At 54.7% G+C, this 69,762-nt stretch overlaps 2 protein-coding genes across 6 annotated transcripts in view; one reads left to right on the top strand and one right to left on the bottom strand.

Annotated features, from left to right (window-relative positions):
* KRBA1 (KRAB-A domain containing 1) overlaps positions 1-4,990 on the bottom strand; it is a gene marked incomplete at its 3' end in the record, with an annotated part of 11,904 nt that extends 6,914 nt beyond the window's left edge. The window contains exons 1-8 of the mRNA XM_084230703.1: positions 4,942-4,990; positions 4,360-4,479; positions 3,643-3,777; positions 3,030-3,185; positions 2,264-2,407; positions 1,900-2,124; positions 917-1,063; positions 111-329 (exon numbers count right to left, since the gene is read on the bottom strand). Coding sequence (XP_084086829.1) covers positions 111-329; positions 917-1,063; positions 1,900-2,124; positions 2,264-2,407; positions 3,030-3,185; positions 3,643-3,777; positions 4,360-4,479; positions 4,942-4,975 — 1,180 coding nt within the window. The 5' untranslated portion in view covers positions 4,976-4,990. The remainder of the gene's footprint in view (positions 1-110; positions 330-916; positions 1,064-1,899; positions 2,125-2,263; positions 2,408-3,029; positions 3,186-3,642; positions 3,778-4,359; positions 4,480-4,941) is intronic.
* Positions 4,991-51,554: 46,564 nt separating this feature from the next.
* Positions 51,555-68,524, top strand: ZNF746 (zinc finger protein 746; the record flags this gene model as incomplete). 5 transcript variants are annotated; one of them, XM_084230864.1, is made up of 7 exons in its annotated part: positions 51,555-51,578; positions 54,218-54,517; positions 54,653-54,734; positions 55,609-55,722; positions 65,689-65,880; positions 66,340-66,468; positions 67,427-68,524. In XM_084230864.1, 7 exons carry the CDS (start codon positions 51,555-51,557, stop codon positions 68,479-68,481), a joined length of 1,896 nt encoding a protein of 631 aa, XP_084086990.1. In that variant the 3' UTR covers positions 68,482-68,524. The 5 variants fall into 5 exon arrangements, with proteins under 5 accessions (XP_084086990.1, XP_084086989.1, XP_084086988.1 ...); XM_084230863.1 differs by having other exon boundaries at positions 67,424-68,524; XM_084230862.1 differs by having other exon boundaries at positions 54,608-54,734.
* Positions 68,525-69,762: the final 1,238 nt, after the last annotated feature.

Genomic DNA, 69,762 nt, shown 5'->3' with positions numbered 1-69,762 from the left:
CGGACGGTCAGCTGGAAGGCCTCCTGCCCAGGAGATGGCCGGCACTCCCTCCCCTTGGGGTGGAGTGGGGTGGCCTGGGCATCCCTCAACCAGACCACCCTAGGCCTCACCTTGAGCCGAGGGGCCCCTGCCAGTCACTGGGACCCCTCTGCTGTCTCCAGTGCCCCCAAGACTGCTGGGGGCAGTGGGGCTGTGTGTCCACTTGCTGAGCTGGCAGGACACAGGCGCGGGCGGGCTCTGGGCCCAGACATTCTCCATCTTCACCACAGGGAGCGCACTGCCTGCTCCGGGACCAGGGCCAGAAGAGGGGGTCTGAGGGGGTCTGGACCCTGTGGAAAGTTGCCCAGGAGGCCTTTACAGGGCCAGGAGAGGGCATCCCAGGCCCCTGCCCTCCAGGACCACCTGCTCAGTGACAGGCGGATGGGACTATCGCAAACCCTCCCACCCGGCCCCTCGGGCACTTCCAGAGGTTTCCACCAGGGATGCCAGTTAGACCTCCCGGGCAGCGCTGATCCGGGTCTTTCTTCCGGGGCCAGCACACCCATCTCAACTCAACCTTCCCCGGGTTCTCGGCAGCTGCAAGCTCCGTGAACCGCCATGCATGGAGAGGGAACCCCAGCCCTCGCAAACATGCAACCCCCACGTCCAAACCACACCCCAAATGCCTGTCAAGCTGTAGTTTCACCTGTTCTCAGTCTGTCTCCTCCCCTCTCCCCCCTGCGCGATGCTCCTGCCCTCTGAACTCCCGGCTCCCACCGTAAGAGCCGATCCGGAAAGTTATCAGGGGCTGATGCAGCGTCTCCATTTACAGAGATGCGGCTCCCCAACACCCAGCCACAAGGCCACACCCTGAGGGGGCCCGCGGGTCCCTGCTGCCTGCCTGGAGAGGAAGAACAGCCCAGCCGGCAGCCTTCACCTCCTGAACTCCTTTTCCTTGTCCCCGGTTCCTGCGGCGGTGCCCGCCCTGGCCCTGGGGGGCGCCTGTCCTGGGCCTCTGGGATCTCCTTCAGGCAGCTCAGCAGGCCCTGCAGCGGGCAATCGCTGGAAGACGCCTCTGTCTTCACTATGGGGCAGAAAGAAGGCATTTCCACCCTGAGCAGAGTGCCCCTGGTCTCCATGGCAAACGAGAGTGGGTACCCAGGTACGGTTAAAGGGGTGCAGGGCTGGAGGCCTGGAGTCTTCTCAAACTTAGTAGGTCTTTCACAGGTCGCTGGTCTTCTCGGGGTCCAGTTTACATGGCCCCCTCGCTCACCTCCATTTCCCTGCCCTGCTGGGCCCCAAGGTGCCCCCACATGCAGGAGAGCCCCTCGGGAGGGCCGGGCTCACCTCCCTCTAGGCAGGACCCTCCCCAGAGGCCCCAGTGGGAGGGGAGATGCGCGAGGGTGTCAGAAGGGCAAGCAGGAGCTGGTACTGACGGAGGAAGTAGGTGGACTGGGCTGAGACCTGGAGACAGTTCAGAGGCCCGAGCTCACAGCCCCTGCACATGGCACTTGCCGTGCCCCGCCCAGAACAGTGTTCCGGCAGGAACGACCATGCCTTTTCACAGACGGGGGCACTGAGGCTCGAAGGCTCTGGAGCCTGCCAGCCTGACCAGCTACAGGGTCTGATACGCCCCACCTTACCGCCCAGCCCCCAGGTCCATGCGAAGCACCCCACCCTCCACTCTGCATCATCCCCAGAGGCCCCCAGTTAGGACAGTGAAGAGCACCAGAGAGCCCGGGGCAGACTCTGAGTCCCCCACCTGCACTGACCAAGTGCTGCTGACCAAGAGAGCCGCCTGGCTCCGGACCCCGAGGCGGACCATGCCCGGAGCCATCCCGTCGGGAACGACCCTTCGAGAAGACAATTTCCAGAGAAAAGTCTACAGCAAAACAGGGGCTTCTGAAGACAGGGACTCACCTCCCCAGGGCGGGCTCCCAGGAGCCCGGGCTAGCCGGGAAGCACCCAGGCTGGGGACGGGAGGCCGCAGACTCGGCGGGGGGCCCGCAGGGAGCAGGGGCCCCGGCACCAGGATCTCCTTCAGGCAGTTGATGAGCCCTTGCAAGGGGCTGCTCCCAGGGGAGAGTCCTGCAGCACCTGCAAGGTCATACAAGCTTGGGGTAGCCCCACTCAGTCTCCGGACATCTGAGATTTCCCACCCACAAGGCCAAGGACAGAGCCCCGCCTCGTAGGGAGGTCAGGAGGTGCAGAGAGGACAGCCACATGACACCCTCACAAGCTCCCATGCCTGCCCCTCTGGGCTCTGGGGTGACCCCACATCAGGAAAGAGGGTTCTCACCTGTCCCCGGGACCCCTCCCTCTAGCTTCCTATGGTTCTTCCTGGGGCTGGGATTCCAGTTCGGGCTGGGCTCCCCGTCCAGCGCCCCTGGGCCTTCCTTCTCGGCGGGTCGAGGTCTGTCAGCAGTTTCTGTTGGGAAGAGACAGGAAGGCCCTTCCAGCCCTGCCAGGGAGCCTGCTCAGAGCTGCTGTCCTGGGGCTGGTTCCTTCCACCTGAGGAAGGGGCTGGGATCTATTTCCCTCTGGGGTGATTGCAAATACAAAGATTGTTCACCCCAATCACCTCAGATCCTACTCAGCAAATGACGAGAGCAGCCTCAACACGCAGGGCCCAATCCTACACTGGTGCTCCTCCAAACGGGGCTCCCGGCACCCCAGGGCAAACGTGCCAGCCAGCCCCGGAGCCACAGGCTGCACGGGGCGAGCTTACCCGGAGGGCCCGCTCTAGCCCAGATCAATTCAAAATGCTTTAAAAACAGGCACTGAGACAAACGCAATGTCGGCAAGAACTTTTAAAAATAAAGTGAGGCAAGAGGACTTGTACAGGCAGCCCCGGCCCTCCCCTGCCCTTCGGGGTGCCGGGGTCTAAGGGTCGGCTGGAGCAGGGCAGCACCCCTGCTGACAGAGGCCAAGCACCCCCTTCCCCGGAAGCTGCCCCCATTTAGCAATGAAGGACTCCGAGTCCTAAAGAAAATGTTCCCAGGCCAGAGGCCCTGGAACCCGGGCGCTCCCCGAAGCCCCGCCCCACTCACTGATGGAGAGGGGGCTTCCCTGCCCCCCGGCTGCAGCTGGGTCATTGGACGAGGAGCTGCCGCTAGGCGTGGAGGCCAGGCTGGGTCCGCTGGAGGGGGTGTCTGGCAGGCCCCCGAGCCCGCCCCCAGGACGGCAAGTCTCCAGGGTCACGGCTGCTGTCCGGGAGGAGGGAGAGGTCACTCGAGGCTGGAAGTTAAGCCCAGCAGGTAAAACGCCCCCCCCCCCGCCCCCGTAGCAACCATCAGGCCCTCCCTGCTCCGTCCACTAATGGCCGCAGTCAGCTCTGCGTGTCACCCCGGCTCCGGTATGAGGGTTCATCAGCAGTCCTGTGTTCACACGGCACCCCTCACCCCACTTTCCCTTTAATTTACAGCAACTAAGTGGACTCGGCAAACCCTTAGGCTGGGGCGGGTGGGGACAGACTCCCGAGGAGGTGAGACTAAGCCCCACTGACCACGCAGACAGGCGCGACAGTCCCCAGGGCAGATGAAGCTGGCACAAGTCAGGGGGGCGCCTCTTCCTGCAGCAGGCAGGGCTGGGGCCTCCTGAGCGGGAGGTCCGGCAGGTACAGCAGGCATCCCCCCCCCCCCCCCGCACAGGGGGCCAACTTACCCTGGGGGCTCGCCTGTTCCCCGTCCAGGCCGGCTCCCCCGCTCTCAGGGCTGATTCCCCCAAACAGGAACTCTGGGATCTCCCTGACCAACTGCACCAGGGCGCTGAGGTGCAGGCTGTGCTGGTGGGGAGCTCCTGTGGGAAAAGCCTCAGTGAACTCCACGCACTGTGCTCCTTGGACGTCACCCAGCGTCTATGGGTGCAGCAAAGGGGGGGTGATGTCCACAGGTGGAGCCGCGGCAGGTGCTGCCCGGGGCAGTCAGGGCCAGCTGGGGGCGCCGGGCCCTGTCCCTTGTGGCTCTTGCCGTCACTCCGGAAACGCCGAGGAGACTGCCTGCCCTCCCTCCACCAGCCTCTGCCTGTCCAGCTGCCTGGGCTGCGCTGGGGACACGTCCACCATCTGAGGTCTCTGATGGGGGCCCCTCGGGAGTGGCAGGACTGTGAGGAGCTGCAGGCTGGCTGGGACGAGGCTGCGGGTGCTGGAGGGAGGGGACCCGAGGTGGGGACACTCTGCAGGGCAACCCCAGCTTTTTTCTAAGCACTTGTCACCATGGCGAGGGTGCCAGGCTGGCAGCCCAGACGGGCGAGGGGTGAACAGTCAGGGAGCGGAGAGCATGACAAGGTAGGGAGACAGGAATGAGTCCACCTGGACCCAGGCTGCCCAGCGGGACCAGGACACCCAAAGGGGTCTGGCCTCGGTCTTCCCAGATTGCTCACCTGAAGGGTCTGCTCCCCTCGGAGGCTCCTGTCCCCCATCAGTGCTGCTCCGGCCCCCCGCGGCTCCTCCAAGCTCCACGGGACACAGGAAGGTAGAGAGGGGGAGCAGCTCATCTGTCCCTGGGGGAGGAAAGAGGCACAGTCCTCCTGGAGTGGGAGCTGCCCCCCGCCCCATGCAGTCACACGGTGGCCTCGCATCCTCCCCTGATCCCACATGCTCACGTGACTCCCAAACCCAGGGACCCAGGCTTGGGTCCAGAGTGTCACCTGCGTCCTAGAGCCCCCCCCACACACACTGACCCAGAGCCCACTGCAGCACCCACAAACACGATGAGAAGATCAGCGAGGCCCCCCACTCAGCACCCAGGCTCCCGGGTGGCCACCCCCGTGTGGATTTTGTAGATGAGACCAAACCCAGCAGACCCCAGGGTCTCAGGGCACCCCGAGACCCCCTTGGCTGGGGTCCGGCCTCCCTCCTACTTTCCAGCTGGGCTCCTGCCTCATGGCGCTGCTGCCCCCTCCCCGCTGGAGAAGCCCACCCTCCCCGGACGCCCCGCGGCCCAGGGCGGTGCCGCTCCTCACCCAGCGAGACCAGCGTCTCGTAGTTCTCCCGCATCACGTCCCGGTACAGCTCCCGCTGCCCCTCGCCCAGGAGCCGCCACTCCTCCTGGGAGAACCGCACGGCCAGGTCCTGGAAGGCGATGGGCGCCTGCGGGCACAAGCTGGGCGGTCGGCTGGCGGGCCGCTGTCCTTCCCGCGGTGCCCCGGCCTGTGTCCCCGGAGGTCGTCGGGGCAGGAGCGGGGAGTGTGGCGTCGGGGCAAGGGTGAAAGGAAACCCACTTGAGAGACAGTGACAGAGCCGCACTGTGTCCCCAAAATGATGGGCTGGAGTCCTCACCCCAGAACCTGAGACTGTGCCCTTATTTGGAAACAGGGTCTCTGCAGAGGTGACTAGTTTGCAGAGGCCCCACGGGAGCGGGGGGAGCCCTCAACCAGCAAGAGCCGTGTCCTCGCAGGGAGAGGAGAGACAGACACGCAGGGAGACCACGTCCCAGGGGACGCAGAGCCTGGACTGATGCAGCCACAAGCCAAGGGGCGCAGGGGGCCCGGGAGGGCGCTCCCCGGTGCACGGGGGGAACAGCACCAGCCACGCCTGGCTCCCGGCTCTGGCCCCCGCTGCCTGAGAGACGAGGCGGCTTAAGCCCCAGGGCCAAGAGAAGTTGGCCCTCCAGCTGGGACCCCAGCCAGTCCTAATTTGCCACCATAGGGGTTCATAAGCAAGTCCCCCCTGAATGTGCCTGGACCTGGGATCCCAGCACACGCATGAAAAAGTCCTGTAACGGATAATCCCCGTGACCCAGAGGAAACACTGCCTACTTTCTAGACATGACGGGACAGGCGGGAATCAGCTGAGCGAAATGATCATGTTGGAGAGAGACAGACAGCGAGAGACGGAGAGAGAAGGAGCTGCAGCGCCTCCCTGCCAGGCGCGAGGAGGTGGGCCTTGCCTCACGGGGACGCAGATGAAGCCGAGGAGGAAAACCTGCAGCGCACGCCGTGGCCTGGACTCCAGCTCCAGCTCCGCGGCCACGGTGCCCACGGCCCAGCCCAGCCCGCAGGGCTCTGGGTCTGGCTGCAGGACGCGGGGCATGTACTAGGGTGCACCTGCCCTCACTTTCTGGGTCTCACCTTGACCTTCAGGGTCTGGCCGGCTGGCACGACCCACACTTTTACGTGCTAGCGCCAGAGCCCCTGTAGATCTGGGCAAGCATCAGAGCCGCTGCCGCGGAAACCTGCAGGACAGCCCCCCCACTCCGCTCTCGGGCAAGGAGCCGGGTGTCTGCTGGGAGCACCCCTGGGGAGCACCCCTGCCATGCTCCTGCTAAGACGAGGCATTCTGTTCTGATTTCTCTTGAAATAGTCCTTAAGTGTGCTTTTAAAGATGCCCTAGAAGGTGACGAGCGCCTGACAGACAGGAATTCAAGTTAGGGCCAAACTTAACTGAACAAAGGAAGCAAAGGGGATGTAAGCTGTGGGGAGGGTCACGAGGGAGAAGCCAACATGCAGACGCTCCTTATCCATCGAGAAGATAATCTACTGCGTTGTCTCATCAGCCCCAGACAGTGACTTTAAAAACTGCCACTGCTACTAACTCGCAGCCTTGTCACTGGTGCCAACTGCCCCACGTTCTGCCTGTGGGCACCCACGTCCGCTCAGCCAGCCTCAGCCCCCAGCCGGCCTGCTCCTCCCCTCTCAGGCAGCTTTCAGACACTGGGGCCGTTCCCACCCCTCCGGCCTTTTGGACAGTCACAGCGAGCCGACGTGGGTCCTCTGCGCCCAGGAAAGCTCCAAGGCCGGCCCTGTCCTGGCATCTGGGAACTCGAATTGGGGGATGTTGTCTCTGGGTTTTCTGGGTCTAGTCTGTGCTGAACACCCACTTTCGTTCTGAGGCCCGGACACCAGGGGACATGCCAGGCAGAGGACGCCTCCGTAAGCAGCCCCCAGAGAAACTCGGGGTGCCCGGTTCCTTGTAAGCATCCATGGGAGACAACACTCACAGGTGTTTTCAGAATTCCCTGGAAGAATTAAGCACATTCCCTGTGATGCCACCCAGGAAGTGTTCTGGAAGCTTCTTTTTGGTGTCCTCCGGAACTTGCCCTCCTGCCTTTTTCCCTTTGCTGACCTTGTTTTGTGTCCTTTTGCTGTGAAGGTTCCCAGCCATGAATACAACTAGATGCTGAGTCCCAGGCATCCTCCCAGCAAACCACTGTCCCTGAGTGATCCTGCGGACCCCGACAAGACATGAAACCCTCACCCCCACTGCATGCAGCCAGCCACTCCCTTCCCTCCTGACATTCACAGTCCAGCGTGCTGCTCCTCCAGATAAGCTCTCCCTTCTAGAACCCTGGGCCGCTACAAGGCTCAGGAGCCCCAGGGCTGGCGGAGCAGAGGCCCCTCTGCCAGAAGTCCCAGCTGTGCTACAGCCCACGGGCAGGGGGCTCAGACTTGGCCCACAGGTCAGGGTCCCAAAGGACTGAGCCCACAGGCTTTTCTCGTGCACAGGAGGAGGGGCCAGACTGAAGTGGCCAGGGCCTCAGCAGGGAGGCCAGAGAGAGTTTCAGGGACTGGCCAGGTAAGGGTCACAGCAACAGCACCGTGACCGAGCGGTCACAAGCCAAGTCTACAGAGGGCACGGGGAGCACAGGGGTTCATCTGGCTATCCTCGGCTGCCCGGGAGGCCAAGAGCTTCCTGCTAGACAGAGGCATTGAGCCATCCTGGGCAGCTATCCAGCTCGCGCAACCAGCCTCCTTCTTCCGGCCCCACTCGGCCAGGAGGCTTTCCATGGCCCTGGGGCCCCCACACAGACTTCAGGAGGGTGTCAAAGGCGCAATCAGCCACTGCAGTTCCAGGGGGCAGTCGCCTGCTTTCACCAGCTGTCCTTTGAGTCTGGTTCGCGTGAGCGGGCTCCCCAAGAAGCGCAGCCGGGGTGTACCACCAGCGCCAGGCGCCGCATCTGCGCTCCAGCTTCGAACATTTCAGTCTCTCGTTCGTGCAACAAGCAGCCTTTGCAGGCAGCCGGTCAGACACTGTCCCCCCACGTGCGGGCGAAGCAGCATGCGGAGTCTACCCCAAGTCCAGGACCAGGGCCTTCACACTGAGATCCAGGGGTCCTTTCCACTGGACTTGACTGTGACGTAAATAATAATAACACACCAAACAGCCAAGTTTTAAAAATCCTCATCACCCGGTAATGTTTGCAGAGACAGACCACAGGGGTGTCTACCAAAGGCTGCTGTTCCCAGAGCCTCTTATTAAAAGCTGAACATTTAATAGTTTTTAAAAGGTGATGGAAAGGGCCCGGAGCACAAAGCAATGTTCCCACAGCCACTGCTGAACACAGCAGGGTCCTGGTAGGGGGCTGGGCTGGAGCCTGAAAGGGGGGGCTGCGGTGGCCCAGCTGGAGGGCAAGCCTCCCCCACCCCAAGCAGACAGCTTCTTTGTTCAGCCAACTGGGTGAAAGATACTCTGTAGCCCCAGCTTCTCCCACCATAACAACTGAAAATACAATAGGACTTTTAGGTTTAAATGATCTGTTTCAATTTTCTTTCAATTAGGGCTGACTGCCACTGTGCACCCCACCGCCCATCATAGAGGGGGGACTAGGGGGGATACCCGATCAGGATTAAGTTTAGTGATTTTCAGGCCCCAACCTACACATGCCAACCCCCAGATGATTCTGACACCGTCCACATTCAGAGTCACAGGCAGGGTAGGGGTGGGTGGCTACGGTCCAGTCCAGGAGAGGGGACCGGGCAGAACTCGGGGATGAAAGTGGGGCTGGTGACCGGGGCCTGGAAACAGGAGCCAGCCCCACTCCCCTTCCCAGGGACCAGCTCTCCCACAACACGGCGTGGGCTGGATGTCGCTAACCGGCTGCAAGCCTCACAGCAGCGTGACACCGCTTCATTTCGAACCCGATGCATATGGGGGACTCGCCCCACTCCCCGCAGTCCGTCGCGTTGCTGGCCTGATGTGGCAGTTGAGACCTGGACACACAGACAGGGCAGAGCCCGGGGAGCCAGGTGGTGCAGCGTTCCAATACCTGCTTTGCTCCAGGTTAGCCACGGCACCTCGGCAAAGTCGCAAAGGGATCCGGACCCACCTCCGAGGCAGGTAAATGAGTTACTGCAGAAGCGCCTGAGCAGATGCTGAGATGTCCCAAGTGCTGTGATTTATCGCAGCCAAGTCTGTCTGCCTGCTGTCACTTGGAGGTCACAGCTGCCACCTCCAGGACACAGAAGGGTCTCTTTCCACACCCTGCTGACCATGTGTCTCCTTATCTCCTTGCTAAAAATACACCCAGTGCTCTTAGACATCCGGAAGGGATCACTTCCAGGCCTCTCACCCACTCAGCCGCAAAACAAACTCTTCTGCAACAAAGTTCTTGAGACAGAATGAGAAGTGATAGTGGCCAGGGCAGGCGGGTCTTCCCTCTGCCCCGAGGAGGCGGATGAAGAGTGAGACGAGTGTGTGAGGGAAGAAACAAGCATGGGTGTGTGAACACAAATGCTGGCCTTAAGGAGCGGAGACTCCCGCCGGCTCACAGTCCAGGCCTGCGGTCCTCGGCCCTCTGCAGCCTCCTCCCTCCACCATCAGGAGAACAGCTTCCCCAGCTGTCTCAGGGCTGTGGTCGCTGAGCAGCCTCTGAGCCCTCTGCTGCATGGGGTCCTCGGAGAACACTCCTCCCCGGGGGGCCTAGTCCAGCGCAGGAAACAGCCCTGGTGCCCTTTGGTCCTTCCACCTGGACAGGCGTTCTCAGGCTCGACCCATTCTCACAGGAAATTCTGGTTGGGGCTCCCTCACCAGACCTGCAGTCTGTGCTCACACACCCCTGGGCTTGGGGAGTCCACCCACTGGGAGACAGGAGGCCCCCCCACCTTCCTCTCCATCTGTCAGTGACCTGCCGCTCCCAAGAGCACTCCAGGTCACCTTCCCCATGAAACTACAAAGTGAGCCCCAGAACATTAGAGCTGCACGAAGAGCTGTCCAGCTCCTTGTTTTACAGAAGAGGAGAGAGCAGTGTGAGAGACCAGCACTAGCAAGTGTGTCCTGGGCTGCTCAAGAGGACAGCCAGAGGTGCCGGAGGCTGCCCTCACCCCGGCCAGCGCGCCTGGCTTCTCCCTTCTAACAAGAGCTGTGGGGCATCAATGACACCCGGGTCCCTGCACAGTGCCCACCCAGGCAGGCGGCAGACTGCCACTCCCCAGGCCCCCTCAGTCCACGGTGGCCTGAGCTTGGCCCAAGCTCCAGAGCCACAATTGCAGAAGTGGCTGCAGGGGTCCCCCCTGGTGCCATCACAGCCCCACACCCCTCGCACATTACGTGCCCCAGCCATGACAGAGGGCTCCCCCACAGCTCCTGACACCCTACAAGAGAGACCTGGGTCGAGTTCGGGGCCCCCACCCCACGCTCCCAAGAATAAAAGTACCAGGTTTACTCTTTCCCCTGAGGCCTCCTGCCCACCGTCCCCAACTTGTAAGCGAAAGAGGCCACGCCGAGGGAGGGCGACGCTCAGGAACGAGTTTCCAGAGGTGGGGGGCGGCTCCCCCTGCGCGGGTGCCGGGGATGGGGGGCGGGGGGCGAGGACCAGGACTTTCGGTGCGAAATCCGCGCGCCGGGCCGGCTTGGCGGGCACAGCGGCATCCGAAGTTGGGGGGTCCGGCCTCCTCCCTCTGCGCCCCCGAGGGCCGCGCCGCCGCGGCTTGTGCTCCCCGGCCCGCGGCGGGGTCCCCTCCGCCTTACCTGGCGCGCCATCCCGGGACCCGCTCCGCGCCCAGCTTCCGGCGCGGCCCGCGCCCCCGTCCCTCCCCGGCTCGCTGCCCCCGGAGGCGGCGGGCGCGGCGGGCGCGGGCGGAGGCGGGCGGGGCCGGGGGGGCCGGGCCGGCGCGAGGGGGAGGGGCCCCCGCCCCGCGCCGCGCTCCGGAGGAGGGTCCGCTTCCGCCCGGAGACCCCCGGCCTCGGCGCCCGCCCGGCGCAGGCGCGAACTACACTTCCCAGCGGGCGCCGCGGCGCCGGGGGCGGGGCGAGCCGGGCCTCCTGGTCCACGCCCCCGCCCCACCTGCCCCGCGGGAGACGGGGAGCAGCTGCGGGAGGGGCTGCGGGAGGGGCTGCAGGGGGGCTGCGGGGGGGGGCAGGTCGGCGGAACCCGCCGGGCTGCAGGCTTGCGGAGTGCTGGCCCGCGTGCACGCATCCGTCCGCCCGCCCGTCCACCCTCCTCCCCCCACCCGTCCATCCACCCGTCCGTCTGTCCGTCCATCCACCCTCCCATCCATCCACCTGTCCGTCCATCCGTCCGTGCACCCACCCGTCCATCCACCCGTCCGTCCTTCCTTCCCTCCCGCGCTCCCTCCTAGTGGGGACACCAGCATGTGACTGGGAGCGCAGGCAGCGACCGCGGGGGGCGCGGCCGGCCCGAGGGCGGGGGCTGCGCGCCGGGGCCGGCCCTGCGGTCGGGGTGTCCTCTCCTCCCCCAGGTTTCTCATTGCGCTTCCCACCTGGCGCCTGCGCCCGCGCCCACGCTGCCGTCGAGCCTGGTGGGGCTGCTCATGGGTTTGGCTGCGGTGACCTCGGAAGCCCCTGGCGCTCAAATAAACGTGCGCGGCGCGAACGAAGCGAGGGGCCCACCGTCTCCTGGGCAGGGGACCCTTCGGGGCGGGGGCGCTGAATGGAAAGGGGAGGGCTGAGGGGTGGGGAGCACGCGAACCCCGCCGGGACAGCTCGGAGGCGCGCTTGGGGGCTGGACCCGCCACAGGGGACCAGAGTCTTCCCGCGCCTGCCACCGCAGGGCCTGTTCCCCTGCTGCATGTGGGGACCCGACGGTCCCAGCGCTGGTGCTGGGGCGCCTGGCGGCCCTGGGGCTCCGCTCTGCCCCCTGCTGGTCGCCGCCAGAACTCGGGGTGATCGTGCCCCCCGAGGGCCCTGCCTCCAGGAGGGGGTGAGAGGGGCCACCGCCGGCCAGTGCCCGCCCGCCTGCTGCCAGCCTCTCCTTCACACCCAGGAGGGGCTCCCCCAGGATGGGGGCGGCCGCTGTAGGGGGGTTCCATGATCTGGAGGGTCTCACTCAGAAGCTTCAGGTTCAACCTCTGCCTCGGCATCCTGAGAGGTGGCGGCCCTCAAGGTGAGTCCTTACCTGTGCTTTGGGGCCCTTGTCCCTTCTTGATGAGGTTGCTTCCTCCCGCCTCCTCCCGCACCCCACCCGCCATCTCAGGAGCCCTAAACTTCATTTCCCCATGTAGTCGGTGCCTCTTTGACTCAACCGCCCCCTCCCTGACTAGGCTTGGTGGGCATTTATGGACTCCGAGTCAGCAGCTGCTAAGAGCGAATCACCAGGGTCCAGTTTGCTGGTGCCGCTTTGCTAAAAATCAATTTGCTGAATGGCCAGTTCTCCCAGCGATTCAGAATCCTCCTTCCTCTCCTTCCCCAGATTTCTCATTGCACTTCCCACCTGGTGCCTGCACCCTCGCCTACTCTGCATGGCAAAACAATTGTGAACTGTCTTAAATTCTGTTTAAAGTGTTTATTTAGAAGTTCTGAACAGGGACAAAGGGAGGAGTGAAGATGGAAGCATAGTTTTTAAATTCTCAATAATTGTTAAATTGGCCTTTGTTTGCTTGCTTTGATTTTCAGCAAATTGCTATTCAGTAGTATACCCTTCCATCCTGTTTGACTGTGGCTATCTGGTCATTCTGTGGATTGGCTTTTGGGGAACTAAACAGCTAAGGTGTTCCCAAAGGAGCTAGCTGTCCACTCCTCGTGTGAAAATGGATGCGATATAAAATACTTCTGACATTCATTATATCTTTTTCTACTCATGAGGTTATTTAATATGCCTTTCAGTTACCAAATGCGTGTGTCTTTAAAACGTTATCTTTCTGTTTTTGAGTTTTGTCTTGTAAGTGAATATAGAATGTGAGGTTGGTTTTTTAAGTGATTTTCTGAATTGTGTGTATGCGCGCGCGTGTGTGTGTGTGTGTGTGTGTGTGTGTGTGTGGCCGTATGCAGGAAATATTTGCAAATGTTCCATGTTTGTTTCAAAAGAGAATATTCTTGTGTTGGTGATAGGGACCTACTGAGACCTACTAAATCAGGCTTACTAATTGTGTTATACTGTGCATTTGTTAATTTCTCCGTGTCCCTTACAATTGCTGCTTTATAAATTTTTAGGCTGTATACACATTTAGAATTGTATTTTCCTGAGAAATTTTTCTTGTTATTATTATGAATTAGGTATTATTCATACCCAACAGTGCCTTTAGTCTATAATCCATTTTGTCTGATATTGATAGAGCTATTGGGAAGAACTTGTTTTATATATCTTGCCCCATCTTTTTATTTTCAAACTTTCTGTAGATTTATGTTCCATGTGTGTATAAAAACAGGTAATTAGGTTTTTGTTGTTGTTGTTTAATCCAATACAATGATCTCTATCTTAGCTGGCAATAGACCCCTTGCATTTATTGTGATTAGTAATATATTTTCATTCATTTTACCATCATATTTTATGCTTTCTATTGATTCTGATTTTTTTCTTTTTTAAAAAAATATTTATTTACTTATTCATGCATAGCAGAACCGGGGTGTAGGTCAGGGGTGCCAGCATGTGTGTGTGTGAGAGAGAGAATTCACCAGAGACAGTGGGGAGCAGAACAGGTAGATCTACAGAAATACACTGCTAAGGGGAGCAGTGGGTGAGACAGGAGAGGTCTGCAGCACCATATGGGTCACCTCCCTGACCCGGATTGAAGGGTGATAGCACTGAGATTTAACCCCTAGGCCATGAGGGATGCCCTGATTTTTTTTTTAATTTTTTTTTTTTGTCTCCACTTGTTTCTTCTAGTGGTTTGGTTAATTTATCTTTATTCATCTTTTTCTTTCTACAGCAAGATGGTATTGGTGGCACATGCATGATACCAACTCCCCTTCACACTACCACCACAGAGTTACCTGTGCCACAAATGAAACAGGTTGCTGCAACTCCAGGCCTGGACCCCAAAGCAGAGGGTAACAGTTGAGTCCATAGGAATCAGGACTCAAGCCCATGGCCCCAAGGAGGAGGACAATGGTGGGGATCTCAAACTTGCCAGTCTGGCCTCACAGTGGCAGAACCTATGACCCAGGTGATCCCTGAACCCAGTGTTTATACCCACCATCCCTGGGACTCTGGCAGTGAAGCCCACAGCCAAGACGGTGGCAACAACAGCAGAACACCAGCTACTCCTCTGACAAAGGCAGCAGTTGCTAGGTATTGCCAGAGAGTCAGCAGAAAATTAGATTAAAAAACCCAAAGCTAATACTACATCAACACTTACTAGAAAACTAAAGGAGGATCTTTAATCACTAAACAGTTGAAATAGAATCAAGCAAACAAAACTTTGCAAAAGGAAGGTGTTCGCTGTGTCAAATGTACAGGCAGAGAGACATTTCATCAGGCACCTGAAAAAAAAAAAATCACAAAAAGAAAATGACAGTTCTCTAAAAACCAAATGTAAAGACTTGGAATGTTATGATCTAACTGATAGAAAATTCAAAATAGCTGCCATGAAGAAATACTAGCTAAAAGATGAGTCGGAAAGGCAAATCAGTGAGCTCAGGATTAAAATGAATGAGGAGGAGTACTTCACCCAAGAGACTGAAATTCCAAAACTCAATGCATGAGGTGCAGAAAGCCTGGGAAACAGGATAGGCTACACTGAAGAAAGAATCAGCAAGCTCAAAGAAAGAATTCTAGAAAGGATTCGGGTGGAAGACAGAACTAAGATTTTTTTTAAATAAAGAAATTCTTTTTAAAAACCATTCCTATACAAAATCACATTTTCACACAAACTCTTTTTTTTTTTTACTATAGTCATTTTTTACTATAAGAAATAAAGATGAGAAATTCTACAAGAATTATCCGACCCCATTCAGAAAGATAATATAGATAACGGGTACCCCAGTAGGTGAAGGACGGGAAAAGAGAGCAGAAAACTTATTTAAAGAAATAGTAACTGAGAAGTTCCTAAAGCTGGGGAAGGAGCTTAACATACAAGCTCACAAAGCTAATCCAATTTCTAACTATCTAAATGCAAAAAGACCTACACCAAGACATATTATAGTAAAATTATCAAAAGTCGATGATAAAGGAAGAATCTTAAAGGCAACCAGAGGAAAATAGTGTGTAACCTATAAAATATTTCCATCAGGCAAACATCAGATTTCTCAACAGAAATCTTGGCTCTACAGGCCAGGAAAGAGTGGAATGACATGCTTAAAATATTGAAAAATAGGGCCTCCCCGGTGGCGCAGCGTTTGAGCGCTAGGTTGCGAAGCTGCCCGCAGCATTTGCGGTGCCGGTTCCATCCCCGGCCACCGGCCAGCAAGGGTCCCACATGGCGCACAGACCTCTCCTGCCGCCCGCTGCTCTACAGCAGTGCACTTCGTCCGTTTGCCTGTTCTGCTCCCCGCTCTGGCTCTGGTGATTCTCTCATCCTCCTGGTTGTATAAATAAATAAATCTTTAAAAAAAATAAAATAAAATATTGAAAAATAAAGATTAGCCAAGACTACGCTATCCAGGAAAGTTATTCTTCAGGTGTGCAGGCAACATAAAGCCTTTCCCAGACCAAAAAAAAAAAAAAAAAAAAAGGAAGAAAGAGAAAGAAACAAAACCTGAAGGATTTCACCATCACTAGATCTTCCTTCCAAGAACTGTTGAGAGAAGCTTTTTGACCTGAAAAGATGAGCTGCACACAACTTGGAGTAAGGTGATACATAGAGGCAGAAAGTTGAGACTGGCTCAGGATAGGGCATCACACAAAGAACACAGAAAGGCCAGAGGGGAAGAAGCAGTAGCTATAGGTACTGCAGTTTGGTAGCTGCCTCACAGCATAAAAAGGGGTAACAGCATGAAAGGGGAGCAGCCACAGCAAATGAAGACAGGATGCAACAGCAGAAAACAGGCTGTTTCAGCGGGAGCTGGCTCGCCCCACAGTCGCTCATTCCCAGCGCCATGTGTCTTGCGTTTATAGCTTGAAATTGGCCGAGTGAGATTATTCACACCATGAAAATGGGCAATACTGAAAACCGGCACTTTCCCCCCAGCGCACCACCGATTTGGGGTAATAAAAACATGTTTAAAAAAAGTAAATCTAAGCCAGCCTAGTAGAACTAGACCTGCCTTAACTCAAATGAAAAGCGGGAGTTGAAGGGAATCCCTGTTCTAGCGGTGCTTAGCGACAGGCTTTAAGTTACTATTTTCTGGGTCTAAAAAGGCTTGAGATGCAGATTTAGGGAAACAAACTGAATCTTCACCATCACCTCCAGTGACCCAGGATGGAAAAGGAAGGGGGCACCCGGATTTGAACCGGGGACCTCTTGATCTGCAGTCAAATGCTCTACCCCTGAGCTATACCCCCTGCTGTGTGCTTGTGGCTAAGTAACGCCTTTCACCTGTACAGCCTTACCTGCCAGTCCCTATAAATTTCTGCCACGGATGCTCATTCGCTCATTCGCACTGTGCCTCCGGGAAGTTGCCAAGCCTGTCCCACTACAATTTTATTTCTCTGATGCAAAACAGCCACACGTTCCCTCCCTCAGGGGCTTCTGTTCCCTTTCTGGAAAAGCTCTGGCACCGCCATTTATAGCTGAAGGGTCTTCAGAGTCCCTGGTCTGGTCCCTTCACAGTGGACCCCTGACAACAAGGTTCGAGGTAAGGGGTCTGGCCGAGCGCACCTGAGCACTCCTTGTTGGTAGGATCAGGACCTGACCCCACTCTCCCTGACTGAGGCTTCAGAACCCTGCGCTGCGCTGATGACTCTTCCCTTGCCGCTCTCCCATCAGTCAAAAAGTGAAGCCATCTGAATAGCGTTTTACAGACCTGGGCCCGTCAGGAGAGCAGCACTCAGCTGAGCAGGGCGAACAGGGGCCACCCACTTCCAAGAGCGAGACCAAACCTAGTGGGGACACCAGGATGTGACTGGGTGCTGGACTGCACCCCATGACCATCCTCTGATTTCTGTATTAGGCATCACCTTGGGAGTTGGGACCAGACTCCTCCCGGATTCACCAGACCCCACCTTGAGAAACACCTCCAGATGTTGGGCCCTTGTTGCTCCCCAGCAAGGCCCCGGTTGCTGAGAACTTGGATGAAGACCAAGAAATTTGTGGTTCTCGATTCTGGGTGCGTCAGGCTCACCTGGAGGCCTCGTTAAAGCCAAGAAGCCTGGGCCTCGCCCAGCGGTGAGGAGGAACTGGGTCTAGGGAGCCGCCGCTGCGGGCGCCCCGCGGGAGATCGGGGGTCAGCGCGCCCCACACTGCGCGCAGGGGTGCGCCGCGGAGGGCTCGCGGGCCAGACTGACCCTTGCGCTGCTGCTTCTGCAGAAAAGATGTTTCTTGATCCCTGGGCGGGGGGGACTTAGAAGAGGGCGGGCGCTAAATGGACGCGTCCAGCCCCCTGGCCAGGCGCAGGGGCGCGCACGCCGCGCTGCCCCCCACGGGTCGCCCTCGGCACCCTCTGGCCACCCAGATTTTTTTCTGATTGCATGTTTTTGTATAACTTAATAACAACATTTTAATGCCACCACTGCCCCTCGGGGTCACTGGTCTCCGTTTTGTCCCTGTTCCGAGTCCGCCTCGGCCCGCCAGCCCCTCTGGGCACCTCCTGTGGGTCGCGGGCGCAGCCTCTTCTCCGCGCCCTCGCTCCTCTCCTCTCCGGTGCGCGCCGCTCCTGCGTCTTCAGCTCTTCTTCTTGGCTCTGACCATTTTGCAAAAGCCTCCTCGCTTGGCCCCTGGGGTGTTCTGGCTGCTGGAAACGTCAGTGCCGCGACTGCTGGCGGGAGAGGCGCCTCCCGGAGCGCGCACAGGTCGGGCTGGGCCCGGCTCGCTCGCGGCACGACGGGTTCTTCATCTGCGCGGAGAAGAATTGCCTTTCTGGGCATCTGAAAAATCCGTCTCCCCGGGGGCGCTGCGCCCCTTCGGCACCTGAGCGAGGTCCTCCTGCAATGCCTGGGCTGTGCACCCGGGCATGTCTCTTTTACCCTCCTGCTTGGATACTAGTTTCCCTGGGTTCAGAACTCTGGGTTGGAAGGGTTTTTTTTTTTTAATTCTTAATTTTTTCACCCCCTCTTACATTCTTTTAACTATTTATCTGTCTTCCAGGAATCTGTGACAGTTTACATGACAGTGTTTGGTTGGTTTTGGTTTTTACCAGTTTAAGTAGGATTTAGGGAAGAGATGATTTTTCATATTAAAAAATTTAAAAAAAACTTGCAGGTAATAGAGTAGTGCATTTGATTTAAATTCAAAACAAGTATTTTTTTTTATAATGGTATAAGATATCAGCAAAAGCAACTTTATTATGTGATCGCTCAGCTCATCAAAGCATCAACAATTTTTAAAATTTCTAAATATCTCCATCTATACAGCTATGTTAGTGCTTAATACTTGAAGTGTACCTCTAGCTACAACTTATTTTTTTAACAACAAAATAGTTTTTTAAAAAGGAACTACATAATTTAGAAACAATGAGAAAATACACATTTTGAACAAGGCTTGCTAATTCTTACCATCCCGAGAATATTTATGCTTTAAAAAGTTGCACACACTTAACAGTACAAATAGTATATTTGGGGATGTGGAGACTTGAGATATGGTTTGAGTATTTTACTTCAAAACAGGAAAATGTAGGGTTTTTTTCCTACTAAAATACAGATCACTATGTTTGCTCTCTCTATATTTTCACTATTTTACATATTTTCACTTTTTATATATGTTTATATATTTATTATATTTTTATATATGTTTATATATTTATTATTATATGTTTATATATTTATATATTTATTATATATATTATATATTTATTATATTTATTATTTATTTATATATTTATTATATGTTTATATATTTTTATATATTTCACCTTTTCATATATATTTTCACAGCATATGATGTTTAAAAATAGGAACATTTTCCTGGCTGTAATAAAGCAATCAAAGGTATAAATCCACTGAACAAAGATGCAGATGGATGAGTGATAATTGGCTTCACAAGGAAGGAAGGGGGCGGGTTGGAAGCAGAGTCTGCAGAGGCGTCACCCAACAGGGAGAGAGCGGTTCTGTGGGAGAGGAAGCATGGGCTGGTGGCTCCAGGGCGTCGCTTTGAAGGACTCAATTCTGCAAGTTCTCATCGGTTCCCTGAGAAAAAATTATGATGCATCAAAGGGGACCAGATACTGCAACACAGTGAAATGAAGCCAGATCAGGATCTCTCCCGGGTGAGGGGGTATAGCTCAGGGGTAGAGCATTTGACTGCAGATCAAGAGGTCCCCGGTTCAAATCCGGGTGCCCCCTGCTGGTTTTCTTTCCGCTCCTCCGGCACCAACGGTGAGACTGACCCGTGTGCCGGGCCGACCTCATCACCAGCGGCTCAGCGGAGATTTGGAAAAACTCATCATCCAGAATGTGAGCTTCGGAGCGCCCCTGAGACGCGCGGGGGGCTTGGTCAGCGCTCTCGCGACCGCCCCTCATTTCGAGTGGGTGCCTGGGGGAGAGGGGGGGCTGTGACAGGTCAGAACCCCCGGGGCCTGTCATGTCCTCGCTTTTATACCCAGCCCAGAGACCCCGCGCGGTAGCTCGAGGAGGGGAGTGGATACTTGAGTTCAAAATGCGCACGTCGCCTGCTCTGCCTCCCACCTTTGGGGAAAGACCCTCCTGGACGCGTTTCAAGGATGTTTCACCAAAGCAGGTTTGAGGACCAAAGCTGGAGACCGCAGGGCGAGGGTGGGGCGCAGACGCCGTGGGAAGGTGCGCGGACCTGGAGTGCGCAGCCCTGCGCGCGTGGCCCTGGAGCGCGTGGCCCTGGAGCGCGCGGCCCTGCGCGCGTGGCCCTGGAGCGCATGGCCCAGAGCGCACGGCCCTGGAGCGCGTCTCCGCGGTTGCGCAACAGCGAAGCTCGTGGTTGGCCCCCCGGGGTTAGCTCGCGACACCGCTGCTGGGTGAAAAGGTGCTGTGTGGACCCCAGCAATTGCTCACCGTGGCCCATTTGCACACGGGTCACGTGGGTTCCCATTCCGGATCCAGGTGATGGCTACCCGCTGCCACTTAAAAATAATAGTGAAGCTTTAATTTTTTAGGGCCCTTTTACGTTTACCAAAAAATTGAGCAGAAAGCAGAGTTCGTTATCCACCCTCAGCCCCCCTCCCCCAATTTCTCCTCCTACATCGTGGATTAATGTGGCATAGTTGTTAAAATTGGTAAATGAAAAACATTCGATTTAACAATTAAAAAAAAGTTAATAAATGGGTGACAGATCTGAACAGACAGTGCACAAGGAGGCGAGCCAGAGGCCAAGAGACCAAGCAAAAATATTCACTCACTTCCAACAAAGGAGGCACAGGTTAAAAACCACCGGGAAATATTGCGCAGCCACAAGAACAACTCACCTTACAAAGACGCCCCAACAGGAAGAGCTGGAGAGGGTTGGGGCGAGAGCAGCCTGTTACCCCGCTGGGGGGGACGCAGGCAGGGGCAGACCTTGGAGAAAGCTATCTGGATTTCTGTTAAAAACTAAAAAAGGAAATTCGCTATGACCCACAGCCCCCTCCTGGGCATCTATGTGAAGAACACGAAACCATCAACTCAAAAAACTAAACACTCTACAATGTGGATCGCAACGTAATTTCCAGTAGCTGCCGCTGGCCAACGACCTCAGCGCCCAGGGACAGAGGGCTGGGTCAGGACCGGGTCTAGCCACACCGTGGACACGACTCAGCCACAAGGGGAGAGCTGCCCTTTATAGCAACATGGCGGGAGCTCAAGGGAAGCATGAGTAAACCCAGTCGGAGGGACAAAGACAGACATCCCACGTCTACATAGCACATGATTCTGCAAAGCAAAATGTGTGTGAAGACTGATGGCCACTAACAGACACTCCTGAGGTCAAGAGGGAGAGGGAGGGAGAAAGAGTCAAGGCGGCATAGGGATGGGGCGTGCGGGAGAAAATAATAATAGCTAAAGCAAAAAAACAAAAAAACTGAAAACACATTCACCATCCAGGCAGTGAAATACTGTCATTGTCACTCTGCTGACTCGGCTACTGGCGAGAGACTCAGACTTGAGTGAGGACGAGTGGCAAAAGATTCAGAGTGGCCCACGATCGGCACAGGTGGCACGGCCAGCGGAGAGCCAGAGCTGTCCGCTTCACGGCGATCTTCGACGGAGACGAGGTGATCGAGGCGGCCTTGGAACTGGAACAGGATGGGGACCGCAAGGCCACTGGGGGCCACCCTGGTTCTGGCCCTGCCGCGTGAATCCCACTTGCGTATAATCCCGGGTCTGTCAACATGGGTCCCCGAGGGCCTGGGAAGTTGGAGTGCTTGCCTGTGACTGATTACCTGAGCGAGTCCATCCCCAGACTCAACTTTCTGGGGATGGAGGGAGCTCGGGTAAGCCTGACGTAGAGCTTGTCATGACCATAAATATGTTACGTGAATCTTCCCTTTAGCCTCCCCCCCAAGCACCTCCTACCAGTTACCTGGACGCGCCTTAAGTTTGGCAAGCGTGAAAGACACTCACACCTTTCATGGTTATTTTGGTTATAGAATCTGAGTTCATAATCCCTGACCATAATTTCCAAGTAGAGAGAAAGGAGGAACTGTGGGCAGGTGTACTGAAAGGTAGCTTGTCTGCCTCGGGGCCTGGGCGGACTCTGCCCACCAGCCGGCTGACGCGTGGGGCATGCACTCAGTGCTTGTTTGGGAAGGATGGGCTTGGGACATGCCACGGCCTCCATGGCAGCCCTATGGCCCGTAGGCTCAGGATATTTACATTAAGAAGGCTGCTCCCCCCTTATCAAATAATAACATACAAATTAATGTCACATTCCTGAGGAAGTCTCAGAAATGGGAGCTAGCGTTGGAGACTAGAATCTTGGAGGGGTGGGTGTCCGAGCACGGGCCGGTCGAGGTCTCCCGTGACCTAGAGATGAAGACAGCTGGGGCTTGGAGAACAGCAGAGGCCCCTATGAGTCATCATGCGGTAATTCCAATTCCAGCTGCCAAATTAAATATTGACTTAATAGGTATTTTTGTCTCACTGACATCAGGAGCAATTTGCTTCTCTGCGGCAGGTACCACGTCCCTCTCTTGCCTTTGAGTACACAGATGCGAGCTTAGTGCCCCAGGCTAGTCCTCGGGGAAGTGGCCACAATGGACCTGCGTGTTGATAGTGAACTGGACCCAGGGAACAGGAAGTAGAAAGTCCTCCAGATGCCAGACAGTGGGAGAAAAGTCACAGCAAATATGAGGGGGAGAACACCTCCCTATTCAATTGTTATGGCCAATATTAATCTGATACCAAAACCAGACAAAAATATCAAAAAAAGAAAAACTATAGATCAATGTCAGTCTTGAACACGAACACAAAACTCAAAACACACTAGTTTATATATACATACACACACATAAATATTTTAACTCTTGGTTTCACAAAAAAAGAGAGAAAATCATATTCTAAAAAAAAGCCAGTTAACTGAATCCAGCAATATATAAGATGAATTATTCACCACAACCAAGTGGGATTTATTCCAGGAATGCGAGCTAGTTTAACATATGAAAATTGATTTACGTAATACATCATAGCAACAGAATGGAAAACAAAATCACATTAGCATCTCAATATATGCAGAAAAAAACATTTTGTAAAACCCAACAGGCTTTCATAATTAAAAAAAAATACTCAACAAACAAACTAGAAATAGAAGGAGCTTTCCTCGACCTGATTAGAGCATCTGCAAAATCCCGCAGTTAGACATCATGCTTGGTGGTGGAAAAGTGGGTGCCTCCCACTCAGACCAGGAGCAAGGCAAAGACATCCCCTTGCGCCGCTACTATTTGACATTTTACTGGAACTTTTAGGCAAAGCAATAAGCAAGATGGAAAAAAAAGAGCTCAGGTTGGAAAGGAAGTGAAACTTTCCCTGTTCACAGATGACACGATCTTGTGCATAGCAGATCCTAAGAAATCCACTAAAAACTATAAGAACAAATAAATGGGCCTGGGAATGTTGCAGACACAAATTCATTACACAAAAATCAGTTCTATGTCTATACACATGCCGTGCACAATCCAAGCTAAAAATAAAACAGTTCCACTTACAAAGCATCAAAACAATAAAATGTTCAGGGGCAAACTCAACAAAAGGAGCGTAAAATAAGTAACCTAAAAGCCACAAAACACTGCTGAGTGAAGTTGGATTAGATCTAAAGATGTGGAAAAATATCATGTTCATGTATCAGAAGATTCAGAATTACTGAAGTGTTAGTAGTCCCCAAATTGAACCACAGACTCCACTGGATCCCTACTAGAGTCCCAGTGGACTTCTTTGTAGAAATTGACATGCTGATTCTAAAATGTGTGTGGAATTTCAAGGGACCCCGAATAACCAAGTCAACTGTAATTCCCAAGATAAACGAAAATGTATATTCACACAAAGACTGATACTTGAAAGTTTACAGCAGCACACTTCATAATAGCCAAAAGGTCAAAACAGCTCAAAAATACATCAGCTGGTGAATGGTACGTCCATACAATGTGGTACGTCCATACAATGGAATACTATTTGAAGTGCTGATATAGGCTACAACATGGGTGACCCTTGAAAGTATTATAATTAAGTGAAAAAAAAGTCAGTGAACAAAGACCACATATTTTATTATCCCTTCATATGAAATGTCCAGTCTAGAGAAATCTATAGAGACAGAAAATAGATTAGTGACTTCTTAGGGTCTCTCAGGGGACAGGAGAGTTATAGCTCAATGCTTCGGGTTTTGTTTGTTTCTGAGGAGATGAAAATATTCTAAAGTTGACATTAGTGGTGTTTGCATATATGTGAACCCTTGATACTATTGAATTGTGTGCTCTAAATGGGTGACTTGTATGTGAATTACAGCCACGCACAGCCACGCATCAGTGACCACAGACAGACAGTGATGGTGTCAACAGGCTGACCAGTGCCCTGGGTGTGCGTGGCCATGTCACCAGGCTTGGGTCATTACGCTCTATGACATCCACACAATGATGAAATGGCCTCGCCACGTCTGCCTCAGATTGTGTCCCTTCACTCAGCGGCGCGATCGTTTATCTCCATTGCTGACATTCTCCGACGCCTGCTCTCGTAAGCCGCCACGCCGCCCTCAACCCACACCCCTGTCTGCCAGGGAGGCCCCTGTCATCAGCTGACTGAAATGGAAATAGCTCGAGCCTGGCCTCCCTGACTGGTGGAAAGAACTGAAGTGTCTTTTCTACAGCTCTGCCAGAAGCAGAGAGGAAGGAAGATAAAAGTCTGTGCTGATTCATAGGCGTGAGGGACCTGGAAGGCAGAGCAGCGGTTGGTTTACCTGGAAGGCTGAGTGTCGAGCAATCTTTCAGTCGTCCCATGAAATACGTGGCCACGCAGACGCTCTGGGCACAGAGGCTGGCAGGCTTCACGAGCGCTGAGCTCCCCACCCCAGACCAGGTGCCTCGTCTTCCCAGGAGACAGAACCAGGCCCAGTTTCTGCAACAGTGCAGCTGGGCTGGTCCAGCTGGAGGGGATGCAGGAAAAAGACCTTAAAGAAAGGGGGCAAATGTAGGATGGGATCAAAGGGACCGGAAATGCAGCTTATCCTTCAGGGTGAGAAACCTACAGTTTAGAATCCAATTCCCTCCCAGGAGAAAAGTGACGTTAATCATCCCCCAAGCCCCCCCATTTTCTCCCATCAGGCTGTCTCTCCCTTGCCCTGCCTGTTGATTCCTGAGCCAGCTGGGAATTTCTAGTTTGGGCAAGACTTTAGTTACTATCATTTTTTATTTTTATTTTTCAGAACTAAATATATTAGTCTAGGGGTGTTGAGTGAGTAAAGAGAATGGGCAGGGGGCACCCGGATTTGAACCGGGGACCTCTTGATCTGCAGTCAAATGCTCTACCCCTGAGCTATACCCCCTCCTGCTTATGATTGTCTAATAGGCACCTTTAACCTGTAGAGCCACTCCCTGGCTGTCACCCTCTTGGAATATGTTCTTGCTGGTTCTCTGCGGTGGTTTCACCCTCGGACAACCCCTAGTTGGTGTCCTAGGGGTTAGTCTCAGCGCTGTCACCACTATGGCCTGAGTTCGATCCCAGGCCAGGGAGCTGACCCCAGGGCGCAGCAGACCTCTCCTGTCTCCCGGCTGCTCCCCTCCGCAGCGGATTTCAGTAAAATCTGCCTGTTCTGCTCCCCACTCTGCGAATCCTCTCACCTCCCGCATGTCTGGCCTACACCCCAGTTCTTCCAAGCAAACATTTAAAAATAATTAATTAAATCAAATGTTTCCAACTGTCTGAGTCAGAACGATCCCCAGCTTGTGCGAAACATACCCCACCCCTTGCCACCAGAGAGGCCAGTGTAGGAGTTCTCAGGTGGGACCCAAGAACTTTCTTTTGGCGCCTCTCCCCTCCCCCCACCGCCCCTTCACAACCAAGGGCTTTGCTGAACAGCCAATTCTGCGTTTGCTCTTCTGGATGAGTCTGGAGGATGTTCTAGCTCAAACCTCAGTGACTCGGATGCTAGTGCCTCTGCCAGGGAAGGAAGGAGGCGAGTTTTAAGTGAAAGTGGCAATCGAGTGAGGAAGGTGAGGGGTGGAGGATGGACACAGCAGGACGGGTCGGTGTGCAGGTGAAACCACCGCAGAGAACCGGCAAGAACATACTCCAAGGTGGCGACAGCCAGGGCGTGGCTCTGCAGGTTAAAGGTGCCTATTAGACAGCTCCTAGCAGGAGGGGGTATAGCTCAGGGGTAGAGCATTTGACTGCAGATCAAGAGGTCCCCGGTTCAAATCCGGGTGCCCCCTGCCCACTCTCATTTTACTCACTCAACACCGTGTCCCCGTCACCTGAGCGAGACAGCAAAGGAGGGGAGAGGAGTCTTCACAGAGACCTGGCAGCCGCAGCTCCAGATAAATCCAGCTTCTTCAGGCTTGAACCCAGGTCTTTGCAGGTGAACACCATCCTTTTCCTTTGCCCAGTGTCTCAACCTTCTTAACGCCCAAAAGGAAACTGACACTCGCCTGTCTTAGTGGAGACAGACTCCTATTTCTGGCTGAGAAAAACAAAAATGCCAGATAAGTTTCCACCCCCGCCCCGCCCAATGTTGGTGTTTGCCAGGATTCTCCAGAGAAAATAGAGCCAATAGAATGGGCATGGATATAGACAGGTGCCAGGCAGGCGGGCTGGATGAACAGGTGCGCGATGGGTAGACAGACACGGGGACACATGCAGGTAGGCATCGGCAGAGGGAGTGAGCTATCCGATTCTGTGTCTAGAGAGTGAGATTTTCAGGCCTGTGCCCACAGGGTGGGGTGCGCACGGGGGGCTGGCAAGCCTTCATTTCTCAGGTCAGCGGGGTAGAGATTCAGGAAAGAGCCTCTGACAGATGAGACGCTGTATGATGAGCCTGGAAATTTCCAGAGAAGGATGCAAGGGGATCCCTCTTTGGCAAGTGAGCATTATCCTCGGAACCACAAACAATTCTGGGACTGCCACCTGGCCCGGCACACCCGCGCCTTCCATCCTGAAGTGGGCCGGAGCAGGCTGCGAAGGCTCGTCTGTGCTGGACGTTGCCTTAGGCACTTCACATCATTCCCACCCAACTCCACGCCCCCACCCCCCAAGTGTGACAGACCCTGAAGGGTAAACATCACAGTTGTCCAAACGCCTCCCCTCCCGGGCTCCTGGTGCAAATTCACTTCTGCACGGCGGTGCGGGGCTGCGGGAGACAGAGCAGGGCGGCAGGAAGGGTCCCCGCGCAGCGTCAGGGGCACCAGGCCAGCGAGAGGGTTTTTTCCCCGGGCTGGAGATCGCTTACCAGCTTAGTTCCAGCTTAGTTTTGTTTCTCTTACTCAGGAAAGCAGGCCGTGCTGCTCCAGGCCCGGATCCAGCTCTGAGCGCGGGGCTCCAGCCTCCTCTCACAGCTGACGTGCTTGACGATGAACCTGCAGATAAGGAGGGAAGCAGTTCCCGCGGCTGGAAGCTTCTGGTCCCCAGCAGCCCCAACAGACTTCCAGAATCCATTGTCCCCATTCACGTGCACTGCGGGGGACGTTTGGGTTCTTCCTTTGACAGCCCAGCCTCCGAACCGCTTCACAAGTTTTGGAAATCTGCAATTACATGAATTTTATCCAAAGACACACCCTCGTTCTTACTGCATAAGCCAAAACACCAGGTACTTAGTCTCCCCCTGGCAGTCAGGGCTCTGGCAGGGCCTCGGGCTTGGCCACTCCGACTTCTGGCATCAGGTGAGTGAGTCGCAGGTGCAGGAGGAGGGCAGCCTTCCCCTGGCGGCGGCATAGGCCTGGCACGGGCTCCAGCCAAGACCCTGCCGGGGCCGGGCTGTGTCCCTGGCTGACCGGACACTGACTGCTCAGCTCCCCAAGCCCACCCATTTCCAGGCCTCTTCCTCGGGGCCTCCTTCAGAGTGTGGGCTACCTGATGAGGAGCCCTTACCTGGTTTAGGTAGCCAGACTTAGTTTCTGGTTTTTTGCTCCCAGATTTCCTAACTGGCACCTCCACTGGCGTTAGGAGTGGGTTTGGCCACAGGGCCACATGATATTGATTTCCCAGACTAGATGAGGCACGAGCTAGAGGCAGCTGCGGCGGGAGGCGCTCTCCACGCAGTGCCTGCTGGGGCAGGTGTCCAGATACCTGGTCCAGGAGCTGGCGGGACAGCTGACTGGCGCCAGCAAAGCCGAGAGAAACGACCAGCTCAGTGAAGAAACTCTCCAGAGCCAGATGACCTAGCAAGAAACCCCAGGCAGCATTTGATGCTGCGGGATTGCGGAGTGGAGATGCCAGCTTAATGCACAGCCTCCCCAGGGTGAAAACCTAGGACTCCGAGGTGAATGGAGGGAGAGCTCAAGAATTGCCATGCGGGGGCCTCCCCGGTGGCACAGCAGTTGTGAAGCTGCCCACAGCCTCTGCAGCGCCGGTTTGATCCCGGACTGCCGGGTGAGGGTCCCACATGGCCCACAGGCCTCTCCTGCCGCCCGCTGCTCCCCTCAGCAGTGTACTTCGGTCCTTCTGCCTGCTCTGCTCCCCGCTCTGGCTCTGGTGAATTCTCTCACCCTCCCGCGCTTCTGACTGTACCCAGTGCTTGTGTAAATAAATAAATATTTTAAAAAAAAAAAGATTTGCCATGCGGGTTCATGAAAAGATTCGCAAACTCAAACTAGACATAATCAGCTCAGTCCCCCGTGTCCCCAACCCGCCCCCCACAGTCAGCTCAAGCGCCTCCCTCCCTCCCTCCCCTACGACAGAGGTCCTGCTTGCCCCCCCCCTTTCTTTTGATCTATAACCGGAGAAAATCCTCCCGGGCCCTGGAGAGCCAATTACAAAGTCACACCTTGCAGGTGAAGGCTTAGACACAAAAATAATCACAAGACCCTGCTGATTCGTAACAGCAAAAAGCTGGCGACAGTGTGTGGAAGTGCATTCTTGACAGCATTGCCCAGGGATGGAAAACCACGGTGTTAAGTTTTACTGAAATCTGGATCCGGTGTCCTGCCTGGAACAGCCGGGGGGCATGTTTATTGTCTGCCCAACTTTTTGATTAAAACCAGACATCAAAGGTGCTCACTAGGTGAAGTGAGGCGCCAGAAAATCTTTGAAGACTAAGTGTAAGGACCGGAAGAGGCTGGGAAGGAGGAGTGGACGTACGTGTGACGAGCACCAGCCCCAGCCCCACAGCGTCGACGTGGGCCCCGGGAGAAGGCGCCCCTTTCTCTCAGACCCGGAGGTCGCGTTCTTGCAGGCGCTCGGGGCCCCCTTGAGAGCCATTTCAGTCAGGGCCCGGGAGCAGCGGGAGGGATGGCCGGGGAAGGAGGCTGTTGCTGAAACGTGTTTTCTGGTTTGAATTGCAGGTGGACGTTTCTTCGCGTGCAGAGGCCACAGCGCTGGCGGAGGTGACCCCTCATGCGGGGCAGGTCCACAGCGTGGGTCAAAGGGCCCGCCAGGAGTTCTCGGCTCCCACAGGTGCCCGTCTCTGCAGCTGCTTTCCTCACGTCCACAAGCATCACCCCAGCGACCGCCCCAGGCAGCCCTTCTGGTGTCATCACAGTTCTTGCAAACCGCTGCCTGGCGTGAAGCGAAGTGTGAAACCCCCAGGGTGACCACAGGTTAATCAAAATAGATAAGAGTTCATTTCTGCTGCTTATTCGTGGTCACAAAAACATCACCAAACTTGTAAATAACAAGAAGCGTCTAACACTAAATAATCATTTGTATTTATTCATTTCCTCCTCTTCAAAACGGTTATTCCAGATCGCGGTTTCTGGCGGCTGGAGCCAATCCCCGCAGCTCAGGGAACAGGCTGGAGACGCCCCGCTGGAGACAACCCCCATGGCAGGACGCATCACACACACGTGTACACACGTGCACACACACACGCTCTGGCTGGGACATGGGACAAGTAATGAACCTCGTGCATGTCTTTGGGGCACGGCAGGAAACAGGGGGGTCCCCACGCAGAGCTGGGGAGAATGGGCAAACTGGGCTGTCTCTCCCCTCGTTCATGTCACAATGAAGCCGCCCGCCATGCAGGCCCCGCTGCACACACACTTCTTCTGAGCAAGATCAAGGATGTCATGTGTTCAAGTATTTTCATTGCCAAGTAGCCTTCCAGAAAGAAAACGCATCAGTTACATTCCCCCAGCCCTGTGTGGAAGGCCCCCCAACTTTTTAAGAATTATGGCAACAGGGCCTCCTCCCCTGGTGGCGCAGCAGTTGAGCTCCGGGTTGCGAGGCTGCCCGCAGCCTCTGCAGCGCCAGTTCGATCCCCGGCCACCGGGGAGGGTCCCACAAAAAAAAAAAAAAAAAAAAAAAAGAATTACGGCAACATTGGTGTAAAAGGAAAACCAGCTCAGGGACATGCCTAGGTTGAACCCCAAATTCCTGTCTCCACAGGACAGGACAGGGCACCCGGCTCAGGATGTGCACTTGGGAAAGGAGGGCAGGACCCCGGAGGACCCCGGGGGGGGCCATGAACTTGCCTCCTGCAGCAGCCAGAATTCCAACCGCCCCCCAGCCCCCGCCATGTGCCTAAATGTGAATGACTGAAGCCAGACTGCGGGCGGCGGGGCGTCCCTGATTCCCGGCGAGGCTGCAGGGACTTTCAACTTTCTTCCTGACGCTTATTTGTTTGTTGGTTTTTTTTGTTTGTTTGTTTTTAAAGATTTATTCATTTATGCATACAAGAGCTGGGGTACAGGCCAGAGATGGGGGGGTGTGTGAGGACTCACCAGAGACAGAGCAGGGAGCAGAACAGGCAGACTGACTGAAATCCACTGCTGAGGGAGCAGCGGGGAGCCAGGAGAGGTCTGCTGCGCCATGTGCGTTGCTCCCTGGCCGGCCAGGATGGAACTCGTGCTGCAAAGGCTGTGGCTTGCTTCATAGTGTGGTGCTTAACCCCTTGCGCCATCAGGGAGGCCCACCTGACGCTTATTTGTGTTAAAAAATGTTCTCGTTTTTTCCGTCGGCCAGTGTTTGCTGAGAATCTATAGTGTCCCTAATGACAGGCAAGGCACTGAGGGGGATATTTTTAAAGCTGTCATATTTTCTGTCTTTCTCTCCTCTGCCTCCTGCCCGCTCCCCCCCCCCCGCCACTTCTGCACTGCGTGGAACCTGTGTCCTGGGTAATAGAGTCCATGGGTCCCCCCTAACAGGGCAGTCATGGATGCTGGGCGGTGTGACTGTGTCCAGGGACGCATCCACCACCAGGAGACACACACCACCCCCCCGCCCCGGCCCTGCCCCTTGCCATCCTCACAGTGCGGCCACAGAGAGAAGGAGCAGGCCCTCCACACTCCTATTGGGCACATGCTCGGCCAGCAGGGGAGTCCTTAGTCCCAGTTCGGGGGCCCTTAGGACCTGGCCTTGGAGTCCCCAAACAGCTGGGACTTGCAGGCCTCAAGCTGACCTGCTAGCTGGCCCCCTGGGACAGCTGGGCCCCCTCCTGCCTGGCGTGGAGGCTGCAGCCTTGGGGCAACAGACCAGCCCTGGGGTCAACCAGGCCTCTGGGGACTCTGCCAAGGTCACAGGCTTGGCCACAGCATTAGGGCAGGAGATCACAGAGAGGAGATGGCAGGGAAGACCTGAAGTTCATCCAGTGGTCCTGGGGGAAGGATGTGGGGGCCCAGATGGGTGCTGAAGGAGTCAGGGTTTGCGCAGGGCAGAGGGGAGCATGGCTAAGGGCTGGAAAAGGCTGTTGTCAGCGAAAGCCCTGTGTCAGGTTGAACAGAACACCCAGCAACTTGCTGGGGTTGAGGTGGGACCCAGACACGCTGGTTAACTGAGTTTGAAGAAGATACTTCAGAGAGAGGGGGTATAGCTCAGGGGTAGAGCATTTGACTGCAGATCAAGAGGTCCCCGGTTCAAATCCGGGTGCCCCCTAATCATGTTGGTTTTTATCCCCTGAGATGGAGTGGGGTGTCTTTCTGGTGACTTCAGATGGGGGGGTTGTCCCCCTGAGTTGATGCTAAGGGCTGTCACCAAGGCTGCCTATCTTCAAGGCTGTCACCAAGTGTCTGCCTATCTTCTTCAGAAGCCAGCTTCTGGGTTTGCACCTGCGTGCTGTGCCTGCTGCAGAAACTGGCATCAGGAATGCTTTGCAAGCTAAAGATCCTCACAGAGAGCGGGGTGTGGGTGTTGGGAATTTGGGGTTAAGTGTCAAACCTGGTTGGCTGAGGTCACTGAAAGTCCAAATTCTAAGCCTGAAGCACACGGCCTGAGCTGAGTCAGAAAGACCCCAGGTGTCTCAGCTGTCACAATGGTGGGGGCGGGTCCTTTCGAAAGGTGGGGGCCGGCACTACCAGCAGCAGATCTGAGCCTGTGGGGACTTGGTGCCATCTGGAGCCCCCTCACTGTCCTTCCCTGAGGCCGAGGGGTCTGAGCTCAGATACCCAGGCCCCGGAGCGGACCTCTTTCAGTTCTAGACCCATTGGGTCTTTTCTTGGGAGGCCCATGTCCTGGAGCACTGGGGGCACAGTTGTGGGCAGCGGGAAGCAAGCCAGTGGGCCCTGGCCCTGGTGAGTGGGAACAGCCCAAGTCCATGTGGGATGGACCCAACCTGTTACTCATCAGGTGCATATGTGTGAGCCTGTTGTTTAATGACAGGCTCTTTTCAACCTGTAAAACTAGACGCCAAACTGTGCTGGGGGTTCCCAGCTCTGAGTTTCACTGGGCTCATCCGAGGAGCTCATTAAAAAGTCCTTTTGTCTCTCTCCCAGCTGTTGATTCAGGAGGCCCAACGTGAACCCTGGGATCTTTAGTCTCCCGAAACACCCCAGATCCCAAGCACCCCACACCCCAGATGCTGTGGTGGGTGGTCCAGCAGTTTAGTCCAGACATGGCTGTGGCTTTTACAGGTGTCCTTGGCCATGGATGCCGGGCGTAGGGTGGGAGTGGGGTGGCTTCTGCTTGCGGTGGAGCAGTTGTTATGGACAGACTAGAAATGAGGGGGTAGGTAGCTCAGTGTTCTGAAGGAGCTCTGGCTACACTGCCAGGGGTCAGGGGTCATTGCGATTAGCAGTGAGATGAGCTTTTAAGGACAGGTGGATCCTCCCCTCTTGATTTTCTTACTCATTGGCTATGGAATGTGATTCTGGTTTCCTTTCCCCTTGTGGGGCCCAACAGCTTGCAGAATGTGACTGCAGAGGCAGGGAGGGCCAGGCCAGCACTCTGGGGAGCCCCAGGTGACCTCCTCCACTCTCTCCTCCATGTTAGTCCCAACCAGAATCCTGGTCTTTCCCAGATGCTGGTGGATCTGTGAGCCTCTTGCAGGTTCCAGGTGAACTCCAAGACCAGGGCATATGGAAGTTACATCCAGACCTGGCTGCCAGCCTGAGCCTAACAACTACCCCAGTTGTTGGGATACTGTGTTCCTGTGGGTTCATCAGTGACCCTGGGAGGGACAGGCAATTCATGGCCCATTTTAGAATTAAAAGTGAGTCAAAGCAGGGGGCACCCGGATTTGAACCGGGGACCTCTTGATCTGCAGTCAAATGCTCTACCCCTGAGCTATACCCCCTTCCTACCAGAGAGGTATGATTAACACCTTTAACCTGTGTGACGCACCAAGCTCCACAGTCTTGCTGGCTAGGACGCCCTGCCCAGCTTGACTTCTCTGAACTCTGGTCTCATCTGGTTTATAGGTGAGGGACCTTCCAAACCATCCAAATAATCCTCTTGACCAGAAAGCCATTGAACACCTACTGTGTGTCAGGCATGCTGGAGTGGGAATATGCCTCTTGCTGGAATCATGAAACTGGACTAACAAAAGCCAGCTCTTTGGCAAAGAGTACTAGTTACAAATTTTGAGTCTCTTCTTAATGAAAAAGAAACTGACCTAAGATAAAAGAAGTTTTGTTTTTTCCAGGTGCTGGTGTCATATGCTGGTAAGAGCCCAGAGGGTACAGAAGATTTCCAGCCTCAGGAGATAGTGAGACAGCTAGACAAAGCTCACGGAAGACTAGGCTAGACCATGCTCTTGTCTCCAATGGCCAATTTCCATTTCCCTGCTGCGTTTTCCTGCCTTGGATGTAAAAAGATGGACTTCGTTGTTATCTAATCATTTCACACAAGAACCCGTTTTGAAATCATCTACAGTATAAACTTCTGTGGTTTTTTTATGAACCGAGAGGATCATGAAATGTGTTCTAGGTATTAGTGAGAAAGGCCATAAAAGATGGTGAGTGTAAGAGATAATAAAAATCGAGACTACTGAATGCTTCTAGGTCCTTCTGAGTCACCTGCTGTGCGGCTGGATCCACTGGGAGCTCAGGGATGGTCTTCCAAATGCTCAGTGTTTGTTCTCCAAGCCACAGAAAGCTTTCCCGGTCTTTAGTCTTGAGATGGATAATAGAATTCACAGTTCCCTTCTGCAGAAGTTTGCTTTTTGAGCTTGAGCTAGATATAATTGTCTTTAAGAATTGCAGTCTATACAAGAACTGGGGTACAGGTCAGAGGCGCGGGAGGGTGAGAGGACTCACCAGAGACAGAGTGGGGAGCAGAACAGGCAGACTAACTGAAATATACTGTCGAGGGGAGCAGCAGGTGAGGCAGGAGAGGTCTGCTGTGCCATGTGGGTTTCTCATAAATAAATCTTTAAATAAAGAAATAAACTTTGGTTCTGGTAGATCATACCTTCTTTAAAAAAAAAAAAAGAATCACAGTCTAGCATTTACTTTAAGCACTTTTAAGCACTTGGCTATTTCACCCTAAGGGCTCAGCCCAGGGCGGCTTGACTTGGAAGTCAACTTCCACCTCCTCCCAGGGAGAATGGCTAATAGAGAAGAGGGGGATTAGGGAGCTAAGAAATGCCAAAACAACAGTTGTTCCTGGAAGATGCTATTAAGGTCAAGTTCAATGACATACACACATAACGAGGGAAGGAGAGCCAGCACAAGGCTGCAGGGCAAGAGCAGAGACGAGGCAGCGTTGGTCTGAGGAGGCTTCCAGGATCTCCATGAAAGCTGGTTCTCTCCTGGATGCACACCAGGAGCCCTGGGCTCCACCCCAGATATTCTGATTTAATTGGCCTGGGGTGGGGCCTGGGAAATGGTGCTTTTATAGACTCTTCAGATGATTCTAACTTATACTTGGAGTCTAGAGCCACCAACTTCCCTATTAAATCGTCACCATTTGCTAGTTTCAGAAAAAAAAATCTTTATACAGATGTCTGCGAAGGAAGAGGGAGGTGAAATCCAGGTCCAATTTGAAAGGTCAAAATTAAGAAAAGGAAGGGGGCACCCGGATTTGAACCGGGGACCTCTTGATCTGCAGTCAAATGCTCTACCCCTGAGCTATACCCCCTCCTGCCAAGGAGTGACTTCATTAATATTTTTCACCTGCACAGCCCACACCCAGACTACCTTTAAATCAATGGGTTGCCACTTGGCATGGACCTCTCCTGGTGCTGTGCAACCAGAGACACCCTCTTCCAAAGCCCATGTGCTCCCAGCCTATAGTCCCTGGTACAGGAAGCCGCCTGGAGAAGCATTGACACCAGCGGTTAGAAAGGGCCAGACATTCGACTCTAACCACACAGGAATCCCCACAGCATGAACAGATCTAACTGGGTTAACAGAATTCAAAGACCAAGAAATGCTGCCAGAGCACTATTCACAACAGCCAAGATACAGAAACAATGTAAGCACCTGAGGACAGATGACTGGATTGAGAAGAATCCATATGAATGTATATAAAGGAATATTACTTGGCCGTGAAAAAAGATGAAATCTTCCCATTTTTGACAACATGGATAGACCTGGAGGGAGTTATACTAAGTGAAATAAGTCAAAAGAGGAAAGACAAATACTGGATGATTTCACTCATAGAATATAAAGAAAAGCAAAAGCAATCAAAAACAAAAGTTGGGCCTCCCTGGTGTCGCAGGCGGTTGAGCGCAGCACTGTGAAGCTGTCCTCGGCCACTACAGTGCCAGTTCAATCTCCACCGGCCATGGAGATACCCACATGGTGTGGCAGACCTCTCCTGTCTCGCCCGCTGCTCCCCTCAGCAGTGCATTTCAGTCGATCTGCCTGTTCTGTTTCCCACTCTGTCTCTGGTGAGTCCTCTCACCCTCCCACACCTCTGGCCTGTACCCCGGTTCTTATATAAATAAATCTTTTAAAAAAAGAAAAACTTAAAAAAAAAAAAAGTAAACCCTTAGACTCTATCAACAGCGCCCATCTAACCACTGCCCAAATTCTTTTATATGACTGTGTGTTTAATTTACCTCTCCTACTGTTGCTCAGGTAATTTGTTGAATTTTCTAAGTTATCTTTTATCAATTTTTAGCTTTATTTTATTTGGGTCAGCACACATAGTCTTTATGATTTCAATACTCCAGACTTTGTAAAGACTTGCTTTATGTTCTGTATATATTCCATTTTTTCGTCAACATTCTATTTGTTTTGTTTTGGTTTTGTAACTTTTCCCCCGTTATCTTTTTGCCAGGTTCAATTTTTTTTCTTCTGTTGTTTGCGTGTAATTGTTTTTTGAGTATTTGCAGATGAGTGCAACAATATAATATCTGTCTTTCATTTTTTGACTGATTTCATTCAACATAATTAAAATACCTTGTGCTCCATCAAATATTTTCCCCCAAATGCTAGCATTTCATCTTTCTTCGCAGTTGTGTGATTCCCCATTGAGTTTATGCTCCATAATTTCTCTATTAATCTGTTGAAGGGCATTTGTGAACAGTGCTACTATATTCCTAGGCACAGATAAATCTTTTCACATGAGAATTTTCATATTATTTGGATAAATACCTAAATGGAAGACAAAAACCACATGATCATAGACCTCTCTTGCTGCCAGAAAGTTCTATTTGTGCTTGAAAAAGTTATGTTTTGCAATTGTTGGGTGTAAGGCTCTTGTTAATTAGGTCATTTGTTAATCATCTCGTTCAGACCTTCTATATCCTCCTGATCTATGTCTGCTTGTTCTGTCAATTCATTTGATCAGAGAGTCCATTCAATTTCTGCTTACTGTGGTTTAAGATGTTACTAGATGTGTACATTTGCTATTACTATATACTCCTGGTGAATGAAATTTCTTATCAATACAATATAGGATGTTTGATTAGCTTTCCTGACAGCCTCCACCTCCCTCAAGTCTTCACCTTGTTTACACAGTCTGGTAGTCCCACAAGAAATCTGGGAGTGTAGGATAGAGGTGGACAGTGGGAAGAGCAAGCATTGAATAGCTTCTGAGACTTACTGTGTGAGCACTGTATACAAGTGGTGCAGGACCCCCAAATTGCACATAAATGAGGGAGCACACAGATTTGAACCAGCTACTTCTTGATCTATAGTCAAATACACTATACCTGAGCTATACCCCTCACAAAATAAAAGCATTGTCTAATTAGTACATATCACCTGTATGGGGACACTCGATCCTGGAAAGTTAGGTTGTAGTTCCCCTTCAAGACAAGGTTTAGGAAGCTGCCAGACTTGTCTCCCAGTAGTAAGGGCAATGACTTGGGGTTAACAAGTACTCTCTATTCCTGAAGGATCAGCTGTATCTATAACTTGCTCATTTTGTTATAGAGAAATCAACACACAGCAAGAAGATGGGCCTCCGCTTTCAGGGGAAGAGAGAGCACTTGTCCAGAATAGGGGCCTGGGCGTAGCACTGAGATTAGACACAGAGGTCTGCTCAAGTCCAAGTGCCCAGCATCTGGTCTTGCTTTCAATCCACAGAGATGTTTCTGAACTTCTTATTACTCGGCTCTCAGCAGGGAGTCTGGTCCTGAGCCTGTGAGGTTTATAAAGCCCACACAAGTTAGAACCGTCGCAAAGCCCACTTCAGCCGTGGAGGAGCTCCTTGTCCCAAGCTCCTCCCTTCCCTTTTGGCCCCACCCTTCTGGGTCCCCATCCCAAACCATCTTCCAAGTCTCATGTCTCATTGGACAGTCCAGACAAACGCAGCTTCCTGGAGACTCGTGACTCTCAAAGAGAGACCATTCTGCTTCAGCCTCTCAGGAACAGGAGCTGATTATCTGAGCACTAATTAGAACAGAAATGAAACCACCACCTTTGCCAGTCTTCCACACAATCCCAACCGGCCAGCAGGACAGACTCCCTAAAGCAGCTCACCTGGCTCGCCAACCTGAGAGAGCACCTTGCCTGCATGTCTGCTGCTCAGACATCCCAGATGCATTCTGAGGTCCCATTCCAGCAAGTGACGAGGGTCCCCACAAGAAGGCAAAGAGCAGGAAGCAGCCACAGGGCCCAGCACAGGGCTTCATGAATGAAGTGCTTCTGTCCCCCAAGTCAGGGAGGGATGCTGCTCCCTTAAGCGCCCCTGCCAGCCCTTCGGTCAGTCCCTTGTCTCTGTGAAGACCCTTCTCAGGCAACTCAGGATCAGCAACTGGGGCTCTGGGGGGGGCCTACTGCTGGCACAACCGTGAGCTCCGTGGGGGAGGGGTCATACAAACAGTGCCAGAGCTTCCACTCCCCCTCCTATGAAGGAGGCCATGTTAGCCCAGCAGTGGGCTCACTGCCCGATGCGCTCTGAAGCCAATATACCATGACAGCAGGTTCTGAGGAAAGAAAACAACTTTATTACAAATTGTTTGGCAAGGAGGCAGGAGATAAACTCAAATTGCCTCCCCAGTTTAGAAAGGGATCAGGGTTTTATAGGCTTGGGGGGTGAGATGAACAGTAAAGAAAGGTGGCTTGGCTGAAGTTCACCGGCTAGTGACAGGACAGCTCATACAAGAAGGAGCTTGAGAGGGCTTTTCGTCAGACAGCTGGAATTTTGAGTTTCTGTCGGTGGCTTTTGCCCTGTGTAGGCCCCTCCTCTGCATCCATGTCTCCTGGCTCCCACCAGCCATGCATCTCAGCTCAAGGCCTGTCACTTCTGCTTGCTCAGGCTGGGTCATTTCCCGACAGGCCTCCAGGACCTGCTGTCTGTGAAAGCAAACCTCCAAGGAAACGTCAGATACTTCTCCCTTTTCATTCTCCAGTGTTTGAGAGCAACTTAGCTATTTAGTCCATGTGTAGTGAGGGGGCTGTTCCCACAGGAACACATAACTCCAAAAGGGGGTAAGGGAAGTGGGAGGGACTCACCTAGGGCCGCAAGAAGCCAGAAGCCGTACTGGCGAAGATCTAAACAGTCTCCTCTATCTTCACTGGAAGACTCAACTGCACGGCAGCAGAGGGGAAAGGCTTTCCTTCCTTCAAGAAGCGCAAAACGGAAAGCTGGTAGGGCCCTGTGGGCTTGGGCCAGAAGCTGCCTGGTCTGGAGGCAAACTGCCATTGCTCGGGTCTCTCACTCCTCTTTACTGTCCGCTGAACACCTGGCCAGCTTGGCCAATGGCTATTTCCAGTGAGCCCCCCAGAACAGGCCCACCGCACACTTACCACTCCAGCTCCCCTTCTCCTTGCCCCAAGCCCCCCTCCTGCCACCAGACTGCTCCTAGCCTGCACCTCTCCCCAGCCATTCATGGCAAAGGCAGCAGACACCGTGTTCTCTAGGAAGAGTTGTGGATGACCCAGAACGGCAGTTGCTAAGCGTGGCAACCCAGGAGACTTGTGTGGTGTTCCTGTGATGTGGTGGACAAAAAAAAGGGCGGTACTGAAAAACAGGACTTCTCACTCCCAGTCAGACTTTGGAAGGGGGGTGGGGAAAAGCAGTAATGTGCCTGTTTTAGCTCATCCCCTCCAAGGTCTACCCCTTAGACTTGTTTGGGGTGGACGCATCTATACCAAAGGCAAGGTCATGGCTGCAACATAGCTCTTGTTCCACCACTGCCCCTTGCTGAAGGGACTACTAAAAGCTTGGATTAGTGAAGGGGGCACCCGGATTTGAACCGGGGACCTCTTGATCTGCAGTCAAATGCTCTACCCCTGAGCTATACCCCCTTCCTATGAAAGGTACATAATGATTACCTTTTCACCTGTGTTGCAACACCTGTCTATCCTCCATACTGAAATTTCTACTCATTCTCAGAAAGTTCTGGAGATATGGAAGTACTGCCTGACAGCTAGTGAACACCTTTGACCCTCTTCCACCATATGTCTTCTCCCATCTGATTTGGCCTCCAGAAACTGAAGCCACCCCGACCCCAGCCAGTCACCCCAGGGCCAAGGGGGCGGCGATCTCTGCATGCCTATAAACTCTTCATGGGGCTGATGAAGAAATTCCGCGAACGGCCGTTCCCTCGCCTCACCGCTGCTGTTACCCACATTGTTTTCCGCTTCCTCTTCACCCGCTCACATGCCATCATCCATCATTCCAACCACTCCCTTGCACACCCCTCCACACCTTTATCCCTCTCTTCTGTTGTACCTGCGTGGCAATAAATCAGCGCTGGTGAACCAGTGTCTCCACCTGCCCCACACGACTCTCACCAGCTGGATGTGCTGGAGAAAAACACGCAGCTATGTGAGTGCCCCCCGCAGACCCGAGCTGATCCTCAGCAGGTTGTCCTCCTAAAGGGGCTAGAAGCACAACTTGGCTGCAATGAACCCTCCTAGTGCCTGTGTGGGGGTCACTCAACGCTATTACAAGGAACCAGACACACTGGGAGAGCCCAGGGCTGGGCAGGAAACCTAAAAGGTGAGCAACAGAAGATCCTGCACCAGAGAGAAAGACGGTGCTCAGACTGGCGAGGCCATGTCAACAGAAGGCAGGGCTTTACCTAAGGGTTCCCCACTAGCTAAATCTGGGACAGTTTGAGCATCAAAACAAATAAATATAGGAATGGGTTACAGCTCATTAAACTAAATAATCCATGAATCCATATTAATACATTTTTCTTTAATTTTTAGGTGAAGAAAGGGAAGCTCTTCATTACAAAACCAAGTCAACGAATACATGGAAAAGGGAGGATACAAATATAGAATCACACTTCCATTGCCATCAGTGTGACTGATTTAGATAAGAATCATTCACAGTTGCTAAATTTGCTGGGCAAAAATTGTTGACAGGATATAGAACATCTGTGAACCATCATTTTAAATAAATAACCAAATTCAAATCCATCAATCACGGAGCAAACAACATCACCGCCTTTTGAAGAAATGCAACAGAAATGACACATCACCTATGCGATCATTTTGCCAAAATATCAAACTTTAATCTAAATAATGAGGAAATAATCAGACAGGTTCTTCTCCCCCAAAGTAACTACTCTCCCAATTTTTAATACACTTCTTAGCCTATTTTTCGAACTTCCAACTCTTTCTCTGAATGCTGTGTTTACAGCCAGCCAAGCTGTCCCATGTAATGCTGGCCGCAAGGTCATTCTGCAAAACTGTAAGCACAGACTGTTCAAAGACGTCAATTTCATGAACAAATAGCCGCTACTCGGAAGCTTCTAGGTTAAAGCCATCCAAAGATCACATGACAGCCACATGTAATACGCAAGCTTGGTATGTAGGAACAACTGAGAAATTGTCTAACTTGCTTAACAGATCACATATCACTGATACGTTGCTCGTGTGTATGTGGTTATGTAAGGGAATGAACTTGTTCTTAGAAAAGACATGTTGAAATATTTAAAGGTCCAACTAACTTTCTAATAAGTTAGAAAAAAATGTATATGTATATATAGACAAAGAGATGCAACAGGTGTAAAAAAATGCTAACATGTGGAGATCCAGTTAAAGAATATAAGGATTTTATTTTTTTAAAGATTTATTTATTTATTTATACAAGCACTGGGTATAGTCAGAAGCGCGGGAGGGTAAGAGAATTCACCAGAATTCCCTGCCAGGGCGGGGAACAGAACAGGCAGACTGACCAAATACACTGCTGAGGGGAGCAGCAGGCTAGGCAGGAGAGGTCTGTGTGCCATGTGGGACCCTCGCCGGTGGCCAGGGATCGAACCGGTGCTGCAGAGGCTGTGGGCAGCTTCACGACCCAGGGCTCAACTGCTGCGCCACCGGGGAGGCCCAAGAGTATAAGGATCTTCACTGTACTATTTTTATAACTTTTTATTGATTTGAAATAATTTAAAGTAGGACAGGATTTTTTTTTTTTTTAAAGAATTTTTTTTTTTTTATAGAGGCATGCTTTTTATTTATTTGTTTGTTTGTTTGTTTGTTTTTGTTTATACATGCACTGGGTACAGTCAGAAGCACAGGAGGGTGAGAGAATTCACCAGAGCCAGAGCGGGGAGCAGAGCAGGCAGAAGGACCGAAGTACACTGCTGAGGGGAGCAGCGGGCGGCAGGAGAGGTCTGCGCGCCATGTGGGACCCTCCTCCTGTGGCCGGGGAGCAGCCGGGGATCGAGCTGGCGCCGCAGAGGCCGCGGGCAGCTTCGCAACCCAGCGCTCAACCGCTGCGCCACCGGGGAGGCCCAGGACAGGATTTTTTAATTAATTTTAAAACAAACAGAAGAAAAAACACGGCCCGCACCCCAAAATCCAGTCCTGTGCATCCTTGCAGTCATAATGTCCTTTCTCCAGATATAGTCACTATTCTAACTTCCGACACCACTTTTGGCCTAATTTTGGACTTCAAATCTCTTTCTCCCAATAGTGTGTTTGTGATACCCAGTCAGACTTTGGCGTGTAAGGAGGGACTGTGCACTGTCATCACCGTACAGAATTCCACGATGTGAATGTTCATGATCATGAGCACAACCTGCGGCTGAAAATCATTTGGGTTGTGGCCAGCTGGGAGCTGTGGGAAATAATCACCTGTGAATACTCTTGTCTTAGATGAACATGGGCACGCGTTTCTGCTAGGTGTACAGAAGGAATGGAATTGTAGGCTCGTAGCTATGCGACTGTTCTGTTGTGCTACGTAATGACATACCTTCTTCCAAAGTGGTCGTATGTGGCAATTTACTCACCATTTGGAATTTATCACATTTATTTCATGCGACAAGCCTGCTCCACTTTCAGTTTTTACTGGGTAGTCCACCTTTTAGTCCATCTTTTAGCCCCTTGATTTACAGGCATTTCTTTTCTATTTGATTATAAGTTCTTTCTAAACTATAAGCATTTTAAATATCTTCTCTCTGACCCTTAGTTTTCTTCATGGTGAATGCTTAACTACAACGGTCTGATTTATCGATCTGTTTCATTTCATGTTTTGCTTTTTTTATCTTCTCTTTCATAAATGTTTACCTTTTCATCAGGTCACACTGTCTTATTCCAGGAAGATTTTAATTTTTTCTACTTGGAGAAATGCTTGTACGCTGGCTTGTTTCATTTCATTCATTTTGAAAACTGTCTGGTCATGATCATTTCAAATATTGTTCACGTCTCTTTCTCATTCTCCTCTCCTGGGCTCCAGTTGTTCCTCTATTAGACCATTGCCCCACATTCCCATCATCTCTTTTAGATTTTCTGTATTTTCCATGCTTTTGTCTTTCTGTGCATCCATCTAGATATTTTCTTCTGACTTTTCTTCCAGTTTGCTAGTCCATTTTAGCTTTGCTCACTCTGCTGTGAAACCATCTATGGTTATTATTATTGATGGAATTATTCACATTATAGAGCTATTTGAGTCTTTTTATTATATCTAATTCTCTATTGAAAGTATTTAATAATCACATTTAAAGTTAATGATCAGTTTTAAAGTCAATGTCTAATAACTTTATTATCTGGCTCTCCTGTCAATTTATATCTACTCTCTGTGCTTCCATTGATTTTCAGTCAATTTTGTCTTTTTGCATGCTTGGTTTTTTTTATTGTCAATCACTGCGTTTGATGTAGTGACAGACACTATGTTTGAAAACTCATGGAGATATTTTAAGGCTCTCCAAGACATTAATTTCTTCCAAAGAGAACTTACTTTTCCTCCTGGCAGACAGTCAGGGTAGGCACAGATCATCACGGATCAATCCTGGACTGGTATGATTCCAACTGGACTTCGATGTTTTAGGAGTCTGGTCTAACCCCTCAAGGGTCTAAACTGATGGTTTGGCATGTTCATCAGGTCTTTCTCCTTGTTGGCTACAAACCCCAGTATCTGTTCCTTCACTGTATTTACCTTTGGCATCTGTCCCTCTCCTGTTAAGACAACCTCAACGGAATCTCAGAAATAATCTTTCAAAGTGTCTGTTTCATTTGTAGTCTTGCTCAGAATCTATCAGTTACTCTTCAATTCCTAAACTGATGGTCTTCAAAGTGTGTTCTGGGAAATTCTTTGGAGACCTCCAGTGGTGATGTGAAGGAGGTCAAGCTGTTTAGGGTCTTGTGAAACTCCTCCTTCATGCCCCCCTGCCCCAGAGCAGCTTCTCATTGATCCAATTTCTACATTGCACATCTCAAGCTTTTGCTGGAAGAAAGGAGATTGCAGCTACAATGATTTGGCAGCCCTTGATTTTGACAATAGAATCTACTTGATAGACATGGCATAAAGGACAGCCTTATCTCTCACCACATCCCTCCCCATGGCCACCACCTCACCAACCTTACTAACTTCTCGTCATTCTCATGCACACACCCCACCCCCAACACGTCAGATATGCAGGTGCCTGCCTAGAATGTTTCCCAACCCACCTTGTCAGCCTAGCAAGGTCCAACTGACTCGTCACTCTCTCCCTGACTCCAAGGCAAGACTCAGCACCCTCTCGCTCTGCTGAACCTGGTCTCCAAGCCATGTCTGACCCCTGTGGTTGTTGTCTGCAGTTCCCCTCCCACTGGATAGTGAGCTCCCCAGAATGACATACGTCTTTCATCACTGCCCTGAAGCTGAGCAGTCAGACAAGCGACCTGATGTACTTGTTTTCCCAGGACAGCTGTGATTTCAGGTATTCTTTTTTTTATACAGATGAATGTATAAATCATTCCAGATTTTTCTCTCTTGAGATCCAAATTACATCACCCAGACTATCTCTTGGCACAAGTAAATTATGCAAAAAAACCCAAAAAAAAAACAATAAAAAACAAAAAACTGTGTGCTTTTTGTTTAGAAAATAGGGTGCCTTGATTAAATACTCTTCATAGTCAATGCCAAGCTCCAGACCTGGCAGCTCCTCAGTATGGACTTGTTGACTAATTTCCATGGAGTGTGCTTTGTCCCCAGCCAAGCGAGAAAGGACTCGTGGCCCTATAAAATATTCCCGATTCCATCTGACTAGCCTTTGATGTGACAGGCTTCCTGCCTGAAAGCCATTAGGCAGTATTGTATTCATTACAAGGTCATCAAAAATTGACGACTCAAGGGTCAGCCTTATAAAACTTCAAAACCTCTTGTAAACATGAGTCAGAACCTGGGTAATAAGCTTGTTTCTATATGAGTAAGAAGGTCACTGCGGGAGTGGACCGCGTTTTTCACCGCAAGTGCACCTGAGTGTGCATGATGAGAAAACGAATTTTTTTAACTAAAACACTATTTTCAAAAGCTACGGGGGACTCAGTTATGGGGAAATACAAAAACTGTCGTTATTAAACTTTTAAAATACATCTAAATCACACGCTGTGCTTATTCCATAAAAGCCTGCTTTTTCCCATATTAGGAGTTTGCTTAGGCTAGGCCCACCCATGTTTTTTTGCACTCCTCCAAGCCTTCCCTGGCTTGAGGCAGCCGCACGCCCACCCTGGAGACTGCGGCCCGGAGCCTTTCCCTCTGCCGAGGGAGCCCAAGGGCCCTGCTGGTCAGTCCTTCATCCCTGAGGCTCAGAGCTCTAACCCCAGGGAAGAGGCAGGGTCGTGGGGTAAGTTGCTCTCCAAGCTGCTGATAGTCACAGGCGCCCTCAACATACATAAGGCTGGAACATCAGCCTATCAGAATAGCTGAGACTATGGAAGGTTCTAGAAAGCATGAAGAGCAAATCATGCCAGGCACTGAGACTTCCTCCACACACTTGCCATATGCCCCTCGGCCCTGACTCTCTAAAGCCACATCAGCAACTTACCTCCATGCTGGCTGAGGGTGATGTCACCATGGCAGAAACTCAGGCCACCCCAGGCCCCTGAGCTGTGCTTCTCAGACCAGTCATGGGCTGCTCCAAAAGGGAGACCCAGAGGGTGAGGGCCGTGGGGACAGGAGAGGCGCTCGAAGCAGTGAACCGTCCACTGTTTCAGCGGTCAGTAAGTCAAAACAATCTTAAAATTCCAGCAAGCAGGGGCGTGACAGAACGGGACGGCGAGACTGACTTGTCAAAGTGTGACAAGCCAGAAAGACCTCTGGCTTTCCACAGCACTTGAGGCAGCGTCCAGGCCCACAAGACACACACGTTTCTCTGTCCTTGAGCCCTAGGGTGTCGGATGTCTGTGAGGCGCTGGTCCATGGCCAGCCTGCCCTGAGACCCGCGGGGCCCCCAGCTGGGAGGGAGGTGGCTCGCAGACCGGGTCCCCGAAACCCCCCACTCTGCTGCTCTCCTTGAGGAATTTTCAGAAGGGACCTGGCGTTTGCCTTTGGGGGGCTCCAGGGCCAACTGCAAGTCCTCCAGGCAACTTCAACGGCACTGGGGGTGATCAAGGCAGCGTGAGAGGCCACCCTCATGCCCCGTCAGTCCGCACAGATGGGTCGCATGGCCGTGAAAACCAACCCAGTGGGGGGTGTTTTCCAGCAAAGGTTTGTTTCATGCTCATACTGTGCTCCTCGGGGTGACGGGGCTCCTGTTCAGCAGCCCCCACTACCGGGCCGGGAAGCAGGCGACAAGCCGGCCCCTCCTCCAACATCGCCGGGCACCGTGGAGGGAAGACCCCTGGGGAGGGGCCGATGTGTCGTTAAACGCTCAGTCCAGAAATGACCGCTCCTTGGCCCAACCAGAAGACGCCAGGGGGCACAACGCAGCCGTGTCCCTCGAGGGGAGCCAAGTGGAATGAGGGGGTGCCACCGGTGACGGTGACCGCACCCGGGTAAAAGTCTAAGACTGAACCTGCGGGCTGCGTGCCTGGGCCCGCGGGAAGAGCCATCTGGGCACACGCTGTGCCTGCCCAAATAGAGGAGGAACCCACGGAGGCCGCTGCGTCGGCGCCCCGGCATCTGAGCAGACCAAACCGCTTGCCAGGCCTCCCCAAGGTCCTGGGTCATGGAGGCCTGGGGGTTCACCAGCTTCCTGCTGGGTGAAATCCAGCCCTGCAGGGACCACCCTCAGTAGGTCTTTTAGGAATGTTCTGGGAGGGGGTATGGGGTGGAACGGCAGTGGCCACAGAGCAGAAGAGAGGGAAGAACCCTTGGGGCCGTCGCTCCTGACACCACAGTCTGTGATGGGTTCAGGTTTATGCCTCAGCGCCTGCTTGGACTCTTGCAGTAGCCTCCTGGCCAAGCGCCGCTCCTCCAGCACCTCTGTGTGTGCTATGAACACACCCGCGCCAGAAGAACAGTTCAAATACCAGGCGTGGCCAAGTATGAAGGTGGCCAAGGCAGAGTTCGCTGCAGGCCTGCCGAACACCTCTGTGGAAGAATTTGAGCATGAACTGATCTGCAGAAAATTGGGGGTGCTACAGGTGGGTGAGAGGAGGGAGGGGAAAGTGAGGAAAGGCCCAGGAGTGGAGATTCTCGTGGAGATTCTCGTGGAGTCAGTTTACGACATCATGTGAACAGACTGAGCCTTAGAGTTGGAAACAGACGATTTTAAATATCAATCCAAACAGAAGCGGGAGCGCCACTACCCAGGATGCTTTGCAACAAACCCTGCTTTTAGGTAGAAAGTTATTTCCCACATTTTACTGTGCGTCAGAGCCCCACCCTCTCGCGGCACCCCCAGCCCCCACCAGGAGCTTGTTAAAAATAGACCTTAAAATAAAAATTTCCCTGCATTCCTCAGGACCCGCTCTTGAAGATCCTGGTTCAGCAGATCTGGGATGGGATCCAGAAGCCCAGCTCCTGTATGAGCTTCCCCGGAGACTGCTGAAGCTGGTCCAAGAATCACTGGGATAGGTCATTCCTACCAAGCAACGGCCCTGATCCATATCAAGAGTTGAATTTTCAGAAATCACATTTCTGCAGACTAGCCCTCACTTCTGATGGCTCTGTCTCTGTTGCAGATTCCGCCTTAGCAGCCCTGAAGTTCCTTTTACGCATAAACTACCCACCCGGTTGGCTACTGCCCCTTCCTGCGTACCTTTAACAGCTCTCTCAGCTGTTCCGCCCTCTCCGTCCCTCCTGCTCCTGCTCCATCTGGTCAATCTGGCCCGGCCTCCTGCTTGGACTTTTGCAGCAGCCACCAGTCTAGTTGCCTGTTCCTTTCCACCCTTCTGGCTCCCCACCGCAGGAAAGTCTCCCCATCAGCACCGAAACTGTTTACGACTGTGCCACTCAGTCTATTTCCCTGCTCGGCTCCAAATCCTGACCAAACTGAACCACATCCCTTCCGAACAGGCTTTGGCCCTTCCTGCCCCAACTTCCCCTGAGGCTGTTCCCCAGCTCACACCTCTGCTCACGCCCCCTGGTCTGCAATGTTGTCTGCCTGTTAAAACCCTGCCCAGATTAAGACTATAACTACTATGTGGTCCAGCAACTCCACTTCTGCATATTTATCCAAAGAACACAAAAACACTAATTCAGAGAGTCCTGTGAGCCCACCTGTTTATAACAGCATTATTTTCAATGATTTAGCCAAGACGTGGAAACAATCCAAGAGCCTACTGACGGATGAGGGGGTGAGATGTGGCGTGTATTCGCACGTACACGCAACGGAATACGACTCAGCTCTGAAACAAACAAAGGTGAAATCCTGCCATTTGCAACAACATGGATGGGTGTTGGAGGAATGATGCTAAGTAAAATAAGTCAGAGGGAGAAAGGCAAATACCCTGTGATATCACACACCTGTGGAAAAGAAAGAAACAAAGCAAATGAACAAACCACCCACAAGTTTACTCTTAGATTCTGAGAACAGAAAGGTGATTACTGCGGGGGAGGTGGTGAGGGGTGAGGCAGACAAAGGATGGCAACTAGACTTTGGGGGTGATCATAATGGAGCACATACAGATGACAAAGTATAAAGCTATTCACCTGGACTTTATAAAATTGGCAAAATTACAAGTCAGTTACCTCAATAAATAAAAGAATGAATGATTTTTGAAATATTTGAGAAAAAAATTACCCATCCTTCAAGATCCAGCTCAAATTTCATCTACTTTATAAAGTTTGTTCTGCTCAAAAAGAGATTATATATGCACATGCTTCTACATATATATGCACACACGTGCATGTGTAACACACATGGACACACACCCTTTCCTGTCAGGCCTGGGGCACAAGGTGAGGGAGCCATGGGGGCTGCCCAGAGGTGCACCCAGGACAAAGCGCCAGTGGCAGCAGGAGGACAGCTCACAGCTGTAGCCCGGCTGGCAGGGGGTGCCCACCCTTGTTCTCTCCAGTAACTCTGACAATGGCCCTACCAAGTGCAAAGTTCGCCTAATACCACAGTTCTGACCTCAGCCACCTCCGGGGGCCTTGGGTTTCAACTCTGCCTTGGACGTAAGAACCAACCCTAGGGGCCTCCCTGGTGGTGGAGGAGTTGTTTCTCGGTGCTATCAAGTTATTGCCAGCCACTGCAGCACGCATTTGATCCCCACGCAGGGAGCTGACCCACATGGCACAGCAGACCTCTCCTGACTCGCCCCCTGCTCCCCTCAGCAGTGTGTTTCAGTCAATCCGCCTGTTCTGCTCCCCACTCTGTCTCTGGCAAATCCTCTCACCCCCTGCACCTCTGGCCTACACCCCAGTTCTTGCATGCATAAATAAAAGAACCAACCCTAGCAGAGCCTCCCTGGTGAATTCCCGGGGGGAACATGCAGGTGGTCATGTCAACCCTACACCCTCCCCAGCAACTAAGGCCTCCCGTGGAGAAAGCACTGGGACCTGGCCACATCCCTGTGGAAACCCGTTTCCTGGAGCAGAAGCAGCCCAGTCTCAAAGTCACCCAGGAGCAGCTCTTCCAGAAAACGTCAAAACAACTTGACCAACCCACCGCGCCGTGAGAATAACAGCGGCGATCAGCAGGGTGAGCAGCGAAGGGGCCGCCGTGCAGCGGACCTGCGGGTCTTCACTGGGGCCCAGCGAGTGTCCAACCAGTTGGTGGCGAAAGGAAGGGGGAGACCCGGGAAAGCTCACAGAGGAGGCGCGAGCAGACTCCTCGCCTGGGGGCCAGGAGAGCCCTCGGAGTGGTGGGCCAGCCCAGGAGCCTGGGTCACTCCACCGTGGAGCCTTCCGGTCACGGGCTCCCCTTGCTCCCCAACACCCCAAGGCACACCCCCAAGCAGAAGCGGCGCGGGTCAGCGCCGGCGGGGGTGTTCCACTTAATCGAGGCTTTACCAAGAAGCCAACGAGAGGCCAGCGCCGCCCGCCTCCCTCACGCCAGCTCTGGGGCTTGCGCTTTTGTCAAGCTTTTGTTTTCCTTAGCAGTGCTCCCCCAAATCCACAAAGCTGGGTTCACCGCTGGCACAGGGAGGTGTCATCTGGGAGGGGAAGGACTCATGTGGAAGAAGAACTGGAGGGAAAACAAAAGACAACACAAAACAGGACCCGGGCAGCTCCAGGAACCGTCTCCGCCGGAGACTGGGTCGACTTCACCCTTTCAGGGATTTACTGAAAAGGCAGAGGGGTGCGGAGGCGCCCAGCCGCGGCCCCTAAGTCCTCGTCCCCACACGGAGGGGCAAGATCTACGGGATCGGGTGGGGGGACATCAGAAATCCCCGAAACTGGGCCCGCATCCCAAGGGGAAGGCGTCAGGCCCCGGGCACAGCGCGCGCCACGAGCAGGCCGCCCCCCCCGCCCCCCCCCCGAGCGCACTGCGGCGCCGAGGAGGCCCCCGGGCGACCCGGCGTCCGCCCAGCCCGGCTGCGGGGGGCTCGTCAGGCCCCCGCTGCAGCCCAGCCCGCGGGGCGCCCGCCAGCAGGGGGCTCCTCCAGGGGCGCCCGCAGAGGCCCCGCGGCAATGCGCCCCGCGGCCACAGGGGGGCGCCTCGCAGGCCCCAGCCCGCCCCGTCCGCGCGGCGGCCTCGCTCTCCCTCGCGTGGAGAAACGCCTCGCGGCTCCGCAGAATAAAAACCTGAAGTGAAGAAAGTCGGGAGACGCGTAACCGCGGCCGGCGGCGCCTGGTAGAGACGAGGGGCCGGGGCTGGGCCGGCGCCCGCGGACACTGACGTCCAGCCGCGGCGCCCCCGGCCCAGGGCCCCCCGGACGGCGCCCCCGGCCCGGCCCGCCGACCCCCGCCGGCCCCCGCCGGCCCCGCCGGCCCCCGCCGGCCCCGCCGGCCGCCCGCGGGGGGAGCGCGCCTCGGCGGCGGCGGCGGCGCGGGCAGCTGGGGGCGCCCGCGGGCCGGGCCGGACAGGGACCGACGGGCGCCCGGCGCCGAGCGGGGGGCGGGGCTGCCGCGGCCGGGCCCGGGACGTGGAGCGCGGGGCGCGGGGCGGGGAGCGGGGCGCGGGGCGGGGGGCAGGGGGCGCGGGGCCGGGGGCGCGGGGCGGGGCGGGGAGCGGGGAGCGGGGCGCGGGGCGGGGCGCGGGGCGGGGGGCCGGGGGCCGCCCCGCGGGGCGGGGGGCGGCCGCGGCTCCGGGCTTGAGGGTCCGCGGCGCTCACGAGGCCGGCGTCGGGCCCGGGGCAGGCGGCGGCTGCGGGCGCGGCGGCTGGGTCTGGGGGCGGGAGGGCGGGTGGGGACGCGGGGGTCCCCGAGTCGGGGTACCCGTGGGTGGGCTCGGCGGCCGCGCGCGGCGGGCGGGTTCCCGCGTACATGAGCAGGTGGGCGGCGGGGCGGGGCGGGGCGGGGCGGGGCGGGGCGGGACGGGGCGGGGCCTCCGGGCGGGGCGGGGCGGGCTGAGGCGAGGGCGGGGCGGGGCGAGGCCTCGGGGCGGGCGGGGGCGGGGCCGGGGTGGGCGGGGCGAGGGCGGGGCGGGGGCGAGGGCGGGGCGGGCGCGCGCCGCGCCTGCGGTTCTCCTCTCCGGGCTGCAGGTGGGGCTGTGCGGCCGCGCTGCCTCCAGGAAGCCTCACGGGCCTGCGCCGGCTCCCAGGATGCAGTGTGGACCGGCCGGGTGCTGACGGCGGCGGCGCGTCTGCGGGCGGAGCGGCTCGGGCCGGGCGGCTGGGAGCGCGGCGACGCAGCGGGGCAGGCCAGGCCGGGCCGGCGGGCGGGCGGGCGGCGCCGCCTGTGGAGAGCCGGGGGCGGCCTGCGCGGGGCCGCGCGGCGGCGGCGACTTCCTCCGGCCGGGCCGGACAGCGCAGGGCCATGGCCGAGGCGGCCGCGGCTCCGGTAAGGGCGGCCGCGCGCGCGGACGCGGACTCGGGCCGGGCCCAGCACCCGGCGCCGCGGGCCCTGGGAGGGCGCCGGGGGCCGGCTCGGGCCGCCGGGCCTGGGGCGGGCGGGCGCGGGGGCCGCGGGGCCTACGGCGCACGCCGGCCGGGCCCCCATCCCGGGCCGGGCGGAGCGGGCGGACCCGGCCGGCCCCGCGCCCAGGCCGCCCCGCGCCGAGTTCCTGCAGCCTCCGGGCTTCCTGCCCCCGCCCCATCCGCGGCCCCCGGTCTCCGCGCCCCTCCCCGCGCCGCCTTTCTCTGCCCCCCGCTCTGCCCGGCGTCCCGGCCCCCAGCTCCCCCCAGCGGCCTGGTGGCACCTGGGAGGTGTCCGGCTCGGGCTCCGCGGACACCCGGTACCCCGAGTGCCCGGCTGGCTCCGGGTCGGGGCGGAAAGCAGCTGCGCCCGTTTGTGGGAGCAGGCGCGCCCCCAGCCCCGCTCGGGCATTATCTTGGCCTCCCACCAAACCTCCGGGCCGGGTCCTCATTCTCTCTGTCATACAAAAGAAAAACCCGGGGCCTAGAGAAGTTAACTTGGCCGGGATGGCTCGGCTCGGAAGTGTGCGGAAAGGCACAGGCGCTGGTGTTCTCGGGGACACATTGTGTGCCTGGGGAGCAGACAGGTATGCTGGTGGTGAGACTCAGACTGGAGAGGGGAGCCCTGCCTGGGCGGAGCTGGGGAGGGGAGAGTGGAGGGGAAGGCTAGCGAAGGGGCTGCCCCCAGCCTGCCCCCCCACATCTCCCCACCCACCCCTGTGAACAGCCTGCCACCCCTGCAGGGCTGTGATTTGAGCTGGGCTTTCAGGGAGGCTAGGGTTTCATCAGGCTGAGTGACGTGGAGCTTTCCAGGTGAGGAGGACCCTTGGGCAGCAGAGCAGAGACCAGTGCTGGGGCAGGTTCCAGAAAAGAAGGGAATCATGGCTGGAGACGGTGCTTGGGTAGGGAGCCCTGGCGGGAGGCCCTGCCCAGAGTTGGAAGAGGTTAGCAGGCCTGGGCCTCACCGTCTAGGTGGGGAGTGATGGAAGGATCTGGAGTTCTCACAGCATTGGCTCCTCTGGAGCAGGGCTCCCTGTCCCCCTAGGGAGTAAGGCCCCATAGGGCCACCTACCAGTTAGGGGCTGGGGGCACCTCCCCCCAGGGGTGTGAAGGCCCCAGGAGCCACCAGGGCAGTCTTAATCTGCAACCACATGGGCCTTACTGAAGTCAGAGTTCACACAGATGCCCTTTCTCCTGCGGAGACTGACCTGATGGCCGGACTCTGGGAGCTGAGGGGTCCTCGATGGTCGGGAGCTGGGTGCCGGGGGAAGGGACTCTTGTGGGACAGAACCCAGGAGGCTGGGATTCTTGGTAGGGGTGGGCTGGCGAGCAGGCAGGAGAGGAAGGGACGGAGCACCCCCCTCTCAGAGGGGGTCCCTCCCACATCCACCTGTGGCCCTCAACACCCTTCTGCCTAGTCCGTCCCTCCCCAGCCTTGGAGATCAGGGAAAGCCCTTCCTTCACTGGACAGAGGCCACCTGTTCCAGCCACCCTCGGGCCATCATGCAACCTGCCACTCCATCTCTGGACCTGCTTTTGCTGCCTCCACCCAGCTCTCCTTTTGGTCCCCATCTTCATCCTGGTCCCCAGGGCCCTCACATGGCTCCGCCTGCTTCCTGGCCATCGCTTCTTGACTTGGCAGATAGTTACCGCCCGTGTGTTTAGGAATGATTTCCAGGACGGTGTGAGGGGCAGCAGGGAGAAGGTCCCAGTACTCCCCCTGTGGATCCTGGGCCAGGTGTCCATGTGGGTGGGTGGCCAGGAGGTCCAGCCCCCACCCAACGCAAGCTGTGCCCTTTCCTCGGCGGCCAGTCATGCCAGCCACTGTGTGAACTCTGCATGGACGGGAAAGTTGGCTGGGAGGGCGCCAGGTCTTGATGGCCACTGCAGGCACAAAGGCTGACCTTCCTCGCCTCCCTGTGAGCCCTGGGCGCCACAGAAACATCTGGGACCTGATTCTCCCCCTTGGGGTGGGGGTGGTATATCAAAGTTCAGCCTGACAGATTTGTAATTGTGGTGATTGGGGCTGGGGGAGTGGAGGGGCCAGATCCAATGGTCCTGGGAGAAGTGGAATCAGCCCTTCGGTTTATCTGTATTAAAAAGTGATGAGATGCATTAAAAAGGCCGTTGAGCAACACTCTTCATGCTGCTTTGGTGAAGCAGCTGTTTTTCTGCTCGGTCATCATCTGTGGACAGTTCCCGTGTGGCAATGGGAGGTGCTGGCGGCCTTAGCCCGTCTGCAGTTTACTGTTTTGCCACTGAAATGCCCCAGCAAAGCCTGGTTGCTGTTCCCCAGCCAGAGCGCTGCATGCCTGGCGGGGAGGCTATGAGCCGCTCCCCGGGGCTGGCCGTGGTGGGCGCACGAGCCTGTGGTCTGCGGCTGGGCCTCCCTGCGCTCAGGGGCCCACCCACATGCAGGTGCCGGCTGAGAGACCAAAGGGAACTGAGGGCCAGGGACTTAGTCCCACTTTCCACATATTTGCGTCCTGCCCAGCTCTCTCAGGCCCAGGAGAGCTGGACATGGCGGATGGAATGCATGAGGCCACTTCTCTTTTTCTCTGCCAGATTTCCCCGTGGACGATGGCAGCTACGATCCAGGCCATGGAGAGGAAGATCGAATCCCAGGCTGCCCGCCTGCTTTCCCTGGAGGGTCGAACCGGGATGGCGGAGAAGAAGCTGGCTGACTGCGAGAAGACGGCCGTGGAGTTCGGGAACCAGCTGGAGGGCAAGTGGGCCGTGCTGGGGACGCTGCTGCAGGAGTACGGGCTGCTGCAGCGCCGGCTGGAGAACATGGAGAACCTGCTAAGGAACAGGAACTTCTGGATCCTGCGGCTGCCCCCCGGCAGCAAGGGGGAGACCCCCAAGGTAGCTCCGGGGCACGGGGCGGGGGCAGGATGTGGGGGGGGACGTGCCTGGCGGTGTGGGGGTGAGCTCGCCTGACGCTTGTGGTTCCAGGTGCCCGTGACCTTTGATGACGTGGCCGTGTATTTCTCTGAGCAGGAGTGGGGCAAGCTGGACGAGTGGCAGAAGGAGCTCTACAAGCACATGATGCGGGGCAACTACGAGACGCTGGTCTCCCTGGGTAAGGCGTGGTGCTCATTTCTCTGTCCAGCGTGAGGTGAGAGCCCTCAAGCCTCTCCACGCTGGCGGCTTCCAGCATAAGGACCCGGCAGAGCATCGTCCCCTCTCCTGACCAGGGACAGCCCTGGGGGACAAGCTGAAAACGCCCTTCTGCCCCAAGGCTCCTGCACCGTCCGCTGAGGGGTGGCGGCCCCTAACAACCCCCGACAGCCTGGCAGGCCTCCTGTTCTTTTGCTGAGCCGCAGTGGAGAAGCCACCTTACAGACATGACCCCCCACATTTGAGCCTTCTCCTGCTGAGATGTGGCCTCGACCCCGGCACCCTTCGCGTGAGAAGTTTTCTTCCTTCCTGGAGACTCGGCTTCGGCCAGGCCCTCCTCTGATGTCACCCATGGAGGGGCTGGGCTGTTTGCCCCTGGCCGATTTCCTCTTGAACTGGTTTCTCTGTGACCCCAGGTCCAAAGGCCTTGCGGCCTGCTTAGTGAGGACAAGGGCAGGCCCGGTTTGAGGTCACACCTTAGTTTGCAGAAAGGCACTGCTTCTTAACGTGGACACTCAATGCCTGATTCTTTACCTGAGCTTTTGACATTGGGGGCCAGATGACCCTGTCGTGGCTCTGACCCGTGCATTGTGGGGGGTCCAGGTGCATCACTGTCCACCTACCTACAGTTCCCCATCCAAGCCCACAGTCGCCACCACCAAGACAGTCTCCAGCCTTTACCACGTGACCCCATGGACAAAATTGCCTACAGCTGAGAATCGCTGCTCTATATCAAGCAAGAAATTCTGTTTCTAGTCCATTCTTGGCTTCCCAGGCCGCCTGTCCGCAGTGCTGAGTGGGATGTGGCAAGAGCGAACCTTTCTGTCTTTCCTCAGATTACGCCATCTCCAAGCCCGAGGTCCTCTCCCAGATTGAACAGGGGAAGGAGCCATGCAGCTGGCGCCGTGCCGGCCCTAAGATTCCAGATGTTCCCGTGGACCCGAGTCCAGGTGAGGGGTCGGGAGGTGGCCGGGAGATACCAGGGCGCAGGTGGAGCAGGGAAAGGAAGGGCAACAAGGGCCTGACCTCCACCAGGGCATGGAGAGGACCCAAGCCTGGTGTTTGGGGAAAGAGACCCAGCCCGTGACAGACAGGGGGGGGTGCGGGGGAGGGGACATGGATAGGGAGGCCTTGCCTCCACCCAAGAACCAAATCTCATGTAAATCTCTTAGTGGTGGCAGAATATAAGCCCATTGGCCCCCACGTGGCTGTGCCACAGATTTGTTGAGGTGAATCCGGACACCTGATATCACCGTCTCAGGTTTTCCTGGAGTCCGTCCGCGCCTCTGACAGTGCAGGAAAGGACAGGTGGATGCACGGGAAAGCCACGTGACTGACGTGGAGCCCTGTGGGCTTGTGGGGTCACGTGGCCCAGGAGACCCCGCCTCAGGCAGGCTCAAGCCTGCTTTGCCCACGAGCTCCAAGTCTGCCCCTCCCTTCCATGCCCAGGTGGGCCCCAACAGCAGATCCCCCTGGTGCCCCTTCCAGATCTGTCCAGCATGCTTCACGCCGCCTCCTCACCCAGACCTGCCATCAGCCCACCCGTCCTTCCCCCAGCCGCCCCGCTTCTCCCTTCGCCCCTTGGCAACCAGCAGGACCCCTCAAAGCTCAGTCCCACCTTCTTTCGTTCAGAGCCCAGACCATCCGACTCACCCCTGCTGCAGGCCCTCTGCCCGGAGTGGTCTTCAGATCTCCTGGCCTCCGTGCTTGGCCTCCTTTATGGCCCTGGTCACCCCATGGAAACTGCAACTCCCCTCACTCAGAAGTCCTGCCCCAGTGGCGTCCCGCAGGTCTTAGCCTCTGTACATCCGCTGCATGATGGGCGGGCCGGCGCCCCCTCCCTCGGCGCGCAGCTCCCGGTGGTTCCACGGTCGTCCGGCCTGGAACGCGGCCTGCTGCCTGCTGCCTGCTGCCTGCTGCCTGCTGGCTGCGTCCCATGTTTTAAAATAAGGATGTGAATGAAATGATGTATTCTGGCACAACTTAAATTCCCTTTTAGCTCCCCCAGTCTCCTTTCTAAGGTCACCAGTGGGCCGGAAGTTGAGGTGAGCCTTTCCATCCACGTCTTAAGGCTCCTGTTATGTACGGTTAAATGACATGGATGTCACCCTTTACCTCTCGACACTCTGTTACTCAGGTTTATCTCGTGATGCGCATAGATCAAATTCATTGACTTTAACGGGTGTTTAATATTCAAAATCAGCACCGTCTGGTGTTCCCCTCCTGCCATGTTGCTCCCACCACGCTCGGCGCTGGCCCTGCTCTCCTGACGGCCGCTGGCACTCGGTGTCCCTGGAGCTGGGCCCTGCGGTGGAGCCCCTGGGCCACCCTCCACCCTGTTCTCTCCAGGCTGCTTGGGCCCCCTGCCCTCACCGCCAGAGAGGCGGGGCCTGTCTCCCTAACATCCTTGCCCGTCCGCCCAGGTGAGGGAGGCCACCGGTCCCTCAGCGCCTCCTCGTCACAGGTTTCTTTGACTTCTTCAGTGAACTGTCTGTTTTTCTCCTGCATTGTGCGTCGTTCTCTTGTTGGTTGGGGGCTTCTTTCCATAGGCTCTATATGCCAACTCTTTGTTGCCTGCATTACCAGTATCCTCTCCCAGCCTGCGCAGGCCCCGGCACTTCCTTCTCAAGGAAGTTTCTAACTTCTGGCAGAGCTAAACACACCAGCGGCTCTTCCTTAAGATCGCTGCTTCTTCTGTCTTGACATATCCTTCCCCATCACGCTCCAGATCAGAAAGACTTTCTCCTGTAATACGGGTGAAATTCTCTTCCTGTCACAGGACATGTCCAGTCCTTCTAGAGTTAGTATTTGCTGCAAGGGAGAATGAAAACAGTCTCTGCCCAGGTCCTGGGTCTCCACAGGGGCTGCACCTGCTGTCCTCCCTGACGGCGAGGTGGCTGAGGGCACGTGTGGCCCCGGCAGGCTCCGGTTCGCTGCCTGAGACTTGACATCCAGTCCACCGAGCCTGCCCTGCTTGCTCTTCAAAACTTTTCTTGGTTCTTGAACCTTTGTCCTTTTACAAGAATTTCAACCAGGGCCTCCCCGGTGGCGCAGCTGTTTTGAGCGCTGGGTTGCAAAGCTGCCCGCAGCCTCTGCAGCACCGGTTCAATCCCCGGCTGCTCCCCGGCCACCGGAGGAGGTCCCACATGGCGCGCAGACCTCTCCTGCCGCCCGCTGCTCCCCTCAGCAGTGTGCTTTGGTCCTTCTGCTTGTTCTACTCTCCGCTCTGGCTCTGGTGAATTCTCTCACCCTCCCGCGCTTCTGACTGTACCCAGTGCTTGTATAAATAAATAAATAAATTGGAAAAAAAAAAAAGAATTTCAACCATTGTTATGCCAAGTTCTCGGAAAATCTTACTGAAATTTTGATTGGAGTTTCATTACTGTATTATTTCATTCCTGGAGAATTACCTTCATGGCAATCCTGAGCCTCTTTATTTATTTATTTAATTATTTATTAAAGCCTTCTGTGCCTACGTGAATAAGGTTTGACAACTTTCTCCTGAAATGTGTCGATTTTGTTGTGCGTGGAATTTTTAAATCCATGCCATGTCTTCAATAATTACCACAGGTGTACAGCTATGCGCGCGTAAACAGAAATTATGTCAAGTTTAGAGAAGGCTAGTAAACGCCCATATTCCCCACACCCAGCACAACCTCCTTCCAAGATCGCACTGTCCCCCTGCCCCACACTCTCCCCTCATTTCAGAGATGAACATTCAGAGCCGACTGGTCGGCCGCCGCTTTCTTTTCTCTGTGGGCACACTCCTGTTAGCATTGTTAAGTTTTACCTGTTTGAACTTTTTTATAAGACTGTACCATGTGTTCTTCTAGAACTTGCTTTTTTATTTGACATTGCTTTTGAGAGCTATCGATGTCAACAGCATGCAGCGCTTCTCCCTACCTCATAGTTGCCATGTTCTGGACACACCGGGCATTCCCTCTGCTGCGGTGGCGGGGAGTGTTTCCAACGTTTTGCTTTTAGGATCAGTGCAGTCGTGAAAACACTATGCATGTGTAATCTACCCACTAGCTGTGCACCCAGGGTCCGGGAAGCTGTGTTCACAGTGGGCACAGCTGCTCCCAGCAGCAGTGCCTGGGACGCGCCCCCCCCCCCCGCACCCCTCCACACACACACACACACACCCATCCCCAATCCTCACCAGCCCTGGAAATGCCTCACGTTCCTGTTTCTGCCCATAAGTGCCTCATCAGTGCCCACAAGCACAGAGCACCCACTGTACGGGGCCTGGACTTGTGTTCCTTCTGCTAGTCCTTTCGGGGCTACTCGGCCCTTTTACTCCACTGAGTCAGTTCTTTGTGAAAACCCAAGTCCCTCCACCCAAGCATGTCTGTAACCTCAGGGAGGTTTTATGACTTTCTCCCCTAAAGGTCCTGTACATCCTTCTTGCTCAGGTACAGTCCCAAGTCCCCTTGTCAGGGACCTTGCCTCAGCCTTCACTTTCTGTCTGTCACTGCTGTGTGCAGTGCAGGAGGTCGGGGGTGCAGGAGCACCCAGTGCCTTCCCCTTGCAGCAAGGCGCAGTTACGGGACCTCCCGTGCCCTACCCACCCTGCATGGCAGGGTGCCACCAGGGGCAGGTCTCACGGGAGGTTTGGGATCAGGGATTGGCCAAACAAGCCCTTGCTCATCCTCTTCCCTGGACGCTGCCCGTTCAGGGCTCCTGGCCTGGGCCGTGGGTGACTCCTGGGCCGGGGTCAGCACTCACAGAAAGCGGCATCCTCCATCATCGTCATAAAGCCCGCGCTTCATCTGCTTCCCTCTCGTTCTGTGTCTTCAGATCCTTGACGGGGAAGAAAAATGGCAATTGATGGGCTCCCTGAAGGATGTGGAAATTCAGTGTCTGTCACTACATGATAATTCTATCTGGGAACCCTGTTAAAATCCTCATTAATGCTAATTCCTTTTCTGATATCAGCTGAGTCGTCTCAGGTCTTCTGGAGAGATAATCATATCCTCTATGAGTAATAAGACTTGTTTCGTTTCTTTCCAAATCCATACGGTTTGTTTTTCTTTGGTTTTATTGTGCTGGCTGAAGATCCTGAAGTCCTGGGGTCCGTGATTTTCAAGCGAATGCCCTTTAAACACGGGCTGTAATAATAAAAGAAGGTTTTGTTCATCAGTGCCCTTTCTCAAGGTAAAGAAGTTTTCTTTATTTCTGGTTAACTAGGCATTTCCAACAGGAATAACATGAATTTTTATAGAATGCATTTTTTAAAGGATTATATGAATTTTCTCCTTGAACCTGATAATGTGGCAGGTTAAACCCTAATGTCAAACCAGACTTGGCGCTTCCAGAATAAACCTAATGTCATCGTGGTCCTTTTTATACACTGTTGACTTCAGTACTACGTTGTTTAGGATTTTTGAGTCCGGCCTATAATTTTCCTTTCTCAGACTACGATTGTCCGGTTTTATTATTAAAGATAGAAGCTGTGCTGTATTCCTTCCTGTTTTTATATGCCCAGCAAAGCTGTAACACTAGAATTATCTACCTCTTGAATGTTTCGTCAGAAACGCCAGCAAGGCCCATCTGAGCCTCAAGCTTCCTCTGTGGGGGAGACGTTTGTTTGCTGATTCAAGTTCTTAAACAGTTACAGGACTATCCAGGCTTTCTAGTCCTTTAGTCATGTTTGGCAAATTATAATTTTTCTAAGGAATTTTCCCATCTCCCCAGAATGTCCAAATTACATGGGATGAGGGACGTCCTTCTTGGTAGGCCCCTCCCTGCCACCTCTGTGATTGCCCCTTTTTTCCTTTTACGCTGGTTTTGCTGCTTTCTCCATTTCTCTTGATCATCTTGCTAAAGCTCTACTCATTTAATTCTCTTCAACGAACCTACTTTCCGCTCTCTGTAGTCTGTCTTTGTTTGGTCTTTTATTAATTTACATTCACACTATTTCCTTTCTTCTACTTTTTTTTTTTTTTAAAGATTTATTTATGTGTACGAGAGCTGGAGTACAGGCCAGTGGTGTGGGGAGTGAGAGGATTCACCAAAGACAGAGTGGGGAACAGAACAGGCAGACTGACCAAAGTATGCTGCTGTGGGGAGTAACAGGCGAGACAGGAGGGGTCTGCTGTGCCATGTGGGTAGCTCCCTGGCCGGGGATCAAACTTGTGCTGCAGAGGCTGCAGACAGCTTCATGGGTTGCTTTTTAACCCCTTGAGCCACCAGGGAGACCCTCTTTTCTTCAACTTTTTATGAGCTTTTTGGGTGCTGGTATTTCTAACACCTTGCACTGGCAGCTTAACACCCCACCCACTGGCGGCCAGTCCCCTGCTTGGTGCAGGCCAGGCCACGCCTGTCCTCTGCCAGCACAGACGCAGCCCTATCGTGGTAAACATTTGCATGGACATTGGGTTCCAGATGTCCTCTCATTTGCATTGTGATTTGTCCCTGAGATCCTTTGATTACTTAGAAGCAAATACATATCTTTAAAATTTTAGCGCACATGGAGGCTCTGGGGATACCTGTTACTTCTAACCTCATAGCATTACAGTTAGAAAATGGGTGACTGAAACACTAAAATTGACTGAAGTTTGTATTGTGGCTCAGAAAGTTCCTTTTCCCTCAGGTGCTCTGTCGCATGAGAAGTTTGTGTTCTTGTCTCTAGCTTCGACTTCTGTCCACTTGGCCACGTCTGTCGCATGGATGCCCTGTAGGCTCCGTCTAGGAGATCCTCATCAGGGGAAGAGGTCTGTGAAATCCCTGCCAGGAAGGCGGGTCTGTCGCGAGCTCTGTCAGTTTTGCTTAATCATTTTGAATCTCTTGTTGGATTAAAATTTCAGACTTGATTTTATCTTCCCGGTCAATTCGCCATTACACGGTGGTCACTGCTCTTGGGTATCTTTGCTTTTCAAGGTCTGTTCCATCTGACAGGGTGTAAAAACCTCTTAAGACACCAGTTCACTCGGGCTCGGTGTGTCTCTTACTCTTTCGCCCGCTTTGCATCCTTCCTTTCTAGGCGTGTCCCCTGTCACCGCTCAGCGCCGGCTCTCTTGTTTGTCTTCGCCTGATCATCTTACCAGTCAAACGTCCGGTGAGCCACAAGCCACGTATGCACTTGAAAAGTGCTGTGTAGGGATACAGTAGGGCCCAGACTTCAAAAACGGTACAGAAAAAGAGAGGTAGATGAAAGAGACAGGTACGAAAAATATATAAACTATCTTCCTAATTGTAATATCGATTATTCGCTGAACATTTTAGCGATATCAACCTAACTAAAAATTATTGTTACAGTTAGTTTCTTCTTGCCTGTTTAATGCAGCTACTAGAAAACCTAAAATTAAAGAGGTGGTATTTCTGGTGGACGGCACTGGTGTGGACACCCGCCCCGCTGTGGTCCCGTTTCTGCAGCACCTCTTAGATTATGCCTGAGCCCTTAGGGCTTTCCTGGATTTGGTTCCTCTCTCCCTTTCAGGATTATTCACTTCGTTTTTTTCTACCTCAGACTATGGTTATTTGGAATCACTTTGGGAGTGATACATTCTGTTCTGTTCCTGTGACCTTGGGAGTTGTCTTCTTCTGAAATGCATCCTTGAGAAGTGGTTGTGGGTCTATTGGTAATGAACTGTCCGCCTGTGTGCGTGTAAGGGGGGCTGCCTGTGTCTGAGAAAGTCTTTATTCGAAGGTCATATTGAAAGGTAGTCATCTTAGCCCCATAATTTGCTCTGCTGAGGAAGCAGCTCCAGTCCAGCCGCTGCGCCTCGGTGGCCTCTGTCCTCGGGAGTGTCCAGCGTTGCAGTCCGCCTAGAGGTGGGTCTCTTCTCTCTCCTGCTTGCCGTCGGTGCTCTTCGGCAGTTCAGAGAATCTTGCATCCTGAGCTCTTTGATACACCTTGACACCCCCACCCCCACCCCCCGCCTCCATCTTTCTGGAACCCTGTCCTGTTAGCCTCCACCACTTGGGACATCTCCCCAGAGTTTCAGCTCCTGCTTGCGTGAGTTGTGAATGATTTCTTCTGCTCTGACCTCTTGTTAGTTCGCCTTTCTCTACTCAATTGCTTCTGTTGTTTCACCTGGAGGTAGGATTTTAATTTTTCCATTATTTTGTTTTGCGACTCTAAAGTTACCTTTCATTCTTTTTCAAAATCTGATTGGTCAGGTTTGACAGTTTCATAGTGAGCATGTTCTCTCCCAGCCCCCTTCTTATTTCTTGAAATATATTATTAGATTTTCTGGGTTTGAAAATCGCAGTATCGACAGTCCCTACAGGTGACATTCTGAGTATGACTGTGTCTTCTGGCGACTGAGTGGCCGGCTGGCTTGCTCGTTGAGATGATGACCTGTCGTGTGAGCTCATGCACACCTGGAAGCTGTCATAGGGCCAGCGCCCTGAGGACCTGTGCTGGCCTCTGCTGGTCACCAGCGCCACCACAGCCTTGGCCTGGAGGTGTTCAGGCCACGCTGTGGTGTGAGACCCAGCACCAGTTACACTGGGACCAGCCTGTGTTGACCCCTGGGGGAGAGTGTTCTCCCACCCCGGTCCTCCCTCTGCTCCCCCCCACCAAGCCTTGAGCCATCATCACACAGGGCAGGCTCCTTTGGGCAGATTTTTACTTTTCAGTTTAGTCCCCTGGGAGTGTGTCCTTTGGGGTCCCAGGTGTGTGTATGTGGTGGGGGAGGGGGTGTCCAACCCTCTGTCCCTCTATTGAACCCAAGGCTTTTCACAGCCCTCCACCCTTGAGGGGGCGGGGCGGGGGGGGTGGTCGCCAGGTGCCCATGATGTACCTTGGTTGATGTAGACTTTTTTCTCAGTTCTGGCCTCTGTTTGTTTTCCTTCCTTTATTTCTGGGTCACCCTTGCTTAAAAATTGTTTATAATTTTTACACTCTGCCTGGCATGTTTAGCTGTTCTATACCGGGAGGGCTTTCTCTGTGCATCGAGCCAGCTGTGTGCCAGAAATAGAGGCGCTGATGGCTGTGCCTGCGTCTGCGGAGATGGTGACACTATTTCTCCATAATCTGGTGGTGAATGAACTTATTATATTTTCTGGGTTTCACGGGTCCTTGAGTTCTCAGGGTTAAGCCAATTTGTCCATAACATGGCTGTTCATTTTGTAATCCTTTCATTTAGAAGTTTTGCATGTGTGTTCATAAACGGGACTCCTTTACCAAGGTCTTCATGGGCTGCTCTCCAGTCTGCGGGACCAGAATTGGACGGGCCTCGTCGCCGCGAGTCCCCGGCCACGGCCTCAGCATTTGGCGGCCGCGCTCTTGTCCTCCTCTCGGTCTTGCTGATGCTTGTCTCTGGGGCAGGGAGGTGCCTCTTCACTCCTCGGCCTCTTGGAGGGTTTTCCCTTGGTCTCCTGCTGGTCCACATCCCCGGATGCAGCCGAGGCGTGTTTCTCCGTCATTCCCCACTTAGGAATTGGGTGCTCTCAGCCTCTGGGCTCAGAATGTCTTCAGCGCTCCGGAGGAGATTCTCAGCCATTCTTTCTCTGCCTGTTCCTGCTTATCGACTTCTCCACCCTCTGCCCAGGATTTCTACCAGCATGTGTTGGGACTTTTCAGCATATCCCTCACGTCTGAACTTCTCTCCCATTTCTTCCTCTCGGTGCGGCTGGCTCATTTCCCCAGGGGCATTCTCCAAGTCACTGATTTTCTCTTAAGCTGCATTCAGTCTGCTGCTAAGCCAGCCACGGAGTCTTTCCTTTTCGTAACTGCTTTGGTCATTTCTAGAGTGTCTGCCTTTTAAAAATAATGTCCCGTTCTTGCCTTGGAGACCCTGACCCTCTATTGCTTTGACTATTTTAGACACACTTGTGTTCTCTAATCCTTAGCATCTTTTCCTTGTGATTCTCCCTGCATTTTTTGTTTTGTTTTTGTTTTGTTTTTTTAAAAGATTTATTTATTTATTTATTTATTTATTTATACAAGCACTGGGTACAGTCAGAAGCACGGGAGGGTGAGAGAATTCACCAGAGCCAGAGCAGGCAGAAGGACCGAAGTACACTGCTGAGGGGAGCAGCGGGCGGCAGGAGAGGTCTGCGCGCCATGCAGGACCCTCCTCTGGTGGCCGGGGAGCAGCCGGGGATCGAACCAGCGCTGCAGAGGCTATGGGCAGCTTCGAACCCAGAGCTCAACCGCTGCGCCACTGGAGAGGCCCTGATTCTCCCTGCATTCTGCCTTGACTTTCATATGATTTGGCTCCTCTTCTGCTTTGTAAATTTAGTTTTCCAGTAGGGCCCTATGGATGCACTGTGGGATGCCTGCTGGGTCCCCATGCTGGGACTATGCCAGGCTCTTGGCCAATTTGTCTGCAGATTTCTCAGTTTAGTGTGGTGGTGTTCACCACTGTGTGGCTGCGGTTTCCCACCGGTGGCACTCCCAGCAGAGCAGTGCACAGCGGGCAGCTTCCTCGTAGCTCCTGGGTGGATACAGTGTGCCTAGCCCCACTTCATGGGCCCGGCAAGGCCTGCCGGTCCCTGGCCTCCCGCAGGCAGCTCAGTCCCACTGCTGGCGGTCATTTGAGACCCTGATCCTTGTCCCCAGCTGAGTTCTTGATTTGACTTTGCGTTTTCTCTTTGATTTTTACATCTGGGATCTTTGCACTCACTTAAATACATGTGTGGGGGAGGGTTTGGGGGAACATCTGATGTTAAATTGACCTAGCATTTCTGCGTAAGACGAGGACAGGGCATCCCTGGGGCAGCGCAGCCTTCCCATGAGTAAAGCCTGGCCCGGTATAGTACATTCCTCACTCCCGCCTGCAGGGAACCCAGTACCATGTGCGCCTTGCCGGAAGGCCCCGTGGGCCCTAGGTGCTCCTGCCTTCCCACCCACCAGGATCTTTTGCTACTTGACCCTCAGGCCTCCTGTCCATTTCTCGACTCCATGCGCCTCCACCCCAGGCCGGGTCCTGCTGCGGTCTGCTCACACGCTCTCCCTTTCTTAGGCTCGGGGGCCCCGGTTCCTGCCCCTGACCTCTTAATGCAGATCAAGCAGGAGGGCGAGCTCCAGCTCCAGGAGCAGCAGGCGCTGGGAGTCGAGGCTTGGGCAGCCGGCCAGCCGGACATCGGGGAGGAGCCGTGGGGTCTCAGCCAGCTGGACTCTGGAGCAGGCGAGGTCTCTACAGACACTGCCTCTGGTGAGTGCCTGAGATGGAGGACCAGGCAGAGGGGGTAGTCGCAGGGACTAAAAGCAGGGCATTGAAGAAGGTGCTCCCGAAGCAATGGGGTGGCGTGGGGGCTCACAGTCCTCTGGCCTGACTAGAAGTTTCTCCAGCTGAGGCAGGGCTGCACCAAATGACATCTCGCAGGCCCCGAGTTTTGTTCGGTGCCACCCTCATCCTGGTATTTCTGTGCCTCACTTTCTGGCCTCACCTGTTCTTGCCCCCACATTGGGCATTTTGGTCACAGTTGCCACCTCGTGGAGAGGACCGTATGAGCAAGTTGTGACCTTTGAGCCCCCTAGCACCTTGGAGAAGGGGCAACAGTACATGGGGTTCAGGAGAGAGGTGGGGGGTCTGTGTTCATTAAGGAAGCCAGGAGGGGCTTCGGGGTTCCTCCCCTTCCCACTACCTAGTTCTCATCTCTCTGCACCACAGGTGTCCCCTCCAACTTTTCAACCACCATCGCACCTGCTTCCTGGCAGGCAGGTCTCCCTCCCCATCACCCTTCTTCGGCATGCTCGGATGGCACCCTAAAGCTCAGCACAGCAGCAGCCTCCACAGAAGGTACGGGGGTGGGGAGGGCCTATGCCTCGGGGGGAGGCCTGGCCCTGCAGCCCAGAGGCCTTTAGGTGTCTGGTCCTTTATCTCCTTCCAAGTTCTAATACCCAAAGGCCATGTTCACAGTAGCTCTGGTGGGGAGCGAGCTGTCCATTTGATCAGCTGACCCTGAGAGGCTGCACCTCCTGCCCAGACCCAAGCCACCCTGGCTCCTGGCTGGCACAGAGAAGACAGCCACTTCTGCGACTCAGTGCTGCCAAGAGGGGTGCTCCAGGCCAGAACCGGGAGAAGAGCCGCCCATTTCTGTGTTCTCTTTCGCCTTCTGTTCTGAAGGCCAGCATATCACTCCGGTAGTCATTTCTGTCCTGTTCAGCGCCCCAGCCTCTGCACCAAAAGCCTTGATCCCTGATGTCAAACTTCAGGATGTAAAATTCAAGGACATTTACATAAAATCAGACATGCCTTTACTAGCTCACTAGTATTTTTATCAGTAGCAAGCTGACCCCATTTCTTGGAAGCTTGCTGCATGCCAAGGAGCCTGCTGCGTGCTGTTATGGACTTAATACTCACCCAGCCCCACGAAACAGTGTATCACTGATGAGTGTGAGTGAGAAAATTCACCCAAATCCACCACAGCTCTGTGCAGAGCCCCAGAACACCCTCAGAGCCACACACACTGGTCTCTGGGCTTGTGCCCATGGGTATGCTCCCTGAGTCACCCGCCCTCAGGTGAAGCCTCCACCAGCCTCCACAGCCCTGGTGAAAGCGGAAGTGGGTGCTGGCTTTACCTTTATTTGTAACAAGGTGCTCCCACATGGTTTGAGGCAGTCTGTGCCCTGACCACCTGGGGGTGAGGGAAGGTGCGTCTCTCTCTGTGAGCCCCAGGCTTGGAGCTGCTAAGCGCTGGTCTTAGCTCTGGGCAGTAGGGGCGCAGGATGAGACTAGTCTCTGTCTTTTTCAGCAGATGTAAAAATTGTGATCAAAACAGAAGTCCAAGAAGAAGAGGTAGTGGCCACGCCCGTGCACCCTACTGACCTAGAGGCCCACGGGACTCTGTTCGGACCAGGCCAAGCCACGAGGTTTTTCCCCAGTCCTGTCCAGGAGGGCGCCTGGGAAAGCCAGGGCAGCTCCTTCCCCAGCCAGGACCCGGTGCTGGGGCTGCGGGAGCCCGCGCGGCCTGAGAGGGACATGGGTGAGCTCAGCCCCGCGGTGGCCCAGGACGAGACCCCTCCCGGGGACTGGCTCTTTGGGGGCGTCCGGTGGGGCTGGAATTTCAGGTGCAAACCTCCAGTGGGCCTGAACCCCAGGACTGGGCCCGAGGCGCTGCCCTACTCGTCCTCTGACGGCGGGGAGGCCGTGCTGGACCCCAGCCAGGCGGCCCGGCCCTTCCAGGACCCCTGCAAATACCCCAGCCGGACCAAAGGCTTCGGCCACAAGCCGGGCCTGAAGAAGCACCCGGCGGCACCGCCCGGCGGCCGGCCCTTCACCTGCGCCACGTGCGGGAAGAGCTTCCAGCTGCAGGTCAGCCTGAGCGCGCACCAGCGCAGCTGCGGGCAGCCCGACGGCGCGGCGGGGGCGGCGGGGGGCGGCGCGCGGGACGGCAGTGCCCTGCGCTGCGGGGAGTGCGGCCGCTGCTTCACGCGGCCGGCGCACCTCATCCGCCACCGCATGCTGCACACGGGCGAGCGGCCCTTCCCCTGCACCGAGTGCGAGAAGCGCTTCACCGAGCGCTCCAAGCTCATCGACCACTACCGCACGCACACCGGGGTGCGGCCCTTCACCTGCACGGTCTGCGGCAAGAGCTTCATCCGCAAGGACCACCTGCGCAAGCACCAGCGCAACCACGCGGCGGGCGCCAAGGGCCCGGGCCGCGGCCAGCCCCTCCCACCGCTGCCGCCCGGGCCCCCCGACCCCTTCAAGGGCCCGGCCGCCAAAGGACCCCTGGCCGCCACAGACCTGGTGACCGACTGGACTTGCGGCCTGGGCGTCCTGGGCCCCACCGACGGCGGGGACCTGTGAGGCCGCCCCGCCCGGCCACCCCGGGGCCGCCGGTGTACAAAGTCCCACGTGCAACGCCAGGGTGGGGCCGGGCCGAGGCGGGGCCGGGAGGCCCGTCCTGAAACTCATCACTGGAAAACACCCGCCTCCGCACGAAGTAGAGCTGATGCGAAGCTGAGCGCCCCAGAATTTTAAGTAATTTAATTACAAAACACTTTTTTCTTTTCCAATTCTTGAAGACAAAGCTGGAAAATAGTCGTAGCCCCAGTTTAAACTTCATAGCGGACTTTTGGCTGCCGGAGCGCGAGTCCGTGCGGGCTGTGTCCTTGCGGAGTGGCCGACAGTGTGCTGGAGGCCCGCGGGGGGGACCCCCGCCCTGCCCCCCAAGGCTGGGCTGATCCCCCACACAGTTCTGGATGTCAAGACACCCCCACCCCCACCAGGGCACCCCCAAGTACAGCCAGCGGGGCCTAAGGAACCCCAGGCTCAAGTAACAGAGAAAGGTTTGTCCAGGAGGGCCGGTCACCACCAGCTCGCCTCCATCTGAAAAGGCCCCGCCGCGCTTCCCTGGGACCGGCGGTCCGCCCTGGCGGAAGAAGCTGCTGCCGACGGGCCGCCCTCTGAACACGCGCAGCGGGGAGGAGGCACCTCCCATTAGGTACCGCAGAGCCCGGAACCCAGCCCCCCACCCCCCTACACCCCCACCCCACCCCCAGTCCAGCGAGATGCGCCCCCTCTCTGTGCAGTGTTTTCTCTGTCCAGACGCCCGTGTGGCCCCTCCTTGGGTCACGCGGCGGCCTTGCGGGAGTGCGGGACGAGTGTGCGCTCCTGGCAGGACGGCGCTTCCTCTAGGGGCGCGTCTCAGTCTGGGGGAGCCAGTTTTGGTGGTTGTCCTCTTAACTGAGTGGCCCACATGGGCCCCCGGCCGGGCCCCGCCGCCGGGCCGCAGCCTTCCTCCGGAGTGGGTCGGCGCCCACGCGGGCTGACGGCCGGGCCTCACGGACGACATTGGCTTCGGGGCCTGGCTCCTTGACTCTGCCACACACTATCCGCCCGCGTTCTGCTGAAGCAGCCCCGCTTCCCGCACCGCAGAGGTGACCGTTACCCCGCGGAGGGGAGGCCCTGGCTGCGTGCGCGCCCCGCCCCCTCGCGCATACTTTTATTAGGCAATAGACTAGTTAAGATTGTTTCTATGTACTGTATATTTTGTACCTGTTTACACTTCTAATATTGATATAACTGATATTTTGAAAAACAAGCGCAGAAGAGACGTCCTGTTAAAATAAAACCTAACCAGCACCC

The sequence above is a fragment of the Talpa europaea genome, assembly GCF_964194135.1.
Source record: "Talpa europaea genome assembly, chromosome: 3".
In the NCBI taxonomy this organism is placed as follows: Eukaryota; Metazoa; Chordata; class Mammalia; order Eulipotyphla; family Talpidae; genus Talpa; species Talpa europaea.
Note: the sequence above shows the minus strand (reverse complement) of the source record. Positions and strands in the feature narration are given on the sequence as shown.